This window comes from Myiozetetes cayanensis, unplaced genomic scaffold (assembly GCF_022539395.1).
Source record: "Myiozetetes cayanensis isolate MyiCay16 unplaced genomic scaffold, myiCay2020 scf2-11, whole genome shotgun sequence".
Taxonomy (NCBI): Eukaryota; Metazoa; Chordata; class Aves; order Passeriformes; family Tyrannidae; genus Myiozetetes; species Myiozetetes cayanensis.
Window position 1 is genome coordinate 16,806,795 of NW_026087411.1, and position 58,449 is coordinate 16,865,243.

The 58,449-nt window shown below is 41.7% G+C and overlaps 2 protein-coding genes across 2 annotated transcripts; one reads left to right on the plus strand and one right to left on the minus strand.

Annotated features, from left to right (window-relative positions):
* Positions 1 to 11,697: 11,697 nt before the first annotated feature.
* MIXL1 (Mix paired-like homeobox) lies at positions 11,698 to 12,804 on the plus strand. The gene is made up of 2 exons (XM_050315924.1): positions 11,698 to 11,985; positions 12,062 to 12,804. Exons 1-2 carry the CDS (start codon positions 11,698 to 11,700, stop codon positions 12,464 to 12,466), a joined length of 693 nt encoding a protein of 230 aa, XP_050171881.1. The 3' UTR covers positions 12,467 to 12,804.
* Positions 12,805 to 15,121: 2,317 nt separating this feature from the next.
* Positions 15,122 to 53,078, minus strand: LIN9 (lin-9 DREAM MuvB core complex component). The gene is made up of 15 exons (XM_050316236.1): positions 53,010 to 53,078; positions 43,323 to 43,355; positions 42,190 to 42,284; positions 39,256 to 39,360; positions 37,203 to 37,336; positions 33,047 to 33,172; positions 27,988 to 28,145; positions 26,788 to 26,921; positions 25,701 to 25,820; positions 25,425 to 25,526; positions 21,987 to 22,067; positions 18,541 to 18,666; positions 18,017 to 18,199; positions 17,804 to 17,901; positions 15,122 to 16,508 (listed from the first exon to the last, which is right to left on the minus strand). Exons 1-15 carry the CDS (start codon positions 53,038 to 53,040, stop codon positions 16,403 to 16,405), a joined length of 1,632 nt encoding a protein of 543 aa, XP_050172193.1. The 5' UTR covers positions 53,041 to 53,078; the 3' UTR covers positions 15,122 to 16,402.
* Between the last annotated feature and the right edge of the window lie 5,371 nt (positions 53,079 to 58,449).

Consider the following 58,449-nt stretch of genomic DNA (forward strand, 5'->3'; position numbering starts at 1 on the left):
GACTGTGTAAAGCAGCAGCTGTTACACTTTCAAAGAGCATTACAGAGCTTTTTATAGTTGGCTGCAGTTGACATCACGGCTAAATTGAGTCTCGCTCTAAAATATATTCCACCCAGCCTGTGCAACCTTAAAGCCGTGCATTGCTGGGAGAAGAGAGGGTCACAGGAAGCAATGCAATGCCAGCATGGAAGTAAAAACCTGGGGATGTGTTTGCTTCTTTTTCCTGTATCCATTAGAAATGGTCTTGAAATATTTCTTCAGGAAGAGCAGCTGCCTCTGCAGAAGACAAGGTGAAACCTCTCATCTCGGGATCAGCAATCAAATCTGGCCCAGGTGAGCAGTGCCTGACAGCTGGAGTGACCTCGCTGTAGGAAGCTCTCCTAGTGCCTCACAGAGGACTGTCCAGACTGAAAGAGGCCAAGTGCTTTCACATTGTTATCACTGGTGCCACTGTGATGCTGCTGGAACCTGGGTAAAAGCTGTAAAAGCTACTGTGCAGTAAAAATCATTGGTGAGGAGCATCACACACCCAAGCCCCTTTCCGGACAGGACCAGAAGCTTCCAGAGCTTTTGGGAGAGAGCTCTGCACCATACTTCACTATTAAGAAAATAACAAAGCTAAATTTGGGAAAAAGTTATCCAGAACTCAAGGGTATTGATGATAATGGTCCCTGAGGATGGCATCTGCTGCAGCACAGACTTCCTGGATGAAATCTCCGCATTGCTTTAAATCCTTGCAGGTTGGAAAACTGCTGCCGAGGACCTTCTGCAGCAGCCTGAGGGAGAACAGCTGGGAACAAGTCTCATAAACCTGAAGATGGGGACTCACCACTCCAATTCATAGCAACTCAGACCTCGCCTGTACTCTGCAATCCCTGTGGCTAACACAAGGGGATTAGGGACTAAGGAAAGTGGGCAAGGGTGGCCCTGCACACTGCAATGCTCTGTGAACTCACCTGGGTTACTACAGCGTATAAAAAGCCACACACTTCTCCTGCCTGCTAGAGAGATAGGGGGTGAAATACATGATGTTCTTCTTCCCTGTGCCTGCCTGGCATTTCTGGTCAGCTAGCAATGATGCGAGGCCCTAGAGCTGAAGTCACACTGGAGTCACATATACTAATCAAGTATTTTTCCCCAAAGTATCCAAAGTGTTGCCTGGACTCCTTCCAGGCTCCCTTTTCTCTTTCCATCATCACAGCTGTCAGCCAAAACCAGAGGTTTTGACTGAGGATTGTTTGGTTTTTAGCTATGGTTTCTTCTGAGATCCTAAAAGATCCCATGGGGGAATGTCAATATCCTACTCTTTACCTGACCTGCCCTGTTGCATCTTGCAGGGACCCACCATCCCAGGAAGAAGTCCTCTTAAAAGGCCAAGCAAGGGATATCTAGCCTACCTTCACCAGGAAAGGCTGCAAAATGCAAGGAGACAGTGCATCACCTGTCTGAAAGCCTTCCATGGGCGTTGGTGAGATGGCCTGCCAAAAATGTCACAGGTAAGAGTCACTGGTACAGCTCCTTTCACAATCTGACACTTGTTTACTGTCTCAAGGGTGTGATGGCACAATTCCTCATTAAAAGTACACGGACATAAGCCTCCTCTGTGCTGCAAAATACATCATCCTCATAGCCAAGTGAATCGGCACGTACCCAGTGCAGCAGCCAGGAATGATCAGCACTGCCTTCCCCCTTCCAAAATGTAAAATTAATTTCTGATTAAGCAAATGACACCAGCAACCACAGAATTCTCCCAGCCTCACCCCAAAGGTTGTTGCTGTCCTCTTTATGCCGTGCTCTCCTTCCTATTCCACGATCAATGGTCAGTTGAATGGTCAATTCCCAAATGACCCAAACTCCACACAGAAGCAATAAAAAAAAAAGCCATTATCTAAATTATGGCTATTCTGCAAGTGCTCCAAGGTGCAACTCATTACTCTTTTTTTCCCAGTTCATGATTTCTACATCTCTACATGGAGAAAACCAGCAGCCCAGACCCACAGAGATGATTTCACAGGAGTGCCTCTCCTTTTCTCATGAAGAAAAAGTGAATAAGGCTCTTCTATGGTGTGATGTGGTCCATGGTTTCTGCAGCTGCTGAAAACACCAGCCAGAGTTTGAGAACTGACCCTGGGAAGTGTGGAGAGAGAAAGAGTTCAGTCAGACCTGGAATGAATTACCTGATCTTCTGCAGCTCTTTTTGCATATATACTTCATATAATCCTAAGTAAAATTCCTACCTGAAACCAGCTTTAAAACTTCAGTTAGCCAAAGGAATCTGGTGAAGCTGCACTGCTGCAAGATTATTAAAGGCCTGGAGAGCAGGAAACAGGCACCAGTCTAGCCCTGGAATAGGGATCTTCTAAGAACAACCCCGTGTGTTTTTGCCAGCATGCCATGCACCTTCCCTTCAGCAGTGGAGCCACAGGCAAGTTACAGTGGCATTTGATGTGTATGTTTGGACAGCCCAGACTTGGTTTTTCACTGTAAATGGCAACTTGCTGCTGTGCAAAGCTGAAATGCAAAGATCTGTTTGAGATGGAGGTCAGGTTGATCAGATGAGGAGAGTGCAAGACAGAGGGGTTTGCTTGCCTGGGCAACTGTGTGGCTCTCTGCATCTCAGAAATACTCGTGGTCCCTCAGGCAGCAGTCTGCTCCATGCAGCCAGAGGAAAGATGACCATTTGGCTGAAGAGATGTAAAATCAAGCTCTGTGGGCAGGGAGGATCAGTCTTTGGTCTGTCAGGATTTACAGTGGTAGCAGGTGCCCTGTTCCTCCTGGACTGCTCTGTACATGCCCAAAGTCCTGCTGCCTTGCCTGATAAGAAATACAAAACACGGAGGAAGGACAGTTCAACCAAGAGAGCTTAATCAAAGGAAATTCCTAATCTTCTCACTTCTGCCCTTATCCTAGCAAGATTTGAGAGAAATACAGCCTTTTTGAAATGCTAGAAAACCATGAATGCTGCTATGCTGGCACTGACTAAGACACACAAACTGTGAAACACCGAGGTGATGCTGTGATTGATGTGATACCATGCCCACTTTTGCAATGTCCAGCCAGTGTCACAAAGACTTTGTCTACAGCCAGACTTCAGGCAGTGTCAGTGAGCCCAAGGGTGGTGACACAGCAGCGGTGGAACTGTAAATAGAAACCTACACTATGATGCTGCTGCACCCTTTTTTGATCACTCAGCCTTGCAGCAAACTCTCGTCTCTCCTTTATGTCTTCTCTTACCTCAAATACCTTAGGACAGCCTCCGACACGTGAAAGTATGGCTGCAAAAGAGGGAAAACGTGATCTCATAAAGATATGGGGGATGGCTAAGATGTCAGTAGAGAGCTGCTGTAATCACTGCCACCTGGAGTTACTCTCCATCTTGGATTGCAGTTGTCTCATTTGGAATAATAACTTTATTTGCTCTTTGGCATGCGTCCAGCAGCACGGAGAACCTTCCAGGGGCAGGGAAGAAAAGCTGTCAAGGAGAGAAGTCTTAAATCCCCCAAGTAACATGTGTAAGACAAGCTTGGTGGCATGCAAAAGAGAGGGTTAAGAATCAAGGGGACTAAAAGATAGTGGAGAAAGAGATAAAAGTACCAATAAAAGGAAAGAGAGGAAGACCTTTAGACAACAAAGGAGAGGATTAGAATATGGAGGTGACAAGGGTGTGCCCTTGGCAAACAGTGTCAAAGTCAAATAGAAAAATAACCCTGCCAGAAATGAAAGCAGAGGAGCTGAGCTTGAATAATAGGGGAAGAAAAACAGCTGTCATGTGAAATGGGAATGAGAGAATGAGGCATTTTGAATGTCTGGGGCAGTTGCTGCCTGAACAGGGCAGCCCAGGGGGTGCTGGTGGAGGGCAGGAACGTCTCAGAGAGCGTGTTTGCTGAGAGGAGTGAGGCAACATGCAGCATGCTATCAGACAGCTTATCTGGGATGGCTGAGGCAGGAGGATGGATAGTGGGGGAGGAAGATGGAGATACTTTTCTATGCAAATATATGGTGCTTCTGTGTGAGTCAGACACCAGAAAATTGTGCTGTGGGCTTACAAGTCAGGATAACCCACAGAAATAATGTCTACCAAGTTTGCTGCATGGCATTTTCTTTTTCTTTTCTTCAGTGTGATTTTAGATAGCAAAGAAATGTGAGTCAATTCATGCACAGAAGAGAATTACTTCATCAAATGGCATAGTAACCACTGCACTCCCCAGCTATGATCACCAGAAACTGCTGGTTTAATGATCAACCACAAATCCCCAGCTCAGGTGGAACTTCCCACCTTCCTTCTACATGTTAAACCTGAAAATCTACCAAACTGTACAGAGGCTTGAAATTCTTTGAAATGAAAGAGCCCAGAAAAAATCCAAGAGCAAACCAAAATGTTTTTTTTTCCAAATGCCATGATACACAAGAGACTAAGAATCTCTCATCTCCAAAACTAATCAGAAAAGAGGATGGGAAACATTTAGAATGGATGATAAGACTAAAGCCAGAGCACTGACCTTGGCACATGCCTGAGAAGCAGCAGGGAAGCACAGAGAAGCCAGCTGAAGAAATCTCCAGTCACTATCACTCAGAGAGGGAAGACTTGTGGGTTTTAACAGCACCAGGGCAGCCAAGAGCAGAGAAAGACAGCGAATCCGTGTTCATATTGTAACAGGCATCTGACCTTACTGGGAAAGTTCAGATGTATTGCTTTCTGGTTTTGAAACATAGAGCAAAATTTGCTTCCCATTTGGATCTTTTTCTCAATAACCATGAGACACAAGATTTACCACTGGAAAAAAATAAAAGGTAAAATTCTCATAAAAATCCATTGATTTCTGCAGCTCAGGCACTCAGATACCAAACACTGCAGGACAGAAGCAGAGAATCTTGTGACTGTCATTTGCTAAGCTGGAGTAGAAGGAAGAGTTCACCACATGCAGAGGATGATGATAAGGGGTTTAGGAGTTTGCCAAGAAAAGGTACAAAACAATGTCTTAACTCTGCTTGCTGAGGCCAAGGAGCCTGAAAAAGGAAGAGAGGGAACTGTTTGGAGCTTTTTTTGATGTTAGAAGAGGATGTGGCCTCTCTGCTATCGATCACCCTGCCTTCCCCTGCCTGCCCTGCTGTGTGTGAGTATTCTGGATGTACCCTAGAAGGCTGCCTCTCCTAAGTGGGTGCTGTACAAAAAGGAGGTAAACAGGGTCCTGTCTTTTTCCTTAGCTTTTCTGTTCTTATCTTCTTTCTTCTTTTGTTCGTCTGCAGAGATAGAGTTTTTCCTTTGCTTGCACAGTGAATTAATGAAAGATTACTGAGAGTTCAGATAACCCAGGTATTTTAGACATACAAGCACCTGCATCCACAGTTCTCATCAAATTCTTCATTAAGGAAAATATCTCTGAGAGTGGGGTATGACCTTGCTCAGAGCATGCAATAGCAATATGATAAACTCTATTAAATAGAGGCTTTAGGTTCCCTCACAGTACCACATGCTCCAAAATCAGAGAGGGCACAGAGAGAAACAGCAACAAGGATTTGTTTAAGCCTAGGGCTTGCTGCTGCAGCAAGCTGTGGGATTGCCCACTCACTGCAGAAACACCAGTGAGACTCAGGTGCACACATCCTGCCCTCCTCAGGGTATCTTAAAACCCAAAGGTAGGTAGAGGTTTAAGTGTGTCTAAATTCAACATGAAATATGCTCCTCTTTCAGCCAGCCTCTCCTATTTCCATGTAGCTTCTTCCCTGTTGCCCTTTCCCTCATCCCACCCCTACCATTTGCTCTAATCTCCCTCCCACTCCCAAATCCTTGATCTTTCTCTCCCTCCTAAGGTAGGGAGCCAGGTGCCAACCATCAGACATACTCTGCTCTTGCCCCGTTGCTGTGTCTGGGTCCTCTCTGAACCTGGGCATCTTGCCCCAAGTCTGTTCCTGTTGGGATTTAGCAAATGCAGCCCCTTGATCTTTTCATATGCATTTACCAGGTTCTTACGCCTCCCCCACGGCTGCTTCTTCAAGGCTCTCGGTGTGTCTGAAGCTCTTATCAACTCCTTGGAGCAGAATACACGAACAGCACCACCAGGTCTTGAAGTCTTGTCTCACACCTCTCAGGAAATGGCTTAGCCCACCAAGTCACATCCCCCTCCTAAGCACAGGGCTAAAGTCACAAGATACTATTAGCTTCTTGTTGCCAAAACCAAAGAGAGACAGCAGTTTAATTTTCAAAGGAAAACAGATCACACATATATAGAGGGAATCAGGTCTGAACCAAGCACAGTCATCTTTCAGAGAGGGCACAACCGCTTGTCACAGTGCATTTATTTTAACCCCATGGAAGATCTGCGGACAGAGCTGTTGGGCAAGCCTGGCCCTTTACTCTGGAATCTCAAATAACTGGTGGCACTGCACTGGTCTGGGCTGCATGAGCAGCATCCTGTGCTGGGGACTGATGTCAGCAGGCTCTGACATCCTTCTGGTTCTCCAGTGCAAGGGGATCCATCACATATTTCTTACCCATTGGTACAAAAGCCCTGCAAGGGGTTCAGCCCAGCCCCTTGGTCACAGGTCACATTCAGGACACCACGGCTGCACCTCCACAGGTCACACTGTCAGGCAGAAAAGAGGGACAGCACCGCTCTCCCTTTCACTCCCCAGCCCCAGCATCCAAGCACCCACTGCCAACTGGGACAGTCTGGGGAAGCCTGGAGTGTGGCCAAGTCACACTTCTGACCTTGAAGTGAGATGCTGGCTCATTGTCTCCCAGTTGGAGGCGAATACACTTCCTGGGCTGACCAAAAAGGCAAAACTCCTCTTGTCTGTAGAGGGCTCTGGCAAGGAAGGGCTCTCAGGGGCACAGCTGAACATCCACGATGGACAGGCAGCTCAAGCCTCTCAAGAATACATCTCAAGCCATCTGCAAACTATGCCAGAGCAAGGACTATAAACAGCCCACCTGCAGAAGCTCTTCCTTGTTACAGCCACGAGGGAGAGAAAAATGACAACTGTAAATTAAAAACATGACATCACTGTGAGAGCTCAGAACTTTACCTAAAAACCTCAGTATATAGATCTTGGTGTCTGTACCTTGGGAAGACCTGATAAACCTCTAAATGCACTTGGACACTGTAAAGAGCTTTGTCACAATGAGTAGAAGCCATCAAAGGGAAATTAAGTACTCATCCAAAGATGTCATCTTAGGCATAGAGAAAAAACGTAAACCCTAAGTCTAACATGCATTAACAATTTCTACTATCAGGACCCTGCTAGAGAAGTTGCAAATTATATGGCATTTTCATGCCAGCAGAAGCTCTGAAGGAAATGCAGTTATGTGTGAAACCATACAAATGCCTCTGGTCTACAATTAATTTTATTTGTGAGATAATTATCCAAGGATTGCTTCTTCAATACAGCTCAGATTTAAGCTAAGTCTTAACAGCAAAAGGGTGATTTTGTTCTTTCTTAAACTTTCTCTAAGTTAATGAAATCAGGTTTGTGTGACCACTATTTGTTTTATTTTGGTTAGTCTCCTAATATAATACAGTCTCCTAATATAGGGAGAGGAACTTTTTACAAGGGCATGTAGATACAGGACAAGGGGGATAGCTCTAAGTGGAAAGAGGGCAGATTTAGACTGGATATTAGGAAGAAATTCTTTACTGTAGAGGTGGTGAGACACTAGCAGAGGTTGCCCAGAGAAGCTGTGGATGTCCCATCCCTGGAAGTGTTCAAGGCCAGGCTTGATGGAGCTCTGAGCAACTTGGTCTAGTGGAAGGTGTCTCTGCCAGGGGTTGCCGGTGTCTGCAGGAGGGTTAGAACTAGATGATCTTTAAGGTCCCTTCCAACCCAAACCGTTCTGTGATTCTGTGATAAGATTTAAGCCTGTTGGCCTCTTCCACTGAGGATGTAGAAATTGAGATCTCCGAGATACCAAGACTTTGCAAGTTTAGTCAGGTTGACAAGACACTGTGAAATCTGCACTACTGAAAACTTCAATCTCAGGTTTGGAGACCAGAGGATTCATGTTAAAGACAGCCACCAAAAAGAAAAACAAAACAAAACAAAACAATAACCTTTGCTGGGATGACAGAATCCCATGCAAGAGCTGTGTCCCTGAGGAGTTCTAGAAGGACCAAGGTTATGTGAGAAGCCAGAGGAGTTTGAACACATCAAAGGCTGCACTAGCAGTTACAAAGAACTGCATGGTAAAACCCATCATGTCCCATCCCCTGCAGGACTGAGCAGCAGAACTGCTCATGTGTGTTAGTTATCTAAAGGGGTGCGTTTGTTTTGTCAGCAAAGTCACAACTGGATGCCACACTGCTGCATACTCTTGCCATACATTCTGGGATGCCACCCAAGCTCCAGTTCCTCAAGTCATGTAAGGCAGGATCATTGCAACACAAGGCAGTTTGCTCTTCCCTCAGAGACAGCTCTCTCAGTTTTAGCCATCCTAATTTCAAAAAGTAAGCCACTTCTGGACTTATACCTTCTGCATCTGGGGGGAAGAAGTAAAATCCCCCTTTGTATCTAGACAGGACACAAATAAAAGCAAGTATGCAGAACAGGAAGAGAGCAAACTGATTGTCTTCCTAAATGCTTCCAGACCTTGCTTAGGTATGACTCCATGCAGATATTGGCACCTACAAGACATTGGAAACTTCCTTGTCAGACTACCAGGGACACAGCTGGATGCAAAACTACTTCTCAGGGAAAGGAAACTCCACTGAATCCAGATACAGCGCTTTTTCCTTGCTGCAGAAGGCACACTGCATTACTGCACAGGCAATTCTTTTAGGACATCAGTGGGATGACACTGTGGGAGCCGTGAAGCGTGCCAATGTTGGGAGAGAACTGGCAGAAAGAAGTAAGGAGATGTCTTTCTGCCATCCTGCTTGTCTAGGAGGAGGCAAAATCCTCCTACTCTGATCTCCACCTAACAGCATACTCCTTTACAATCAGAGCAGTCCCCCTTGCATTCCTCAATCTGAGATACCTTTTAAACCAAGCCAATACAGAAGGGTGACCACGAGGATCCCATGGAGGAAATTACTGTGTGATGCTCTGAGCGACAGGAAAGAGAAAATATGTTTCCTGGGCTATGGCCCCAGAATTGCTCTGCTTTGGATCCAGCACATACCGCTGGTAAGCAAATAAGTACTGTCACCAAGATATATCATCATGCTGGTAGAAGTAAACAGAGGTCAGCACCAAAGGTGTGCAGCCAAGCAGTGCAGCCTGACCTGCTCACAGCAGCCTCAGCCCTCACAGGTACATCTGCTAGGAAATGCAATTGTCTGCAAACAGGCAATGCAGAGCCTGAGCACGAGCCCCATACCCTGGAGCCTGTGTGTGTAAACCTGGGCTGCAAGAAAGGCACTGACTGATTTGCCCACAATTCAGTCACACAGACTTCCTATTCCACACCGCAGAGCAGTTACCCTGCACTGATGTACAACATAGATTGCAACAAAATTTACTGTGTAAAAGTTACCTTTCTTCTGCTGTAACAAAGTGGACTTTTATTCATAGTCTATAAATGTTACATCTGTATCTCCTAATGAAAGCTTTCAGGCCTAGGAAACCTCACCATTTATTTCCTCATCAGGGGAAGTGTGTCAGCTGCTGTCTCAAGACAGCCATTGGAACACCTCTGAAACCATAAACAGCAAGGGAACTGAGAAGGCTTTTGGCCTGAAGGATGTCACAGCAGTCAGAGATCAAAGAGTCAGCCCATTTCCAGATTTATGAGTTGGGAACAGGTCTATTAGCTCCCAGTACTCACTCTTTCCTCAGTATGTATTCAATATACATTGATAGTCGTCTTAATGGGAAGTCTGACACTGAAAACCACCACACTCCTGGACAGTCTGTCTCAGTTTTGCTCTCTTCTAGCTCAGCATTAGATCCAGGTGGTGGCAGTCCTGGGAGCACCCCAGATGGGATCTCCTCATTTCCCTCCTGCTCCTGGCAGTGTGCTCTCACTTGCACAGCTGTCCCAGGGGCTGCTGGTAACCCATAGGTAGGAATTCCAGATCTGGATTAAAAAAAAACCCACAGCTGCTGTTACTGTACAGTTAATTTAACTTGGATTAATTCCTTGATCACACTGTGTGAACTGACACACAGCTTTGACACATGCTCAGCTAAAGGGAAGACATCAGGATGGGGGTGAACAGTGGGGTGCCTGTGGTGTCAGCAGCTCCTTAAGCCTGGGCTGTTGCTGAAAGAAAAACACATGTATGTGTGTGAAAAAACACCTTTTCACAAAAATCTGTTTTCTTTGTCTGGTAAAATTAATCAACCTTAACCAAATCCTTGAAACTAAAGTCAATGTTACTATAAAAGGGCATAATTCAAAGCAGGATCAAATCCTTCAGAAACCTAAAGGATGTCACATCTCTATTCTTCATTACTCAGAAAAGAAACTTCTGCTATGTTTTTCAGCAAATATAATTAGATGTAAAATAGGATAAAATATTCATCATGTAAATGTATTATGAAGTAATTTCCCTTTTGGTGCCACCTGTGGCATCTTCTAAATCCGCACAGAGTCTGCAGAGTAATTTAACCCTTCTTTAATAAAAAAGTAAAATAATGCTGCCTGTGCTTTCAGGATCACCACTCACCATGTCCTTTCTCACCACTGTGCCCTCTCATTACTCCACTAATTGAGAACACTGTACAAGTCTCATGTTTCTGACTGCTGTCTGTAGACTACGGGCCATGATTTTGGGAACAATCTAGAAACTTCTGTCATGAAAGCACCTGGATTGCTGCATGTGCAAAAGCACAAATGTACAAGAGCTTTAGGAAAAAAAACTTCCAAAAGTGGCTTTTAACAATTGAACCACAATTTTCCATACAAAGACACTTTTTTTAGGAGATAGTCATGAAGAACAAAATGAGGGCAAACCATTTTTTAAGTGCCTTGGTGCTGGTCGGAGTGCACAGGCTGGGAAACAGAACTGTGTGACGAGAAGGAGTACACAGGCATTAGCAAGTGGGTGGGAAAGGCAATGTCACCCGTGTCTGCCTCTGCCCCGTCTGGCTCTGGCTCTCCAGGTGCATTTCACTTGCATCTTAAAAAGAAAGAGATGTTCTTGCAGCAGCAGGCACAGCGGGAGGCCGTACACCAGCGCACAGCTGGCAGCACAGCGCTGCAAGCAGAGCAGCCGCAGCCACGGGAAGAGATAAGTTCTGTTTGCTTTATGTCTCACACCATGCAAGATCCATCACTCGCCAAAGCAGACAGCTGCTGGAGGACACCGACCTCCATAACAGTAGATGGAGGGAGCGAACTCCATAACCCTATCAGCCCAGATGTTTTATCAGAAATAACCCAGCTGAGGGACAGTCCTATGCAGGGTGCCAGCCTCCCAACACCAACTTGTTTTACCCACGAAGGACAGATGCAAAGCTCCCTCTCCCCTCTCCCTTCTGCTGTCCACATTCCGTGCAGGGAGCCGAGGGCTGCCAGCCATCACCCACCCCGTCGGGCAGGCCTAGGGCTGGCTGCGGTGCCCGGCCACCGCCAAGTCCTCTTGGCTAAGCGAGGCAGGGGCAGCCTCGGGCGGACGCCCCGGGCCCCCAGCCCGGCAAGGCCCCGGCGCTCACCTTCCCGGCGGGGCAGTGCCGCCCCCTCGAACCCCCGCCCCCGCCGAGCCCCCCTCCCCGGCTATAAAGGGCGGGGCACGGTCCAGACCCCTGCTCGCCGCTGCCATGGCCGCGCTGCGCTTCGGGGGGTCCCCGGCGGAGCCGCCCGTCTTCCCCGCGGGCAGGTGGGCGGGGGGCGGCGGGCCCGGCCCTGCCTCGCCCGCCCTCAGGGCGCTTCCCTCGGCCGAGCCGTCGGAGGGGGCGCCGGCGGCCTCGCAGCGTCGGAAGCGGACGAGCTTCACGGCGGCGCAGCTGGAGACGCTGGAACTGGTTTTCCAGGACACCATGTACCCGGACATCTACCTGCGGGAGAAGCTGGCGGACGCCACGCAGATCCCCGAGTCCCGCATCCAGGTGAGGGGCTTCGGCCGCGCCGCTCCCGCCCCGCCGGGGCCGCCCCGCCGCCCTCACCGCCGCCCTCTCTCCCCAGGTGTGGTTCCAGAACCGCCGTGCCAAGTCCCGCCGCCAGCGGGGGCCGCCCCGCCCGGGCCCCGCCGCGCCGCCGCCGCCGCCCCGCTTCGCCGCCCTGCGCGCCCCGGAGCGGCCCCACCGCGCTCTCCCCGGGGCGGCCCGGGCCGAGGACGGCTCGGCCCCCTACGAGTGGCCGCCGGCCGCCCCCTTCCCACCCTGCCCCGGCTTCGAGGGCTTCCCGCCCGGCCAGCCCGGCGGGGCCGAGCCCGCCCCGTTCGCGGGGAGCGCCGCCGGCCCCTTCGCGCCGGCCCGCGCCTTCTGCGGGCAGTACTCGCCCGTGTCGGACGCCGAGGACACCAGCGGCTACTCCGAGTCGGGCTCGGAGTGGGAGGAGAACGCGCTCGGCGCCTTCCGCGCCCTCTGAGCGCCGCCTCGGCGGGACGCGGCCCGGCCTGGGCAGAGGGTTAACCCACAGCCCGCCCCGCCAGACCCCGTCCCGGGTGCGCTGCTCGGGCGGGCAGCAGCCACACAGCGCGCTACCTCACCCCTGCTGCTCTGCCACTGTTGCACTTTATCCGGTAGTAACTGATTCTACCTATTTATTTAAGAAAGATACGGGTCGGCTCCATCAGCTGAGGACATCTTTTTACACTGTACTTTAAAAGCTTTCTGATAGCGTGTTTTGTATTTCTATTTAACCCTCTTTAGCAAAAAAGCTAACCAAATCCACTGTGTTTAGGGGTGGGGACTGGTCGTAGAAAACAGTGGGATGGTCTGTCGGGTTTTTCGGAAAAAAAAACAATAAAGGTTTACATTTTTGCTCTGCTTGTGTGTGTTTTAGTAGGGTGTCTTACCTTGGCTGACATGGGCTAGGAAAAGTGGCAGATATCCCAGCTACAGGTTCTCTTCCCCAGTCAAGGAGAGCCACAGCTACGGTTCAAATGCCAGTGAGAGACCTCAGGGGCCTGAAGGACAGGTTAGAGACACTGCCTTAAACCTTTTCTGTCAGTAGTTGTCTTAAATCTGCTCTAAACAAACACCCCCATCCCTGAACAAAAATGCAAGTTTATGGACTAAGTGATATAAAACTCCAAATCTCAATTGCTCAGACAAAAGCCTCCAGTCTGCCACTTGAGCCAAGGCCAATGTTCAACTACAGAAAAGTAGGACTATTTTGTAAAGGTGCTTCAGCTTTGAATTCTAGTGATGCCACAGAAACTGTTCAATGATGAGTTGTGGGCTGAGAGGCTTTGCACTGAGAATGCCAAAATTAGTAGTAACAACAGCCTCTCCTGTAATTCAATTTATTGAGGAAGGATATATTACTGCATATGTATTCTGAGGATAACACCAACTCTTCTTGCCTACAAAGTGGTATCAGAGCCTACCAGAGCGAGTTGTAAGAGTACAGTTATGGAAGAGCACCTGAATGCCACGAGGTGCAAAAGCACAGGAAACATTACCCGTGTACTGGTGGCAGAAATACCCTATGTCAGGAATTAAGCTCCTGCTAGAATAAGGTTACCAATGTACAAAATCCCTCAGTGCTATCCCATAACATACCTGTGCTTGTGAGATCTGGGACAGCTGAATCCTGGCTGGACTGCAAGCTTTTAAGTCAAGTGGCATTCTCCCTCCAAAAAACACAGCTGTCCTTAAAAAAACATGAAGCAAAAACCAACCAACCTCAGGACACCACCTGTCTCCCAAGCAGACTTGGGTGCAAAAGGAGCTGCCATGTTGGGGGTCGGAAGACCCCTGAAGAAAAGCACTCACAAAAAATGAGACCATCATTTCTTGGAGGCTCAGGGTAAATTCAAGTTTACTGATTTTAAGAAATGAAAGTAACTTGTTCTGCTCCTGCAGACTTCAGTTACGGTAGTTGCAGTCAGTTCTTGAGACTTTTGCTATGCTTAGGGCACATTCAGCAAAAACAGTCATATTTGTTACTGTCACCAAAATTCAACGTTAGCTCTAACTCAGCATATTGGTACCCAAGCAGAAATGCAGCCTCTCAAAGAAGAGCTGTGTATATTCACATTGCCAGTGTTTATGGGACAAATTACATGTGAAAGCACACAGATACGCTTATCACAAATAGTGTATCTTCCTATTACCCTGCAATAATTAAAGAAACCCCACATCAACACAAAACACGCTGGAGAGCACATTTAAGAATCCACATGTAAAAAACATCATACCTATGGAATCAGACTTAAGTCTGGAGCATGCTGGTTATGCAATGTTTTTTGTGTCCACTAGGAAATAAGGTGGTCATGAAAAGCAGGTTGAGTGAATACCATTCTTGGTAGTGGTATCTTCCAGTGTCTACAACTTCCCTCTCCCTCAGTTTGGGATGCTGGTTATCAACAGGGCCAAGTTGCCTCCTAGTAGTTAGTACTGGGAAGTCCTGCTTATGGTGCATATGCTGAACTTGAGCCCCAACAGATCAGTAAGGACTTCAGAGGTGTGCACAGGGAGCAGCAGGCTGCTGCTGGAAGAGGCAGTCCTTGCTGCTGCTTTGTGTCCACATCGCCACCCATCACCCCTGGCAGTGAGTTCAGTGACACATGGGCAGAAAAACCCAACAGAAACAGTTCCTCAGCACTGTGGCTTCCCTGAACAGCAGGATAGCAGGTTTTATGAGCACCAGAAGACAAGGACAGGGGTGCAAGGGGATGGTTCCTTTTTCCCGAGTTAGCTGTAGATCAGATTAGTCCCTGTCTGACTAAACCTATGTACCTTAAATTAGGCTTTGGCACCTTTCTCTGTTTAAATGAATAGGGTGGTGGGAAAGGACACCTTTCTGTCTTCTTTACCAAACAGATGCTAACATCACAAAATAATGGGTAACATAGTTACAAAAGCAATCACAGGGACCACCGTAATGTTCGATTGCATTATGAGAGGTAAGTTTCCATGGGTAATTCAGCTAAATTACTGTTTAGCATTCTTTTGTAATATTTCTTGTAAAGTTTCAAAGTACCTTTTAAAACAGTTACTCACCTTGTCCTCATAACATTTTTCAGCAATTAACTTCTCTTAAAAAAATGACCTGAGACCATCTGCAAAAAAGTTTGCATTTTTGTGAAATATATCAACTCTCATAGCTCAATTTATTCAGTTACAAATTTCATTGAGAATAAAAGATTTATGCATTTCTCTTAATTAACAGAACAAGTTTACCTAAATATAAACTCTGCACTAAAGTTTTGCAGTGGCACAATACCAACACAGAATACAGAAGCATCTTTAAACTATACAAAATTTTTAAATTGAAAATAATCCTGTTTACATATTCTTTATACATTAACATATAAAAGACCTTATTTAATGAGGCATCTAAAAGAATCAAAAACATCTCTACAGCTATCTCTGAAAATTCAAATCTGGAAACAATTCATTACACAGAAGCTTTACAAGACTATTTAAACAAACCAATACACACTTTTTACAAGATTAACATTCCAAAAGGTTAATTCCAATTCCTAGGCAGGTTGTCACTTTTTATTTCTGTAGTTTACCTCACTGGTTATATTTCATTATAAAAATCTTCATATTTATATATGTTGGGTATTGTTGAATAACCAGTAATCTAATTTAAAAGTTGTGCAAAACAAACAAAAATTTGGAAAAACAGTATGTTTAACCAGTCATTTATATAAAATACCAACCACAGCACTTCTTTTGCCCTGTGTGGAGGGAAAAAGCCATAACCAATTTCTTTCTGGAAAGATACCAGTTACATTTTTATATTCCTTCATTAGACTCCTTCTATAAGTTACGATAAATTAAGAGCTCCAAGAAGACACTGACTGATCGACAGACCTGCCCAACATCCTCATGTTTACAGCTTATGTTTGCTGCCCCTATCCTGCTGCTGCTGTCTTAGATCAGGGATGGTGCTACCCGAGGGCTGAACCGGCAGTTCTCAAGAGCTACACAGAGGCGTAACTTCACATAACAAAGACCTGCCATGTGGTCACTAAACGGAACCATTTCCTCTTCCTCACTTCTAACATACCAGGAGACCAACAGCAAGAGGTGCACAGAATTAATCTGAACTTTTAAAAACTAAGTTCAAATTATATGAAAGTATGTTTTCAAGTTTACTATAATAAATGCAATTCTAAGAGATTACCAGTTAGCAAAACTACTGCATGTGAATAACAAATGGAGAAATCTAATGTAATGCTGGCCAGTAATGCTGGTTTTCTTAAGAAGCGGATATAATAGATTCAAAAGGGTCCTTTCTGAGAGATTTTCTTTTCCCTTATCTTCTGGCAGTTAGGGTATTTGGTGAAGCCTGTAGAAAGGAAGGTTTTCCAGAACTACTTGCTGTACACTTGAGAGGAAGTTTTCAGTCTCTGTTGGTGTTATTAGCTGCAAAAGCATGTAAATTTCCCATCTGGCTCAGACCACTCTGAATATGTGCAACATGGATCTCAACGTTATTCTGAAAACAACTGTAGGAAGAAAAGAAGAAGGAAATAAATAAAAGTGTTAAACCCCACGTTTAAGAGTTGTGTCTGAATATTTCTACAGTGAACATCAAGATGTGAACACAGCCAATATAAAAATTCAGATGAACTGGAGAGCAGTAGAAACAAATGCAACCTGACAGAGAAATACGTGAAAACAGCATTTGCACAAACCACTGCATGAAATCAAGAGTTACTGACTTGGGTACTTTAAATAAGGCTTTAACATGACTACAGTTAGTGAAATTAAAATATTATGAAGACATGCTAAAATCCCCAAAATAAGTACAATGAAACGGAAACACCATCACCTTCTTCGCTGGTTAATCAACCTTTAGTTGAATCCATTCCAATGTGTAATTTGCAGTGTTGATCGTAGAGAAGCATCATTAATGGTTGGGGTTTGTTTTTATTTTTACTAATGGAAAATGCTATAAAGCAGCATTTCTCAATAATTTTTTTGAAATAAAAGGCTATCTATCTTTGGGAAAAAAATTAAAAATTTAAAGACTCATGTGCAGCCTCCTGTTTAAATGCAGCAATACAAGTAATGAGAGTATAAGAAAATACTTAGCACTTAGGTATATTTTCTAAGTGATGTAATTTAGCAGCATTTTAATTATTTAAAAAATGCTGGTCATAAATTGCTGGAGCCTGCAGTGTACTCCAGACAAGTATCAACACATTCTTGCTATTTTTCATAATGCCTCCTCAGGCACCTGCTTGTGAGAACTGTTGAAAAATGGCCCATCAAGACTAGATGGGCTTTTCATCTGGCACAATATGGCTGTTCTTCTCTTTCTCAGCTTAAAATCTTGCTAAGGGAAACTGGTCAGAACCTTCAATTGTCTCATGTGCCAGCCTGTGGTATTTACAGACAAGAGGCTGAGTATGCTAAAAGAACACTGAAATTGTACTGTTCTGTGGTTTAAAGAACTTGTATTACTGGTGGGATTTCAAAATCTGAAAAGTGTTCTAAAATAACTTTTTAGTTGACATTAACGACTAAAGAACAAGAAAGTCTAGTTATTGCTGCACCAATTTAGCACTTTTTTACTTCTTTTTTAAACAGGTTACTTTACTGATAGGTTCAAGCAGAAAACTGCTCATTTCACATACCCTGTAAGAAGCCCTCTTTCAGATGATACCCCTCCCTGTTAAGTAAAAGTTACCAGATTAAACCCCTGAATTATAATCAAACGTTCACCTCTAAAATACAGTAAGAACTGCCTGCTGGCACAAAGTGTGTAATTAAGAATTAAATATTCAAAAAGTTATACCTGATATTTGAGGAGTCTATTGAATTCTTAATGTCATTTAATGAATCTGTTAGTGATTTAAATTCAAAGGAATTCAGATCACCTCCTTCTGCTAGACACTGTAGGGGAAGAAAACAAAAATGTTCTCACAGTTCAGCACAAAGAAACTGGTAGAGCTTTAATACTATGTATTTTATGGGAGATGCTATTTTTGCTATACAGCAAACACTGTACCTTGATTTGCAGTAATATTGCTGTAAGCCTAGAGATAAGATCAGTTAAATTTTCACTCTCAACACAAAGTTGTCCTGTCGATGAGGTATTTGCTTGCCTGACGACCTCCTGAGCTTCTTCTTCGCACCTACGCCGCAGATCCGTGGGCTGGTCAGCAGGCTGGAGGCCCTGGTCAGGAGCAAGCTGCGTAGATGTGACAGAGAGAAATTAAGAATAAAAAGTAAGGAATTAAAAATCCCCTTTGCATTTGGTGGATGTGTGAAATGAAATTATTTCAAAGAAGCTTCACGGGTTTATAATACACAGTATTTTTATTTCACGTTTGAGTATTTAAAAACAGGCCACTGGTATCAGCAAAAGTGTCTGTCGCTCAGACAAAGGTAGAGACAGAGAAGGAATCCAACACAGCTACTAATAGTGTCATTTCAAAGTGACCCCCAGCTATGCTCTATTCCAAGGAGTTCAGTTTTCTACTTAGATTGAGCAAAACCAACAAGTACATACAGATTCCAGTAAAATCTTACCTCATAACAATACTGTTGAACTTTATGCAAAACTTTATTTAAGTCTTTGTTGAGTTGTTCTAGATCTAGAACAATAGTTGCATATCTCCTCTGAAACTCAATGCTTATTGGCATGGAATAGGATTTCTGTGGAAAACACAAAGCACATTAAAGTTAACGCAGTACTGAACATTTATAGATTTGGAACTCATCAAAGGGAATTCCCACTGGAAAATAATACTGAGATATTTGAAATCCCAGTGTTTAATAGAAAAATATTAACATACAAAATATTAAAATGCAGTATTACTATTTATAATTCTAAGTGACAAATGTGTAGGTGACAACCACACTTTTATTCTCTTCTTAAAAGTGCTATGATAATCTATGGTGGTAAATGCTACAGAAGATGACTGTGGTCTGACCTGCTTATTTCTCCAATAGCTGGGCATGACTTCTCTCTACTGGTTCAGCAGAAAACTATCCTGTCAGCAAGGGAACAGTATAGGACAATGTGGCCTCGACCACCTCTGCTGCAGGATGGCAGGCACATTTGGCTAGTAAGTTAGTGGTCACTTGAGGATGACTCAGTGCTACACACCTTCTGTTACAGCTAACAGTTCTGCCAAAAGAGAGAGTTACTACAGCTTATATACATAAGTATTTTGTAAGCAAGATTTCCCATAAAAAGAATAAACTACAGAATACAGTACTTTTTTTCTTATATTCTTTTCAGAATATAGCTTGATGTTGTTTGGGTGATATTTATGAAATTGAAACAAAACATACAATACATTACAAAATTTCTTCCAAAAAATGGCCTCTTGCAAGATGAGATGGATGTACTCCCAGCCACAAGTCTGAGCTACAGGTACCTCACACAATCAAACCTCTAGCTATAGCTTTTACAGCACAGGATAAACTAAACTGCAAAGCCAAGAGCCTTCATCAGGAGGATCCTTGCCAAAAACTCAAAATCGAGGTTTCAGTTATCAGTTCAGTTTGAAGTTAAACAATCACTGAAACAACCTCCAGGGATTTACAAGTCTGAATACCAAATAATGGGGCTTTAAACTAACACCATAATTTCAGAATTCACTGGAAACTAGCATAAATTTGACACACTGTCTGCAGCTCTGGAACATAGGATAAAAATTTTATGTTTCAGACCTCCAGTGACCAGCTTCCCTAGAGCAGACTACTCCAGGTTAGCTGTGAAAGCTGCAGATAGTTGTGAATTCCCTATCAGGAAAGGCCAAGGGCATTCTATCCTAGTGATGGTGAAAGGAATGTTTCTCAGCACCAGCACTGTTTCTGATCCAAGATCTGGAAACAGGGACAAACAGCTGAACCGTCAGACAAAAGATGGATGGCTTTCAGTGGAAGCAGGTAACACCTCTGTCTGTCACATCTAGATGCTTCTCTGAAACAACCAGCATTAGCTTTACCTCGTCTTTATTGGAGATCGAGTGAAAAAATGAACTATCCATCCTTTTTATTCGTATTTGTTTATCCAAATGTTTACTGTTTTATGTACATGGTAATTTGTTTATAGCCTGCAACCCTGACTTGTACAGTGATGTCAAAACAATGAAATAGAAAATGTGCAGTTTTATGCATTAATAGCCCCTCTGAAGGCATCCCATGAGTCTTGTACATTTATTATTATTGCCAAATAATAATGGACTACATTCAGTACCTGTTCTAATTTTGGTCAGTTCCATTTATTTCTATATTGAAACAGTCATTAAAAAAAAAAGTCTTAATAAAAGGATTTTAAACCAAACAGTGGTTTTACTCTAACAATTCATCAAATCACAATTGTGTGAATTATTATCAAAGTCTGACAATTAAAGTGTACACCTGAATGAACTCAAAGGATTTGATTTTATTCACTTTCAGGTATGCTATTGATGTTGAAGTGTATTTGGGCCAGAAAAAGATTCTTGTTCAAAGGAAATATATTTTAAAGGAGAAACAACACATATACAGTGGCACAAACGTAGATGGGATTGCTGAGGGACAAAGAAGATTAGAAGACAGGCTAAGAATATGGCCCAATAGGAAGGTATCACATCCTCTATTTTTATCAGTGCAGCCTTGAACAGTAACGGAGGTTGCTTTATGATTGTTGGTTTACGAAGGAAATAGAGCAGGGAAGAATTTCAAAAGTCCTTATTCAGGCTATAACAGACCTAAAATATATAAAATTTAACATTTGTTTCTAGATTCCCTTCTTCCCCATTGCTTTTTTGCTCTCTCAATTTTGTGGAATAAGAAGACCAAGAAAAATAACAATACAATTAATTTATGACTTAGTAACTGAAAGACATGTTAACATCTGGGTTCTTGTCAGAGGAGTGCTACTGTCATTCCTGTGATTTCCTTATCTATGGAAAAGTATCAATATCTAAGAAAAACCAAAATATTTTTTATTTTAGGAAGAGTTGGTAATTTGTCATCACAGTTACTGGTTGCAATGGTGTGTTTTAATCTTACTTCTCTTTGCATCGGCTTTAGTTACTAATACACAAAGTTACAACAGAAAACATTTGATACACGAGAAAATAATGTAGTAACTGAAATGGCAACAAGGTTCTAAAGGGCTTCATCACAGCACAAAAGAAGATAATTACAGAGACATGGGGATGGGGCAGCAGGAAGCAGAGTAACAAAATGCACACGATCATTTTAAAGGGACAAAAAGAGAAATCTTGCCACAATAAATCAAAACCTTCAACATCCAAATATTTTACATGAAAAAAAAAATCAGGTTTTTGGTTTCGAGAATTAAAAGGGACTCCTCTTCCTCTCCACAAACCTTTAGCCTTCTGTCTGTATGCTGCAGAGACAACAGCCGGAACGGGAGCTGGTAGAAGGTTGAGACTGATATCTTTCTGCTTTCAACTTGATTTATAGCCATGGGTGGTAGACGAGGCATTCTTATCATTTTGATTTACTGACTGCTGATTAGATAAAGTTAGCAAGAAAAACCATTCTGCTGCTGCTGCTGCTAATTATGCTGTAGCTGCTCTGGTACTGTAATTTTAAATGCCGGTCAAGGGCACTCAGAGCTTTACATAGAAAAATCTCTGAAATGCATAATTGTTTTGGCCAGAAAGCTACGAAAATAAACATATAACATCTGTAAAGTAATATTATGATGAATGCCTTACCAGATAAACTTGTACCCTACGTTCTCAAAGTACAGTGTTTCCTTACTTTATGTGTCAACTGACATGTGCTACCCTGATATTAACATTAATCAGTTTCTAAATGCTTTCAAAGAAGAATCATAATTGAAACTACTGACCTCTCTGACTGGTCTTTAAAAAATAAGAAAAAAATTCATGTTATAGAAAGCAATAAAATACAGATTTTATCTAGACTCTACCTCTAATTGTACCTATTTGCATCAGCTGTTAAAGCATATACTGTTTCAAGAACAGAAAAGAGAACATTCTCACCAGCTTTTCTGCTTCTGTATTCATCTCTCTCAATTGTTTGATGTGTTCCTTCTTGATCATAAGGATTTTCGATAACCTGGTCTAAAACAAAGGAACTATTTTTAGAATGAATAGGTCCTTAAGCAGTTTTGAAATGCCATAGAAATTAAAGATAAAAAACCATATGTGTTTCATAATTTAAGATTTATTTCTCAGTTGTTCATCAAGTTAAGATGCAGAAATCAAAATTAATCAGAATTAAATGATGGATTTTCTAGATATTTTTAAAGCATTTCCAAGTGCCCTAAATTGATGAGTGCTAAAATCCATCTGCTGAAATTCCCTATAGGAAGAGTAATACAATTTATGGCCAACAAGAGGCTAAGGAATCTTCATTTTTTGGTGGGTTTTTTTCAGCCTGAAGGAGAGCAAAGGGTGTTATGGCCATGTACTACAATTAATATCACTCACCTTATCACACCTTTTTTCACACAGTTCTCAGCTGTGCCCTCTACTGAGCATCAGCCCTTTGTGTAAACTCCTGCAGTAAAACCTGGTATAGAGACTGGGTCTGTTTTATACAGAACAACTCTGGGCTTTCCATTTCTTTCTCTCATAATGGGAATACCCTGTTTCCCCTGCCCTTGGTACCTAGTAGGCTGAAGTGGAAATCACTGGGAGGGCTCTCAAACACACACATCACTCCTAGAACTATTCACACTTGAGGGCCCTGAGAGAAATCCTCGCTCCACTACAACCAGCAACAGTTTTATTACTGATGTAAACAGAGCCAAGATTTCAGGTTTCATAAATTCCAAAGGGGTTAAACCGCATCCTAGTAGTAAAACACATGACTGGGAAAAATAGGAACCTCTAGGTCAACATGTATCTGACTCACATATAATCCCTTTTGTTGATTTTCAAGTCCAGTCTTAACATAGTCAGGTTGCTTGCCCTCACAAGTTGTAATAGAAAATTGTTCCAGGACCTCTTTCAGCTGTTGAGGAATATTCTGGGAATTTCCATGCTAAATGCATTCTTTTTCACTTCATAGCAATTTGTTCCAGATTGCCAAACAGCCAAAGCTGTTTTTCAGCTAAATATAGTTCTCACTCCTTATATTTATCCCTGTTTATTCAGAGACAATAAAAGCATCTCTTCTCCACTGCTCTTCCACTAGACTAATTGCAACACAATCCTTTCCAGACTCCACTCCCATACAAAGCTCTTCATCTCCTGAATTTTTGTGGCCCTTTCTGTATCTTTTTATCCATTCACTGTCAACTTTCCTGGGTGGGAGCACAGGAAGCCTGTACCAGTATTCTAAATGACACACCTGTAAACTAAATCTGTAAAATGGCATTTCTACCACAAATATTTTGCCAGATGCATCTGATGAACTGATGACAAGCCACGGTCAGAGTCAGAAGCAATACTGCATGGTTGTCACCCTCCCAATTACAGCTGCTCATTTCTGTCCTTGTGCTGTCCCCCAATGTCTGAGCTGAGCTACCACCTGCATTTTTTGCACTTTGAATTTTGCATAAAGAACCCAATCATGGGACCGATAATGACAAACCAATAAATTTAGAAAAAGGCAAGAAAGGTTTAAAATTGTTACTTGTGAGATGGATTATCTCTCTGAATAAGTTTCTAACACACCACACAAGTGCTCATGTTGCCAATAAAACACCTGGGAGGAAGGAAAGCACTGCTCACCATCTGCCACTGCTGCCAAAAGTTACTTGTCAAGCTTTGCTGTTGTCACCCTCCAGTAATTGCCTAGCACATTTTCTCCTTCATGAAGTTGCTGAGTCCCCAAATTAAGCAGAATAAATTCTTTGCTCCCCAAATTTGCAAGGCATTTGATGGTTAACTTCTACTTTGAGGTCCAGACATACTCAAGGATGCACAGCCCTAGTTGCCCAGCTGATGAGCTTGGATTTTATATCATACTCATCCTATTCCCAGATATACTCCAGTAATCAAGATAATCTGATTCTTTCTACAAGAAACTCTGACCTTTCACTGTATCTATCATGTCCACCAACTTTCTCTCAGAGGTACATTTTATTAATTAGACCTCCACTTTCATTTGCCAGTGTCATCTCTGAATGCTTTCTGTCTATCCCTATTTTCCTTGAGAAATTCTTCTACTACAGCTCTGTTTTCAGCATAACTCATCCTGTTTACTCTTGTAAGTAAAGAGTACTTTATTTACTCATTAAACCAGAAACAAGTTTTTAGTACAACGTTTTTCCACATTAAGAAAGATGAAGGAACAATCCTACCAGTATGTTTAGATTTGTACTTAAGATTTCATGTTTTAGTCAGAAAACACAAGCATTTCAAAGTGAAGTGTGTGATAACTTACTATGGAATATTTTCAAAATTTTCACGAGCAGAAAACAGTCAAAAATCCAGTATCAATTTTCAGACTGTTCCTCCTGCATTTAAGATGGGAAGACCCCTCCCTCCCCCTCAGCGATCAGGCAGACACCAGGTCACTGTTCTGCCCATGCTGCATTAAAACACTCCCTCTACTGGACACGCAGCGACCCTGTAAACATCTGCTTTGTCCTAGAGTGCTTCCTTCCAAACCGAATTTTTTACCCCAAGACAAAAAAAGGAAGGAAGCAAGAAGAGGAAAAAAAAATCCCCAAACTGAAACCAAAAAAACCTCCAGCTGAGCACTTGGAGAAATATCCTCCGAATTTGCTGACTAGAATGTAAGAATGTAATCTATTGATTTTGATCTGCCCATATAGCCTAAGAAATATTTAAGGATACATTATATATTGAACTAAGCATGAAAGATTTTTTTTTCATTTTACTCTCGTTTACTGTTGAGTTTATTCTTAATATCAAAATGTTATTTTTGAGCCAATCTTCTCCTAGCACATGTCTGTCCACAGTCTGTGCTCTTCTGAACTGGTGTACAAAAATCATGGAGGAATTATTTAATTCAGGTGAAGATAAGTGTTTCCTTATCTATAGCTTGTTTGCTTGCCGAGAAATGAGTGCTGCTTTTCTTCTCCAACAGGGTAGAACATTACATGACATAAAATACTGCATTATACAGTACACGATAATGCACATGGGCAAATATTCTTTGCACAATGCCAGTGTATTTTAAATAAATGAGTCTAAACACAGTAAAATGTTTGCAGGTAGAAATAATGTCTTTTTTTTTTTTTTTTTTTTTTTGAGACCAAGTGATAGAGCTGGGAAAAATAAGACACACTTTTGGAGACCCCTGTGGTCTGAAGAGCAGCATATTTCAAAGGTTATGAACAAGTGAGAAAATTAGGAAGGGGCCAAGGGGGGAATAAAAACAAGTATTATTAACACGTCTTCAAAAGTTAATTTGGATATTACTGTAACTGTCATAAATCAACAGAAGGTCATTTAATTGCAGAAGAATTATCAGAATAAATACAAATGGACAATACCACTTACCACTTGAATAAGGAATTCTACTGGAAAGCCTCCTAGTGTTTCACTATCTGTGCCTGAAATTTTGCTTTTCCACGAAGATTGTCCTAATAAAGGATCACTGTCCTGTACAGGAAAAAAAACATTTAAAGTAATAGCTTAGTTTTAGAGGGTTTTGCTAACATTTTTATCTTGCTGAATAACCTCAGAAAATTAACCTCAAAAACTGTTGAAGGTAACAGTTTCAACATGTGTCAAAAAATCTTCAATGACTAATACTATACAAAAAAAGTAACTTACTGTAATTGGAGACTGGAGTGAAGGTGTATATGGCAATCGGGGAGGAGTCATAAAGAACCTTGAAGGCCGTTGTTTCTGTCCAAAGGCAGCAATTGGCATGGTTTCATGAGGCTCGTTACTCTGGAAGATAAGAAAAGGAAGGATATACCTCAGGTGCCAGATAAATTAATTTTACACACCATTCAAAATCTGGATGAGCCATGCCCATCTGCACCTCAACCCAACAACATAAAAAGATTAACGTGTTGCTTTTAGTCTAGGTCGGAGCTTCAAAATCCTATTCCACTGCTGGAGTTTTCAAAGTGTTCCAGCATCATATCAGATAAAGCCCGCAAGAATATTTCCCAGATTTCTACTGGCAAGTTGCAGACAAATCACAATTGAACAGGAGTTCAGTAGAGGTTCCAAACCCAGATCATGACAGGCTCTAGAGACTCTAAATTATGCAGATTCAACACTATACGATATATAAAAGAACATGAGGTCCTCCTAAAAGCAGGCAGTCTAGACCAGACTGTTTGGCAGGAACAATTCCTAGAGCTCATAAACTGGTACAAAAGCCTATGAGCCAGGAAATCATCCCAAACTGTTTGACCAAAACAACATCCTCCCAGGTAGCTTCATTAGCACAAATTTCAAAATGAAGTTCAATCAACTCCTAATAGTCGCTTGCAAATACCACAGGCCTTCTCCTGACTTTGGTAAATTAAAGAGGGCCAGGTTTTCTTGAACGTTTGCTGCAAGTCCTGCCAGGATCCCATCGCAGAATTTTCTCTGGGATCTTACACTTCATATATTTCTTCATATTGAACTCAGGCTATTATAATAGCACGTAATAGTAGGTCTAGTAAATTATTCCAGCCTAAGCCATTATGTTTTTATCAATAGGGTTATCCTGCTCTGTAAAACCATAAAGAGTAGAAGCTCATTATCCTGGAATTTCCCATGCATCTGTTATGCTTGTTTCTACTTTATGACAATACCACCTGGGTGTAATCATTTTAATTAAAGCATACCACTGCAGATTTTTTTAATTTAATTTTTTTTTTTATTACAGCTACTTTGAGAACATGTCATTAATACTTACAAGAACTTCATAGTCTGGGACTGTGTGAGTTCCAAGACCTGCCCTGTCAAAAGTCACTCTGTATGTAGCATTAAGGGTGTCCACAGCGTCTATTTGTCCCGTGAACAGACCGTCATGGACACCTCGCAAACGAGCTTAAAAACACAACAAGAAACAAAACATTATAATGTTCTGACACCATTGAGAAAAATAAACTTAATACACCTTTTGCAAGTGATCCTTCATATGCATAGTTAAAACCCACAGATTAAAAGGGGTTGGGGGGTAAAAAGCAAAAGCAAACCCAGAAAAAAACCACCGTATGCAATAGAAATGTTACACAAATTTTTTGTCAAATTTAAGTTTGCTGGTCAAATATTTTCCAAATCTAATCCTTAGCACTACACTTATATCTAAGAAACCCCCACTGTTTAATACCCAATACCTTCTGACAGACAGATTTTGCAGGCAAAAGTCAATTTCCAGATGATTTTGCATAGCACTTCTCTCTGATCACCTCCTCTGATGACTGCACACTTAGCAAAAGACAATGTGGAACCCAGCTCAAGGATACAGCTCTAGGAGAGTGGGGAGAGGCAGTGTTGTGCACTCCTGCTCTTCAGCAAGAATCAAGGGCAATGTTGTGAACACAAAAAAAGCAATGAACAGTAGTGGCCTGAGTAGGAGATGCTTATGTGAAAAGCATCTCGACCATAATCAGACAGGAGGGAGGAATTCAAGTTTTTATAAAATTAGACAAAACTTGAAGAATGTTTTTAATGATATTCCTTCCTCAGCTATATGAAGTTTTTTCAGTAAGGCAATATCACGTTTAGCATATATGTCCAACTACAATGCAGTATCAATTGTATATCTGTTTCAAAACTGGTATTTTTATATTTATGGAAAAATAAAGTTCACGTTTTATATTAGGTCAGATTTTAAACTCTTAGGCACGACTCAGTATTTTGCATCTCTCTCTCTCCACAATTTGAACAGCAGAAATAATCAACCCTACTAAGTTTGTACCTCAAAACCATATCGCTGTTTTACTAACACTAGCTAATCCTCACAAGCACCTTCTCAATGAACTAACAAAAAAGCCATACAATTTTTGATGTCCTATATTAAATTTAATTATGTGCACTAAGTGTATTATGGCTTACTAGACAATCTTTGCAAAACACTTGGCTGCTTTTTTGTTTGTTTTTAAGAAACTACCTGTAACTTTTGTTCCTATCACAAGCGGTAACGGAATTTCTTCTGGAAGATCTTTGAACTGTGAAAGATCTGCAACTTTCCGCTGCTGCAAGAGTCGTATTTTCTGCCGTTTCTGTTTTAACGCTGACCTCTCTTCCTCAAAGAATGCAGAGGAACACCTATAATACAATTAGGTAAAACTGTACTTAACTTCAGCACTGAAAACAGACATATGTGAAGGCACATCACATCAATAAGCACAGTTTACAAATCAGTGAGAGAAAATGAAAAAACATGGGGTGATGTGTTCAAGGGAAAAGAATTTCATTGAATGTGTTTAGACAGTATTACTCCCCAGAAATGTCACTCCTAAAATAAGAGTTTATTTAAAAATAATACTTATGAATGCTAGCTGTTGCATCAGTATATCCAAAGAGTACAACTTCTTAGGACTTTTTCTGCTTATAGGGATCCACCTGATGTCACAACAAAGCTAAAGCAGATTCCACATTGAATCTACTCTGGATGCCAGTTCAGTGCGTGCGAGGAGGACAGACCGTGAAATCTCTGACTGTCAACTCTTACTGGTACACAGGAGATCCCTTCCATATGTGGTTATTAGCTCAATTAAACTAACTTAGTATGAAAGGGTACCAGACTCAGCACATAAAGGGGCGCTTCTCTGTCTCATCTCCTTGCACCTGTGCAGAGTACAACTCAGCCCCAAAATCTATATAATGCAGATGAACTGTTCTGAGACTGATCGTAGTAAAAGTACAGTTTTTTTTTTGATCTTGGGTAAAATCAGATAACCTCTAGCAGTCCCCTCCCCCATTTTGGGAGGGGAGGATTGTTCTTAAAATGCAACATAAAAGATGGAAGACTCATTCCCAAAGCCCTTACTTGGTTGTACTCATTTTCACTTTTAACCCATTGAATAGGAATTATGCATGAGGGAGTTACTGAAAGCATAAAGACATTAAGGACTCAGTCCTACCTCTCATTCTATATTAAAAAAAGGTTTTTCATTCTTGTGTCAATAAAATATGTAATTTTAAAAAGGCAGACAGATGCTATTGTAGGTCTGCTTAATTGCAGAAGCAGTTATTTATCAAATAATTTATTACCTTTGTTAATTGCTTTACTGCAGTCAAATGCAATTTAAACATTTTCTGTGGAAGTCATACAGCTATATATTGATTACTGATCAATAAGAAATCCTATTTTACAAGGTTATTTTAGAAGACACTGTCAACTCCTCTGCTCGTTTCCCCTTCTACACTGCAAATTATTTTCTGATTTAAATCCCTTTAAGATCTTCCTCAGTTATCTCCCACTCAGTACTAAGCAGTCAGCTCCTATTTTCAAGTCTGCTTCTACTGGTCTCTTATTATATACTGAAACAAACATCCTTATGTTTTCTTCTGTGTACCCTTCACTGGGAGAGTTCCTGAAAGCCACCTTGCAGTGTGTATAAGAAGACTGTAAGCACTAAGCCACCAGGATCCTGGGACTGTTTTCTTTCATACTGGCCAGCAGTGTCACACGACATGCAGACATCAACTGCCTTTTATCTTATACATGTTTTCTTAGTTATAAGCTTCATAGGCCATCTGTTTTGTCCAGAGTGTCTGGTGTTAATGCAATGAGATCCTAGTCCTAAGTAAGACATGGAAAAAAATAAGCAAGGATGAACTGAAGTTGTGAGGTACTTTCGTCAGGTACACACAGTAATGCACTGCACTGAAGGTTCCTGTACCAGGCTTTCCAATCACAATCACCACAAAAGTCATCACTAGTCTTTGTATAGCCTAGAAACTACGTTGTAGATTGAGCAACCATAGGTGTGTGTCCCACTCACCAGTTCACCACTGAAGAGCAGAATGTGTTTACCTGGAATTGTGTATTGCCTACTGGTCCTCATCAGGAATTTAAAATATCTGGAAAGGGATATGGCAAAGAGAGAAAGGGATGGTGGTTGGGAGACTTATGCAGAGCTTACTTGGGTATTCTCATTTAACAATGCTATTTGCTTCATATTTACCACTGGGGAGGAACAGGTGTGAAATAACGCTCGCTGTGGGCTGTGAATATCAAGTTGCCAAATGCAGGTCAGAGCTTTTCAATTCCATTGGCAAACCACAGCAAGACAACAAAAAAGGCAAAAAAAAAGGCAACATAAACTTTAATATTAGTCCTCCTAATTACATCCAGGGGCTTGCATCAGAAACACCAGATATCACCTGATGTTCTTTGACCTGTGCTCTTAGAAATACAAATTCAAATGTTGATACTAATCACTGACCTTGGAAGGTCCCTACAACAGCAACCGCTGTTTTACTGCTAGCTCAGGTGTTCTTAACAAATCTCTGTTCCAAATGCTGTAGACTATGGATGTACAAAGTATTTGCAATGTATTTCTGGCTTTTCTTAAAGGAAACCTCCAACCCCACATTCTCCAAATGTATTTAATAAAGGTTGTCCCATCTTCACGCCATCCTATGAAAAAATGAAGACTAAAACTATGGTACAGATCAAAATTGCAAATTCGTTAATTTTCTGTAGAGACTTTCTAAGAGGTCTTCTCAGTTTTTACTTTGGTCATGAGAATCTGAACTAACAGAGGAATAATCATGTAGTGGCAGGACAAGCATATCTGAGCTTCATTCTTATCCACTGCTATTTCACAAGTCCAATTAAATTTAAACAGAGTACACAAGGCTAACTATTATCTCTTCCTTTTCTTGGATCATATCTTTCCCCACAGTCTACTGGAAGCTTACAAGCTTTGCAGGCTCTCATGATGAATACGGTTGTGCCAATCAAACACACTGTTGATATGTGATAGGACATTTAAAGTAGTAGCCAGCAAAAGAAAGTATTACAATATATTTAAAACAAAAGTTAAAAAAAAAAAAAAGAGGACAACCATGTGGACAGCTATCACAGAGACACTATTATCCTCTGTCATCAACACTGGGGATGTAAAATGTCTTAATTTTTTTTTTATCCCTCATGGGGAGATATGACATAGTATTTACCTTACCTCCATATGATGAGGACAGACAGAAGAAATTTCTAATGTCACAATAACATAAAAAAAATCTTTGCTCTAGAGGTAGATGAAAATTGTCAAAAGCCCACTCATGACATCTTAAAAATGACTCCCAGTAGGGTTTTTTTCAGTTGGTAAAGAAATAAAAAGCAAGTAGGAATGCTTATTTTATGTTGCTAAAAAGCAAGAACTTATTAAGTTTTGGTTAACAAACAATCAAACTCTTTATCCAGTCAAATACTGCTACTTCAGAATTCAGACAAAACACCTTCCTGCCCATTTAGACCTGTGGTTCCTTCATCATGAGTCTCTCTTTTTAAAGAACTAACTGTATGACAGTTAAGCAAAAAAAAAAAAACCCACAAATCAAAACAAAAAACAGTCTGCCCCATGGCAAAAACCCCACCAACAACAAAATAAAACATACCAAAAAAACCCCAAACAAACCAAAAAAACCTCAACCAAACCAAACCAAAAAAACCAATCAACCAAGAAAACCAACCAACCAATCAACAAAAACTCAACATCAGAAGGAAGTTTTCAACCCAGTCATGTCAGATGTGGCTTTGAGCAATCTGATCTAGTGGAAGGTGTCCCTTCCCATGACACTTCCTGCCCCCAACCCTCGTTGGAACTACATGATCTTTAAGATCCCTTCCAGCGCAAACCATTCTAAGTTTCTATGAAGTTTTATCAATGATCCAACAGACTGCTGAATGAGGTGAGCTGATCTTTTACAGAGGTACCCGCTTTTGGCAAAAGAAAATTACTTCAAAATTACTCAAATGAGTAAGTGATGATTTAACCTGTAAATACACCATTTCCCTCTCAGTGGGAAGAATGACAATAGAAGAATGAAAAGCTATCTCAGTTAAGCTCAAATGACATGAACATCTTTCTAAGAGAAGATATTTTAAAGTTGGCTCTGCTGCCTTCCCGTGACTGACAATTTTTACTTATGTCAAGTTGTTTATAGGTACAGAAGATGACATGGTCTTCATCGGGCAAAATATAATCTGATTCAGTACAGTGATCTATGAAATTGATTCAGTGCTTTAGTGTTTGCATTTACAGAAATAAAAGGCTGGTTTATTTATGAAACACTACTTATACATTTTTCTCCTGATCTTACATAATGACAGGGATGATTGAGTTTGGAAGGACCTCTGGAGGTCATCTGCTGCAACCTCTCCTGCAGAATCACCTACAGGAGGCTTCCCAGGACCATGCCCAGAAAGCCTTGGAGTACCTCTAAGGATGGCGATCCTACCACCTCACTTGTGCCCATCGCCTCTTGTCCTGTCTCCAGATAATGCTGAAAATAGCCTGGCCCTGTCTTCTCTATGCCTTCCCTTCAGACATCATGCACAAGATAAGATCCTCCCTTAGCCTTCTCTTCTCTAGGCTAAATTGCACAGATTCTGTGAAAAGGCTGAACTGAATCAGTGGGTTTCAGAACTAAAAAATTCTAAATTATAGTAAAAGCTATGCCCTTCAGTCAATTCTGGCTTCTTCTCTACAATGTACAGTATTTTATGGGTGACTTTATCCTCTCTCTATTTTGGTAGTCAAGCCAGAAAAAGCTGAGGATCTACAAAACAGTTTAAAAATAATAAAATCATTAAGATGAAAACTCACGCTTGTTTTCCCCATAAAGAGTTAGTCGTAGGCAGAATAAAACCTTAGTGAAAAACTGGCTGATCTTCCATGCCAGGAAGCACTGTAGCATAGAAGATACAGTAACAACTTCAACACATCCTAGCTTGGCCACTCAGTTATCTCAAGTGGGAAAAGCACATTTCAAGTACAGGCTCCTGAGAACTCCATGGACTAGACACGAACCTATAAGGAATGGGGTGGGGAAGGGCAGGGTGCTCACAAAACCTTTCAATAAAATGAGTATTTTACTACTGTTAAGCTATTGTTTTGTTTTACTACTTGAATGCAAAATTATTTTAAAAGGAACAATTCCAGTAACATCAAAACTACATGTAGTGATTTGAAAAGAAAGAAAGAAAAAGTTACCTCCGTGGTTTTCCCATTAATCTTCTGATTTTCCCCCATTCTACTCTTGTCAGTTTTCTGGTTTTCAAAGTTGGAAAAGATTCTTTCAGGCATATACAGAAGTCATTATCTCCTTCAAATAGTGGCCTGTTGAAACATAATTGCTCCTATATTAACCACACTTAGTAAACTTTTGTCACGAGATTCCAAAAAACATCCATCATAAGAAATACATTGAAAACAAATAGTATAAATTAGTTCCATACACAAGACACCCCTATTCGAAGAACAATTTTAACCTGAAATAAATTCAACTGAAAACAAAACCAGAAAGCTTCCAGGACAATTGGTCTCTTTGAGCATTATCACTGATGTTTAAAAATGCTCCTATCTCTTGTTACTAAAAGGAAACATGTATTCATCCTGCTTTGTTACATCCATAAAGGCACCAAATGAAACTTCAGGAAAGCCAATGCAGTGTGATGAGGGTACTGCAACACACTGAAGAAAACCATAAAGATATAGTGAGGTACTGAGAATAAAGGGGAGAACAATGTGATACTGAGAAATAGAAAGACTGTACCTTTTTTCATCAATTCATTCAATTGTAACCCAGATTCTCAACAGAGGGTTCCAAAATACAGGAAATTGAACCAACTTGTCATTCTCTGAAGCTACACAGGTGAGACTTTTATTGTATCATACCATGACCCCATGATGAAGCAGAGGATGAGTATTAGAGAAGTGACAGTTCAGAGAACATACCTACACAACTTATGAATTTCTCTTTGATGCTATGACCTGCCTTTGCCTCTGTTTTATGACTGCCTTTTACTTTGTAGTACCACATCCTTCTTAGGTTGAAGAGACAAGGGAGCAGCAACAGATATGCCCATCTAATAGAAGGTTAATCATTAAAGACTACGTGCAACTGAAATAGATCTCACCTGGAGAGAACAAAAGAATAACTGAATCCTAGATAAAGCCACTTTTCTCCACTCTCTGCAGGGTGCAGGGGTTTGGAAGGGAATATCCCTAAGCACAGAACAAAGAGGATCTTGGAAGCAACACTGCTTTCAAGTGAGTGTCTGGGGTGGCAGGAGAGAGGAAAAGTTCATGGAGATAAGGAGACTTGGGTAAGAATGGAAAAGAATAGTTTTGCAATAGAAGGATCTGCAGCTGTGGCATGAAGTGAAAAGGAAACCACCAAGAATGATCTATGAGGCTCAGGAAAGAAACAAGGAAGCATAAACCAGGGTTTCATTTTATCTGTATTTATTGTTGCTACCATAAGATATCTGTATAAAAAACAACTCTTTCGTTTGAGTTTTTTCTTCTTTGAGAAAGATAATCTTATTGGATTGTTTTTACCATCACTTGTCCCTAAGGAGGCAAACTGTAAACCCACAGCATCCACAAGATTGGAAGCTCTGGAAAATGTGGTGTAAGCGAGGTGCAGGTGCATCTGCTTCCAAGGACCTACGATCTCACTGTAGTATGTCCTAAGAAGTCTCTGAGTGTCTGACATCAATAGGATTTTACAGAAAACAGTCTTTTGCAGCAGCGTAGAAAGAATCCTACTGAAGCAGCTTGAATAATCTAATACCACAGAAGATAGATGTAGAGATATTATATTTCAAAAACTTACAGTAGACATGGCACTTAAATTGATTATTTCAATTTTGGATGAGACCAATTGGATTAAAATATTCGGAGACTTGTACAGTGAGCCATATTTTGTTAGCTGACAGCTCTATGATTTAAACTTTAAGTTTTTCATTACGTCTGGATCACATCACTCAAAACAACATATATCAAAGTTTTTCTTCAAAGATATGAAGTCTCTCAGTAAACAATATTATAATGTCTTACCACAGTCATATCTTACAAGTACTACAAGCTGTATTTGGTTTGTGTGGCAAGGTTTTGGTAGAGGGAGGCTGCAGGGGTGGCTTCTCCTACATCCAACAGAACCAATGCCAGTTGGCTCACAGATGGACCCACCACTGGCCAAGGTTGAACCAATCTGTGATAGTGGCAGAACCTCTGGGATAACAATTAGGAAGGGGAAAAAAACCCTGAACAATTGCAGCAGGACAGAGGAGTAAGAATATCTGAGAGAAACAGCTCTGCAGACACCAAGCCAATGTCAGTGAAAGTGGTGCTCCAGGTGCTGGAGCAGAGAAGACCGTGGTGACACAGCTGTGCCCCTGTAGATGAAGATCCACGATGGAGCCACCTGCAGCCTCTGGAGGGCCCCATGTTGGAGCAGGTGGATGCCCTAAGGAGGCTATGAACCCCTGGGAAGCCCACACTAGAGCACGTCCTGGCATGACCTGTGGACCCATGCAGAGGAGCCCACACTGGAGAAGGTTTTCTGGCAGGACTTGTGACCCTATGGAGGACCCACAGTGAAGCAGTCCATTACCGAAGGAGTGCACCTCATGGAAGGGGCCCACACTGGAGCAGTTTGTGAAGAACTGCAGCTCATGGGAAGGACCCACGTCGGAGAAATTTATCAAGGACTGTGAACCATGTGAGAGATGCCACACTGGAAGAGGAGAAGAGTGTGAAGATTCCTCCCTCAGAGCAGGAAGGAGCGGCAGAGACAGCATGTGATCAACTGACCACAACCCCCACTCCCTGTTCCCCTGTGCTTCTGGGGAATAGGAGGTAGAGAACTGGGAACAGAACTCAAGAAGAAGGAAGGAGTGTTGGGAAGGTGTTTTTAAGATTTGGTTTTACTTCTCATTATCCTATTCCGCCAAGTTAACACTGATTTTTACAAGACAGTAACTGGTGAGTGGTCTCTCCCTGTCCTTATCTCAACCTATGACCCTCCTGTTACATCTTCTCTCCCCTGTCCTCCTGAGGAGGGGAGTGATAGAGCAGCTTTGATGACCTTGTCCAGCCAAGGTCAACCCACCACACAAGCACACATTGATAATTCTCATAGAGGTTTTCAGAATTACCTGCTCAACTCAAATTCTAGTCTACTGACAGACCTAAAGTTTCACAGACAATTATTTAAGAATAAAGTAAAGTTCTCAGACTGTTGTAAAAATCGTAACTGAAAATGTCACATATTAAAATTACTACTAGAAATAAGTAAGGTTTGGTTTTTTTTTTTTTTTTCAAATAAGGAGGAAAAGCAGCACGTAAAGACTACTTCTTTCAAAGGAATTAAACTCTACGGATGATGAATTTAAAACTAACTAAAATGCACATGTATTTTTTCCACTTCTGATGAATATATGCCAAAATGTTTTTCTGTTGCTATGACTGCCTTCCCAGTTAAGGAAAACAGCTACAGCAATTGTGATTAAAATAGGAAGGAAAACCAGTAATTATTTTGTTTGTACATTCTGGAAAATAATGCTTGTTAACTCTGAAGCCATTCTTTAGAATATTAATTACTAGTATTTCATCCGTTAGTCAATCAGTGTAAATTTTAAGATTCCATTCACCAATAATGATTTTTACATTTCAGAATTTTTAGTTTTTCATGACTATGATAAATTAAAATGGTTCTTTTAAATTATTTACACCACTGTGCTAGTGCCCTTAAGGGAAAAAGTGCCAAAGATTCTGAGGCACAAATTGCAAAAACAGTCTAGGAAATACATTAGGAGATTGAAGAAGGATGCTGATATCTAGATAAAAGCTGAATAGTCACAGCCTGGAGCTCTGTTAGTGATCACAGTACAAACAAGATGATGGGGAAGAAATATCCAATATCAACATTTACCCCTTCTAGGGAAGTAGCACCTTATGAAGAAGTAGACACCTTCCTATCTCCCCTGTATAACACTGATTCAATGGTTCAAAGAAGTCTAAGTGTTCTGATAACTTCATGCTTCAGATGCTAAAAACATTATGAATAAAATCTTGTATCAGGTAGAGGCAGGTGTGACAAAGAAGAAAATTATATCCATGAAGGAAGGCTTTCCACAGATGACTTTCGAAAATTGGTAGTTCCAAAGAACTACCCAAATATGTTGCTCATGATAAAAAAGATTAAAAAAACCCAACACCAAAAAAATGAAATAATTTTCAGTAACTAATAATTTAGAATAAACTTTGGAGAACCTAACCAATACATGGAACTACACAGCTCAATTTCAGAAAATGACTTTTTTCTATACTAATAAGAGAGAATTATATAAAGCAGACATACTTATCTATATTTGAATAGAACCATTCATATATGCACCACTTGTGAGCTTTGGGAAGTTTGAGCAGGTTGCGAAGCCGTAAACCAATCTTCTGTGATACTTTCTTTTCTGGTGTTGACATTGTTGTACTAAACTTCTATGTAGGGAAAAAAAAAATGGAAACAGTTAAACACAGCCTAATATTTTTCAGTATTCAAACAATCGAGACACATTTTCTTGATACAAGTTTGCACATTAATAATTGCTACATTTTAATAGCACATACTATTTCATGACAATTTTTCTGTTGCAGATCTCTAACAACCCTTACTGCATTGAATCAGCAATGCAATTAAACAGAACAGACAGCAAACTTTAGCAGGATCAATACAATCGATGATCACTGTACAAGGCTCTTTTAACAGAAACATTTTCCAGCACTGAAAATTACATTATTGCTAACAATAGCATGGCACTAAAATACCTACAGACTTCAAAACCTTCAGGCACCACTGAACACTGTCTCAGGTGAGCATACATGATGTTGCTCAGATGCCAGCAACAGCAACTGCCTCATCTGCACTGGTGCTTCTACTCTTGTTCACTCTTCTTAAGCCGAGGATGAAGCTAGCACAGGAATGTAATTCAGCCAAAGCTTTGAGTGGAGTGTCTGCTTTTTAAAAAACTGCAAGAGAAACTAGCACGGACATAAGCAATCCAGTTTAAACTACACTTGGAAGCTATTTTATAGACTGCAGAAAAGACACTGTCTTAGATTGCATGCATAATACATAGGCCTGTGTTTAAACAAGACTACAGAAAAATAATCCTGTAATTTTGTTCCAGCAATGGTTGTCTTAACTGACAGAAAGAAAAACTTATTTGCAAAAAGCAACATCTTTTTGACACTATTAGTTTAACTGGGTCCCTATTCCAACATCAGTTGTTATTCTTCCCCAAACACTCAAAAATACTTTGGTCTTTAGTAGCAGCAATGATAGGATAAAGCATAAGGTAGGCACCTTGCTGGGTCCTGCTGCACTAGGTACAGGTTCCGTTTCTCCCACTGGAATTCCAGGAAACAAAGCCCAGTGAGACAGCAAGATCTGCGAACTACGGCAGCTGCAGTCCCTCGCAAATATTTATCCAGCAATCGTTGGATCTCCTGAACTAGGCATTTAAGCACAAACCAACTGGGTTTAGAACATTATCCAAGTCTTCCTATTCTTACAAAATCATGGTAATGAAGAGCAATGTCGTGGTCCTCCTCTATGACCAAATGGACCCAGCAAAATGGCGAGTGCTAAGCCTTCCCCATTCGACACTGCACACACAGTTCAGGAGGCAAATAAGACCAGTGTTCAAACGGTGCTTTATCAGTGAGGTGAATTCAGGCTCATAAGGTGATGGTACAGAAAAGTGATCTGGACGACAAAGGTACTACAGAGTAGATTCATTCAGACTAAGAGATGTTGCCCTGTCTAACGTGGCGAATAAAGGCTGAGAGAGATTACAGCTGTTCTTTCATGCTACATCAAGGAGGACACAATCAAGTGGAGGAGTAGCAAAACAAACTGTTTGAACTGGAGTACGTTATCATTACAGGATCCAGAAGGTATAGTGGTATAGATGGCCATAAATACACTTAGGCTACAAATCTAGAGCAAGTTCCTAACTGCAGGGATGCAGTTCTGTAGTAGCCTTCTAAATGATGTAGTGAGTGCAAAAAACCTAGTCAGCTTTTAACTGAAGGTGAATAAATTTATGTTGACTACAGGATAAGGTTTTTTGCAGGAGCATGGTGGGCAACCAGTCTGGAATCCTTTCTAGCTCTGCATGTTTATATCCAGGATCACAAAGAACAGGTACTCCCATAAACAAACTGAGGAAACCAGTTGTAAGGAAGAAAAATATTCATCTGTTTTGAATTGCAGCTTACTCCAAGCCACAGCTTTCCTCACAAGAACACTTATGAACCAAAAAAATAACTTGAAAAGCAAATCTATTCTAATTTTCAGCTAAGACAGATAGGCTTGTTCCCTTTTTTGGTAAAAATATCTCCATACATGTAGGTACCTGTGGAACCATCGCAACCTTCTGATTTCTTTTGGGTGACCTTGTGTTTATTTGTCTGTCATCTTCTTCGCAGAAGAGCCGACTCCGTTTTGAATTTCTGAAGGGCTGTATGTATCAAAATTAAGAATGAATTATAAGGAGAAAAACCTGATTTCTCTGTTCATGCACAGAATTCACAGTGAGGGAGACAAAATGCCATTTCTCTTGCCACCTATTGTTTTTTAAGGCACATGGTACACACTAAATAGTGCCTCCCAGCAGTTAGAGATCTCTGGATTGAGAGAAGGAGTTCAAGACTCCAGGTTTTCCAGTGCTAACTATAACCCATTACTATACTGTTGGCCCAGTTTCACAGAAGTATTTAGAACTTAACTCCCACTTGTTTCCATTAGAGTTAGGTGTCTAAACGCTTGTGTATCTAAGCTTACTTTGGCCATAAGTACATCTGTTTGTTCTAAATTTTGGGTCAAAACCACAGTTTATTCAAACAGTGAATTTGTTTTATATGTTCTAAGTAAAAACATTAGCTGCATATAACTTTTTGCAAGGATTTCTAATGACCCTAATAAAGTGATGTGAGTTTCTCGTGTTTTTAACTCATTGAAGGTGCCTACACTGCAAAATGTTAAGAAGCTGAAGTCTGAAGAAACTAAAGCTTGAATAAGTTATGTGAAAATATCAGAAAAGAGAAGAATTCAGAGTTTAAATTTTGCTAACTTAAATTAACTTGTGTGCTAAGATGTTACAACTCAGAGAGAATTAGAAGGCTGAGTGAAAACAAGAAACCATATTGTAAGTGTGCCATAAAAAATACGTTTAGTTATTCCTCAACGTTTAACCCTATGACAAAAAACTTGTGTCTTTAATGAGAACAAAAGAGTAACTGGCTCTTAATGCTAAGGGAAAGCAGCTTTTCCTTCCAGGACTTTGTGGCCCAGCACAGGACACAGCCACCACTGAACTGTGTCTCCTTTACAGAATCCCAAAACTGCACCCTGTGGCATTCCTTACACTTCAAACTACTTGCAAAGGTGACAAGTAAAGGCAGAACAAATGCAGATTTGACTTCTTTCAATACAGAGGGTGAAAGTGCTACAAATTTTTATGGGGTATGAAAACTGCAACACCAACAAGGTGAAGAATACTGATATAAGCCCCTCACAAGAGTCAGAAACAAAATAAATCAACAAAGTGAAATAAAACTTCACTATTAAGAAAGATACTTAATGAGTTTGTAACTAAATCATTATGATCTGGATAAAGCAAACTGTTTTACAACCCTCAACAGGAACTGCCAAATTCTATTCCAATAAACTATCCAAAACTGTGAGAATGTATCATCATTCTGGACTGTTTGTGCCTCACACAAGAGCAAAATAACAAGCCTGGCAAAGAGGCATCATCTACGTTAGCTAAATAGGTCAGGCATTTTTGGAAAGGTTTTTCAACCAACAAAACTCTGCAAAAATTGCAGCATTCAGGGAACTCAAACTACTCCATCACATCTCAGCAACGTGGGTCATTGCTAACACATCAGACTCTGCTCAAATCTTTCCCCACCTTTCTATAGAATACTGAGCTACATTCAGAGTTTGACTCCATATTTTTAATACCTACACACCTAAAGACTGACAAGGTTTTTATACAAATGTTATGGCTAGTGACTTTGGTTCCTTAGTACATGTGATAAGGCTTGTTTCTGTGAGGAGATGGGCGTTCCTGGGAAACAGCTGAAAACTGACACGAACTGCAGGAACTCAGGGCCATCTCAAAGTTCTGATCTGGCTGGAACTGCACTTTGTAGATCTTATGTTCTCCACCACAAACACATAGCAACACGTGTGCATATACCTGTGTGAGTCCCACCAAAATACACACCAGGGAGAAGATTACAGAACAAACTACATATGACAGATGTTAGTCACATCACTTAATGCACCACTAGATGCTACTCAGATATTTTGATTAGGTGCAGAGCAGGCAAGCATGACAGTTTTCAAATATGTTTCCCTTTAAATAAACAAACAGCTAAAAAAATTAATTTCAATAAAAACCAGGTGAGAGTTGGCAAGTTGGTCTCAAATACTGTAGTAGAAGGTGGTACCAGGAGTGCTGGGAATGATCTGAACAGCAATTGAGATGGTATTTCATATACTCTCCAGAGTGCAATAAAGCGAGCACACAGTGTTACACATGTAGACAAACCAGGTGCAATAAAGCTGGTGGCAAAACCAAACCAAAATCATTTAATTTTCTAAGGTAGAGGAAGTTGAGAATAGTCAAGAAAAGCTTGACTGTGATACAACAGGGAGAGAATATTTCAAAATATTTCAAGATGAGAGAGGAAAACTGTCAACCCAAACACCAGACATGTCCTTGGAAGCTGCAGGCTCATTTCATACCCCCACCTCAAGGCTGTTCTTTAATGTAAGGCCTCCTATGAGACTTCTGAGAAGACCACACACCTCACTGACATTCCTCTACCTTTATTAAAATCTGCTCCCCAGAAGGCACAATGATGGAAGTGCATCATGATGTTTCTCCTTCCTTTCCTTTATGTGTCAGTTCTCAGTCGTAATTAGAAGTGAGATATTTATTGAGATGCAAAAATAGTTGATCAGAATTGGTGATCCCTAAGCTCAAGGTGGTAGATACAGTACAAATACTTCACACAGCACTTGCTTTACAAAAAACACAGAGAAAATTATTACAAGCTGTCTTGAACAAGGTCAGCAATTTAATTTGTTCAATTATTCATTTACAAAATATGTTTGTCTCTCATATTCAAACTGTGCAGAGTGCTTGTGAAGGACATAGTTTAACACTTAGACATTATGAAACTATAAATCTCAGCCAAATTTTGCAATCCTTAAATTTCATTCACTCCATGACGGTATTTTACTAATTCTGAAGCTGCCCATTTTTACTTCTTACCATTTCCACTGCAGAACCAGCATTCTTGCTTTTCCAAATGTGCGTTTTCTGCAGAGAATTGTACTTTTCATTCCATGAACTTGATAAGCTTCCCTCTGTTGTGAAGAAAGTATGTCATTAATATATGTATACATGTGTAAGTTTCAACATAACCACTATCCAAAAGCTAGTATAACATCCACAAATAAAATATTTTTTTTTTACTTGCAACATCTTTGAATTCAATTACAATTGGATTTTAGATTTCAATATTTTCATTAAACTGTTCTGAACAATAATTAAAAAAAATCTGAAGGAGGTTTTCAGTACAAGGAGAAACATGAACAAAACATTTTTTACTTGTGACTATGTTTAGCTTTCTTGAAACCTCCTTTTCTGGAATCAGTTACTTCCACTATCAGGTTGACACACATTTAGACAGCTGTATTGTGGCTGTAACAAACCTGCAGAAGGTAAAGCTCTACAAGACCTAGTCACCTTCTGGTTCTAGAAATGTATGAAGTGGTTGCAGACCAACAAGTAAAACAATTTTTATTGCAACAAACCTATATTAGTTACAACATATTCAACAGACCATGCCTTCTTCCTTATGTAACAGAAGCCTTGTAAAACATAAAGAAGCTTCTATTATTGGGTAAACTATAAGTATTCAAAATTTGTATAAATGCTCCTGAAGACAATTTCAAATAAAAAAATATAAGCAGCAGCAGATTTTTGATTTAGCCTACAACTTGCTGACAAAGAACACAATGAAATTGTGAAATGCCTTCCTAATGTAAATTCTGTCACATGTACAGGTCTTGCTAAGAATCCTTCTCACATCTCGTCCTCAAGAGAGGAAAGATTATCCCAATCTTCTCATCAAACCTGACACCTTGGCAGCACTTATAAAGAAAAAAAACACATTTCAGGAATTGCATCCAGAAAAGCAGTGTCTAAATACACCACAACATATGTAGTTTCAACTGCCAAGGAGTATTAGTCTAGAGAACTAACAAATATCTGCAATAAACCAAATCATATTTCAACAAAAAACTTTCTTTGGTAGTATTTTCTTGCACTTTGTGAATGCAGAAACGAAGTACACCCGAAAGTCAGATTGGGTACAAGTAAATAACACATTAATTTCTTACCTTTCAAGCTCACAAGTGCTTTTGCTGAAGAACCTGCAATAGATCAAGAAGTCAACGTAAATCATCAGCTCTTTCAAGCCATACAACCTATGCAGAGTCTACATCATTCTTAATTAATTCTTAGGCAGAAAAGTGGAATTTATTAAATCTTCCACAGCTGTGAAAGTGAACCCAGTGCACCTTCCATGGCACTAAGTACAGCATTAAACGTTTACTATCAATAAATCTTGAAAGCATGTTCATGGTCTGTTTTTTTCTTTAGTTTCACATCAAGAAAACAACTTTGGATGTTAAGCACTTATATTTAACACAGCAAATTCTGAACAAGCTTTATGCCCACACTACATACCTCCATTTGGCTGCTTGCTTGCAGAAGTTACAAATACATTTTACAGCTGACAAGGAAACTAATGAACACTTTTCTTTTTTAATGATTTCTACCAATTCAAAGTTCTTCGATGCCCAAAATTTCCACAAAAGGAGTAGTTTATGCTCAGAAGGAGGAAGATGGATAGTTAGTTGCCCCCTGGTGGTACCACTTTATTCAGAAAAGCAGCAGATTCAGATCTCATAAATGCAGACAGGATCACTTGTTTGCTCAAAGTGTTCAAATGGTGTAATAAATACATCAGAATTTCACTGTTCCCCTTGCACTGCATCTCTAGGACCTCTGCAATGCTCCTGGGACAGGAAAAACAAACCTGGGCTTGACTACACTGACCATTCACGCCCTGGAATTTTCAAATCTCTCTCGAAGAAAGAGCTGTTTGAAACAGCTGCATTAGCAGAGGGGAAAGATATTTCTGCATGACAATGCAGTCACGCTTTTCCCTCAAGTCAACTTTATCTTTCCTGTTATGTTTCAGTATGGCAAACATTTTTTCCTCTCACTTTCTCCACTCCCTCTTTCGGCTTCTCTTTGAAACTGCTGTTCCAAGAACTTTCTGACTTCAAAGGTCCAGAAATTCCTTTTCTTGTGGTTGCCCTTTATCTAGCTCCTAACCCCACTAACCTCACAATGCCAGAGATACTTGCCTCTTAGAGGATCCCTTCCAGGGAATATCACAGAGCCAAAAGAAGAAATATTGTCCCTTTCTGGGGAAGTGAGCATTTTGGATTGGGTTGGACTGTTGAAGAGAATACAGGAGAAGCAATAGCAGGAAAAAAAAAAAAAAAACCAACCCTAGATTCCTTATTTCTTCATCATAGTATTTTGTTTGCTGCTATCTTATTATGCCATGTGTTAAGAAAAAGCAAACCACAAAGCAAACTTCAATTGAAAAAAGAAAGTTTCTTTTTTTTTTTTTTGAAAGATTAAAGAAGAGTTTAAGATATAAAATGGAACTAGTTTTGACTCCCTGGTGGTTTAAAGGGCCTCCACCTAAGTATCTCCCAAGATGTTCATATCTCCAGATAATACATCAAAACGAAGGTGACACACTTGGGCTATACTGTTGCCCTTCTTGCACATTTCTTTTCTGATGTATCCCCTTTGTTGGGCTGTAGACCTATCAGCCACAGGTATAGGAACATGCTTCTATGGTTATCTGATTCACAGTGAATTCAGCTCTTGAAACTAAGCTGTATGTTAAAGGTATCAGAAGATTTTTTTTTTTTAATTTCATGCTAAAAATCCAGTGCTGTACACCATGCTTGCACATGGGTACTCTGCTATCAACCAAGAATAAACAGCCCTGAACTGTAACAGTAACAACAGTAAAGAACTACTGTGTCCCCCAAATTTATATAGGGGATGGTGGGAAATGTGTGCAGAGATAAGTAATTATATGCAGTTTAAGAACATGGGAAAAGTACATGCCACTGGGGATAGAGAGTCAGGAGCAGGGTCATCAGGACTGTCCAATGAAGGAGACGCTGCCTTTCCAGAACAGATCACTGCTCTGAAAGATAAACTATATTTGTAAGACCAAACATACAGTCATTTCCCTCTTTTTCTCACTATCTTCCTCATGTGAATCAAGTTCAATCAATTCAGTCCAGGCTATGTCAACAATGCAAAAGAAAACATGCAGCAAAGCTTTGTTTGGGGGTGGTGTCAATCTCACAGCTGAAGTGCCTGAGATGCTTCGCTAACCCTCAGATGCTTCACCTGTGAGGCTGACGCTGGGCCAGCAGAGCAGGGCATGAGACCCCTGGCATCTGAAACAATATGTGAAGAGGTGATAACACAGAAGGTTATGTGCCACCTTAGAGCTTTATAAGATTACCACTCCAAAACAGCTTTAGTTGCCAAGGAGTTTTCCACATGTGATAGTTAATCTTCAACAGACATCAACAGACATGCTAGAACAGGGCTGCTCATCTGTTTTCACTTAACCTGCAATTAAAGTAATGTAACCAGGGCATATCTATTTAGGAATCCAAGTGTCCAGATAAGAAATTCCTGATCTATGGAAGTTCAAAAGTTAAACTAAGCTATTTTAATGTAAGAAGGTGCAGAAAATTAACACCAACACTTCTGTAGCTTAAAGCTTTAGAATACATCTAGGACATCAAAATGACAACGGGGAGGTCCAGAAGCTTAATTTTACCTGAAAGGCTTGGAATACAGTACATCTCCCTACTTTTTCCATTTGGTTTGGCAGTACTGTACATACTACCAGGGCCACAAAACCAGCAAGTAGGATGATAATCTAAGCAATACTGTGTTACAATTAAAAAACCAATGTTTAATACAGACAGAAGCATTTCAGAAACTATAAAAATTGTGAAGTGATGCAGTTTGTTATGTTTATTAAAACTATCCAACATTTTAGTTAAAATAAAGATTACATTTATAATATCTCAGTCTTACATTAAATGCCAGTAGTCATGTATACTCCTGTTCTGAATAACAAATATATAATCACAGGCAGTCTTTTTAACCTGCATTTTAATTATAAACAGAGATTAAATTAGAATACACACACACACACACTTGAATGTAAATACATATTATGACAGTGACACATATTTCATTTCCAGAAACACTTTGAAAAACAAATGGGTGGAAAGGAAGAAATCAGGCCTATGAATCACTTTAGGGTATTACAACCAAAATCTACTTCAAGCTCCTCCTGGTTCAAACGATCTTGGAGGTGACTTTCTTAACACTGAGAGTAAAAAACCCCTCAACCTAGGGAGGAAGTACGGCCAGCTCAGCACAGCAGTGGCTCGGGAATTAGTAGGCCTGTTTTCAGTAGGCTACACTGGCACACTGTGCCAATGCAAACTGTACAAATGGCTTAGTCTTGTCTTGGTACCTTACTGAGTATTGCTTGGCCTAAGCTGTTAGTAAATTAATTACCTGAATACAGTATTCACATTTGACTAAGTGAAAAATTAGGAAAGGATTCAGAAGAGATCTAAGAAAAAAATTCCAAGATCTAAAAACATGCTTTTTTGCAAGAAAGTTAAGACACTCTAACCTTGTTCTTCCCAAAGAAGGTCAAGAGTGGCACTGATCACAAGTATCCACAAAGAAGATAATTCGGACAGCTCTACACCCTACACGAAAGGCACAACTAGACTTATTTTTTTAAAAAATTACACTGGTTAAGTTCAGGTTAGCAATGAATGCAAAGTTTAACAGATGGTACATAACTATACCAAGAAAGGGCATGTTGAGCTCCCTATAATTCAAAATCCTAAACACCAAGTCCACATACATTTTTAACAAGAAAACTATAGCTAAAAAGGAAGCATGGAACTGGTGCACAGAAATTCCAAACAAGTATCATAGCATGCTTAATGAAGAATCTAAGATGATTATAATGGCCTTTCCTGGCCATTATAAACCCCCCAACGATTCTGTAAAATATGTGCACCACAGATGTGGTGCAATAAAAATAACTCTGCTAGATTATGAGGTATTAAATAGTATGATAACAGGAAGCTCATCAGTAAGTAAGAGTCAGGAACAAGTATATTTATGTGTTTTATAACGCTTGCAAGAAGTGTTTTTCAGGAAGTCCATGTAAAACCAAATTGGGGGGGAAAAAAAAAATCAACATTAAAATAATCCCAGCTTTGCCAGGCCTTGTGAGATTAGGGCCCTGTTTTCACACTTGGCTAGTCAGAAACCAGTGGCTTCAGCAGCAGCCAGCGTGGGTTCCTGAGGATGGACAGCTCCTCCAGTCCTGAACCACTGCTCCCTCCGAGCACACACAGTCACCAGGAATCCTTCCTCCAGCCCCAGCCTCCTTCTCCCAGTACAGGGGAGGACAAACAGAGCATTGCAATGAAGAGAACTTAAAAAAACCCTCTTCTAACTGCTCTAGAAGCCTTCTGAACAGATTATAACCAGATCTCTGATATTTTGCCCTCCAAAACGTATTTCTGATGTGGACATAGGCTTTGAGGCACGGAAGAAAAGCAGAAAAGCTTTTACCTTTTTCAAAGATTAAAGTCAGGTTTAAGTTTAAAAACAAGTACCTATTGCTGTTCATTTGAAAACACCATAACTGAACAACAGAGGAGTTCAACCACAATTCAATATGGGCAGTTGCAGATGCCCTGATGTAATTTTCAGTACTACCATGAAGCAAAGCAGCTTAAATACGGCTTCTCAACTGCTGATCTTAAAATCTAAACAGGAACACAGACAAACACATTACATTTTTGAAAACGTTTTCATATTTTTTAATAAGGAACTTGTAACAATTATTATAATTTTGATAATAAATGTTACAAGTAACCACAGGGATGTTCCATAGCTACTGATTTTACTAATGTGTGGGGACAAAGGGGCATATCTAAATCAATACAGAAAATTCTAGGATCCTGATAAGCAATTACATAATGTAAAGCCTTTCCTCTCCAGATCATTATGCTACTTTGTCTAAATTTGCACAGGTGAGCAGTTATTTTAACACTGATGGCATGACTACCTCAAAAACCTATGTAATTAAACTACACTGACAGCACTAAAAATGGTGTGACAGAGGAAACTCACAGAGAAGAAGGGAAAAACATGAGTCTTTATTATAGACTGAGTCATTAACCCTCCAAGAGATCATTCATCTACACAAGCACAGCACAAGCTGTTTCAAAAAAGGAAGCATCTCAAATGATTGGGCACTATAAGGATAGCTTATTCAGGAAAACTTAGAAAATAAAAAGCACACATCAGAGGGAAAAGGGGCTTTGGGGAGCTTTTAAAGCTTCCCTGAAAGTTTGTGTTTGTTGAAGAGGTAAATAAATGAATAATAACTTTTTGCTTCAAGCATGAGTCAGTATTTCCCTCACCTTATGACTCCACTAATACACTGACATATGTGTATTTCCAAATCCTGATTTAACAACTGGATGGAAGTAAATTTTTCAGCCACGCAAACCCTTCTACAGGACTTGTGCAGACGATAACCACAATACCAAAGCCCTCTTTTTGAAACACTGTGTTCTCATAAGGGACAATATGTTGATACCATGGTAACATACAATTTTAAAGGTATGCAGCACAAATAATCCTGTAAAGTATTAGTTGTGGGTGCTATATAGGAGCCACAAAACTAACCTGGAACCTTCTCCCAAATGCTGTGATCTCACACAGTTCTGCTGTCTTTTTGTCAAACATCCAGAGCACAGCAGTGCTAGGCTCATGGCCCCTTGGGACTGGAAAACCAAAGCAGTAAGAGGGTGTGCCATATCCTTCCTGCAGCTATCCAGGAATGCATCAGAACGTAGCCAGAGCACCTGGTTATGTAGGGGCAGGGTATGAACCACAGCATAATGTTGTGCTGGGGGTAAAGACAACAACTTCTGCATGAAGTGCCGCTCTTATGCTGCAGCCCCTGCCCATGGGATAAACGGCCATGCAGAAAGATCCTTATCCACTTCCCTTCTCTCCTAAAACACAAACCCCTAGAAACAGTAATCTCTTAGCAATACGTGGTATTTGGCAATATCCTACTGTTTGCAGTATTTGTACTGCAAAAGTTGAACACTTTGACACCCATCACCTCTGCAGTCTGGCTCCTTCCTCTGATTCACCCGTCAATCGCTGGTGTTTGCCCACACGCAGCGCAGACACGTTGTGCTCTGATGGTTCACTGCTGGCCCCGTGCTCCTGATCTCTGAGCTGGCTAAGAATCCTTTCACTTCTGTCAAAAATCTCACTTTTATAGAGCCGATTCCAGGTATCCTCCTCCCTCTACCAGCTCGTGCCAAAGGACACACCACGACGCAGCTTTGCCTGTGCTGTGCCTGCAGAGCTCTGCCTCCACTGGGACCAGGACAATCTTCCAGTCACATCTGCTTTATCAGAGCCCCCCCTCAGCTCCACTGCGTGAACTTTATAACCAAGTAATCCACAAATAAGATCGCTATTACGAGGAGGAAGAGATGGGGCAACATTATGTACACTCCAATACAATCAACTGTTTCCCTCTTCTGACACAGAGAGAAAAAGCCATCTGGTTTGCAGCAGTAAGGCTGCCCACCAATTACCTCCGCTGAAAAGTTACCAGGAGATAAGAACAGGGGAAAAAAAACGCATTGACTAAAATTAGTCACTCGTTGGGCACCAACCCAACAGTCTACAGAATCAAATTTTGTCTTCAAAATATGAACCCAGTTATTAGTATTGGAAGTACTTCTGCAATTGAGGCTTTTAATATTGTGGAATTTTTCAGGTAGAGGATTTGCCACCGATTTGTTCTTTCTTCACAGCACTCTGTTGCATCCTGAGTTACTACATCCCTCCTCCTTGGCAGCCCTACTAAGAAAAGGCCTCAACTACAAGAAACACATATAAAAATATGCACTGCCATCTTCATTTTTTATGCTGCCAGTGTGAACTTGGCAGTGTGCCTCTTACCATTTAAAAAGGTCAGAATATCAGCTTTAGAGAAGAATGGGACAACAGTAAAAGTCAAACACTTCGACACCCATCACCTCTGCAGTCTGGCAGAGACAACTGTGCATTACATTCATCTCCCTCCTCGGTTAAGGAACAGTCACCGCCCAGCTGCATTACAGAACCTGACAAGAGGGCAAGTAGGTGCTATTAAAATACTCTGGGACAAATTCCACTTCATCAGATATCCAATCTGAAAGTGAAACTGCGTGGTTCTCACCATAACAGCGAAATTTCAGTTTTCTTGTCGCTGAGTACACCGTGTTTGCTCATAATTCTTTTTACGTGAAAACTCAGTTATGGTCTACTATAAACTATGCTGGAGAAAATTCACAAGTATGATATATAAATCTGAAAGTCTGTTAGCCATGAACTATTCTAACTTTTTTAGGAACTTATTTTTACACCACTATAGAATACTTCAAAATCAATTTTGCAATGCTTACTGTTAGCATCCCAAACAAATTAAGGTACAGATTGAAGTTAGTGTTCAATCAGTCAGGACTAAGTTTACATCCTCATTTTGAGAATAGGACTGGAAATGAAAGAAGTATGTGTGGCAATAGTGTAATCTGAAAACATCCACATCACCAAAACTGGACAGAATAGGACTGGAAGCATGAGGCATTCTTTGAAACTTTCACATTCTAGCAGCTCACGACACTACAGAAAACATGAAGCTCCCTATTTGACGGAAAATATCCCCTATTTGCACCAAACTTAGGTAAATACAAACCTTAGGGTCAAGTCAACACAGCAGAAGCTTATTATCTTCACAAATACACACACTGTCTGCTTTACCTGCCAAGCGGAGACTGTACCAGTGATACTGCTGGCAAGGCTCTCCAGTACAGCCCAATCCTAAGGGAAACTGAGTCACACTGTTACAGGATCTACTATAGGTGAAGCAACAGACCTGTCAAATCTTCCTGGTGCCACTATAGGCAGAGACAAAAAAGTTATTTTTCATACTTCATGTTAACTTCTTGAAACGTGCAGTGGATAATGGGTGGAACAGTAACTTAAACACTGTTCATTCTAGAAAAGAAGGAAACTTCATTCAATAATCAACAAACTGCTGCTAATTACTAACTGTGGTCTTCTCAACTGGCCCTTGACTTGTATGCTGTACCACATTTACACTAAGCTGAGAGTGTCAGTTCTATCCTAATTTATCATGATGCTTCATAAATCTGTTCTGTTAACACAATGACACCAGCCACATGGGCACACTAACCAATTTTATTCCTGATAGTTGCTGGAGTTGTAACAAAGACACATACAGAGTAACCAGAAGGAAGATTTCCACTCTGAGTCACCCCCCTCTGAAAATCTTTGGATATGGATAAAGTTGGTATGTTCATGAACTTGCATGGTGATCCACAGAACAGTATCACCAAAAATTTGTCTACCCTGTTGTGTGCAGTTATTGAAGCTACAAATGCCCTAGTTTTCGCTTGGTATGAGTTGACCGTTTGTAAGAGTACATGTCAAGGTAGCGCATATACACATTTTACAGTGAATAATTTCCTCTTCTGTAACACTTAAGTGCCTTGTGCATGAATCCATATATGCAGCAACACATCTGGTTTTCACCTACACTAAGTTTTTATCTAATCCTCATGCTCGTTGAAAACAACATCCACACAAACCCTATGGAGGTGACAGAATCAATTAGGTTGGAAAACACCTCTGAGATCATCGAGTCCAACCTATGACTGAACACCACCATGTCAACTAGACCACGGCACCAAGTACCAAGTCCAGCATTTCCTTATACACCTCCAGAGATGGTGACTCCATCACCTTCCTGGGCAGCCCATTGTAGTGTCCAATCACCTCTTCAGTGAAGAAATTTCTCATAGTGTCCAACCTAAACCTCCCCTTGCACAGCTTGAGACAGTTGTCCTCTCTATCCTGTCGCTGGCTACCTGGGAGAAGAGACCGACTCCCACCTTGCCACCTTTCAGGTAGTTGTAGAGAACAATAAGGACTCCCCTGAGCCTCCTCTTCTCCAGGCTAAACACCCCCAGCTCTCTCAGCAGCTCCTCACAGAACTTGTGCTCCAGACCCTTCACCAGCTTTGCTGCCCTTCTCTGGACCTGCTCCAGCACTTCCATATCCTTCGTGAATTGAGGGGCCCAGAACCAGACACAGCACTCGAGGTGCAGATGTACAGATCTGCACCTATGAAAACAAGTGCCTATATACGGTCTCTTGCTATACAGCCAGCTTTTATGTGCTGACACACAACACAGGCTCTCCGAGTTCTTCCCTGCACATTTATCGGTGACCCCCAAACGCATGCCCTGACCCCCCGGCCCGCGGAGCCGCTCGCACCGTGCCCAGCACGGGCTATGAACACACGAGCCCTCCTTGCCCCCGAGGGCGACAGCAGGGGCAGGGGCGGGGGTCGCTCGCCCCTTCCCCGGGGCAGGACGCCCCTTCCCCCGCAGTGCCGCGACCCCCGCGGGCAGGGCGGGCTGTCACCGCGCCCCGCCCGGCTCCCGCTGCCCGCCCCGCACGCCCGGCAGGTGCCGCCCGGGCGGGGCGGGAGGCCCAGCCCCGGCACTCCCGGGGGCAGCGGGGGTCGCACCCTCGGGACGGAGCTCCCCGCCCGCCGCCCGGGCCGGGGCCTCGCCCGGGAGGGGCGGCGGCGGCGGCGGGGGGGCCGGGCCGGCCCGGTTGCCAGGGAGGAGGCTCGGGCTCCGGCCCCGCACGGCGCCCGCGAAGGAGAGGTGGGCAGGAGGAGGGCGGTCGGGCGGCGGGGGCGCGGCGCGGGCGTCCCGGCGGGGCACGGGGCGGCGGGAGCAGGGCTCGGTCCTACTCACTCTCGTCGGGCAGCTGATCCAGCTCCGCCATCTTGAACGAGCCGCGCCGCTTTTTCAAAGGCTGCCTGGCGCGGGAGCATTCTGGGGAGGAGACGGGGCCAGGCGCGCGGCGGGCGCGCGCGCGGGGCGGGGCGGGAGCGGGGCGGGCGGTGTGAGGAAAGGGCGGCGGGTGCCGCTCGTCCCGCGGCCCCAGCCCGGCGGTGCCTGGTGGGCAGGAAAGGGGAACTGAGGGGGAGACGGGGGAAAGGGGCACAGCGCTTGTCACAGGAACCGTGCTTTTACCCCTCTCCCCCCCGGGCCGCCTGGAGCCTGGCGGGAGTATCGTAGTTAAGGAGTTGGAACGGACCTTAAAGATCACCTGACCCCAGCCCCTCCTGCCATGGGCAAGGAGGGGCATCATCCGCTAGACCGGATTTCTCAGAGCCCCATCGAACCCGGCTTGAACGTTTCCAGGAATTGGGCATCCACAATCTCTCGGAGGAGCCTGTGCTAGTGTGTGTCGCCACCCTCACAGTAAAGAATTTCTTCCTAATATCTAATCTAAATTTCCCCTTTCAGTTTGTACCCATTACTCCTTGTCCTGTCACTAGAGTTCCTGACGAAGAGTCTCTCCAGCTTCCCTGTAGGCCCCCTTCAGATACTGGAAGGCCGCTACGAGGTCTTCACACCACCTTCTCTTCTCCAGGCTGAACAGCACCAACTTTCTTGTGGCCCTCCTCTGGACTTGCACCAGCAATTCCATGTTGGTCTTATGATGAAGGATGAAGGGGAATGGGTGACTGGCAGTTCAGGGAGGGTGGGGAGGTAGGCTGTCACGAAGGGTCACCCCGAAGTAGCCACGTTATCCACAGATCTTTAAGCAGTCCCTGTGTTATATCCATCTTCCTTCATTAATAACCTTTTGCTGAACTCTGCCTGTTTTCCTTGCCTCTGCTTTTCATAAACAACTGCAAAGGTGAGGCTCCGGGTGGAGTAAGGGATAACAAACCCAGCACAGCCAGCCCTGGCCCTGCCGTCACGGTCTGTGTCGCTCTTCCTCCTGGGAGGCAGCTGAAACGCTCACTGAGCCCAAGGCCTGAAGGTCAAGGTCTCACTTGTTCTCACCCAGTGCCAGGGAAAGCCAACAAACCCCTGACCGTGGGTGGCTGTTGCCCAACAAGCTCCTTGTCTTGGCCTGCCTTCTTATCTCACCTCTGAAAGCTTCCTTTGAGCAGTAGTAATGTTTTTTTTGTGCAACCTCCTTAGATCTCTGCACCAGAGTGAATTTTAAAGCTTATCCATCAAAAAATATAAACATGGAGATACTATCATGAACCACAAGTGCCTTAAATGGACCAGATTCTTCAGATTTGTTCAGCTTTGACAATAGTACCTATTATTACTTATACCAACCAAATTTCCTTTTTTTAAAATATATGAAAATGCAAATTGAGCTTCAAAATAAATTAACGGTACAACTTAGTGTCAAGGCTAAGTCTCTGTCACATCTTAAACATATTGCCAACAGCACAATGGTGTAATGTAAAATGGATGCTATGCCTGTTTGCACCTCTATAAAAGCACCTAAGCGAAGCCAAATATTCTACAAAACATAAAAAATGTGTATCTTGAGACAAGGAATAGAGTTTAATTTGTGTTTTTAATTTGCTAACGAACTCACTCTGGCAGGCTGAGAGGGGCAGGATATAGGTCATGTTACTAAACAACTTAAAATACATAAATAAATAAAATCCATTGTGCTCAAGAGGGAAAATGCGAGTTTCTAAGCGAAGAAACAAATTTAGTAAAATCCTTTAAAAATTCCCCGGGCTTTCCATGTACATTGTAGCAGAGTTAAAAAAAAAAAAAAAAAATAAAATAAAAAAAAAGACAAAGCCTAGCTTGCATTTCAGCCCCTTTTTCAGGTCATTCTGAAAGGCTGTTAAAACAGCCTTCCCCTCCCTTAGCCCCCAAAGGGCTTAAGACACTTCAGTGAGAGCTTTACATACTGCACAGCTCAAAAGAAAGCTACTACACCAGACAGATGCAAAGCAGTGTAGGCATAAAACTAATGGAAATAGTACCAAAAAGCGACAAAAATAATCTATTTCAAACACAAAAACCCCCAAAATATTAAACCCTTTACAATTTTCCCCTTTAATAAAACACCTCCACCACCCAAAAGGCCTGACATGGACCAGACCTTCCAGCTTCAGCTAAACAATAACATGTTAACAACAGTAATATTTTTCTGTATTTCAGCTATGCCTGCCTTGTTCCAAAGATTGTATGTTAATGCTCAGCCAGGAGTGGCGACACTGAGACTTCCACAGTTGACAGAGGACACTGATCACCAGCAGGTTTTTACTGCTGTGCTTTGTAAACCTTGTCATCAGGTCTGGCTGGGCTGAAGGCAGCGTTGCCCAGCGCCACCCCGATGCTAGAGCTTTCACTGAGGCAAGGGATTTTCAGGGGAGGGATGGAAAGTTTTCTACAACACAATCACATTTTGCAACAGTCCTCAAGAGCCTGAATTTCTAAAAGGGAAAGGAAAAAGGAAACCAAAAAACCGAATGCCTTTCAGGGCATCTTTGTAGATGGTGATAAAACCAGAAAACAGATTAAAAAGCTAAAAGAGATTTTCCCTTGCCCCAAATACCTCCTGCTGATCAGCTTAAAATTACCAGGTGTGATGGCTGAATTCAGCTTTCAACAGCATGATGCTGGGTATTACTCCATTTCATTCCAACAGCTGCATTTGGAAAATATTTAACAGAAGCTATTGCCATTCATTGTGCTGAAAGGGCAACAACCTACACTGTATTATGATTCCTGCTTTAAAAGACCTTTTACATCTTGGCCTTCAATAAATGCTGCAGTATCTCTATGTTCTGGTTTTTAATTTTTCACTTGCAGGCCATTTCTAAGTCACACAAACGCGACCTTGCTTGCAAAGCCCCACCAGGGCCATTTGACAGTGTGCACACAAATACACCATGTTTTCAGTACAGCCTTCTACCATCCTGGCAAATTTGTGGTCTGCACTTGGGTGACATGGAAATGACACAGCTCTTCTGACAAACAGGCAGGGTGACCAAAAACACTTGAGCTCCTTGCCCACAACCTGCCATTAGGTGCTGCTGACTCACCTGCTTAGCACAGCTGGAGGGAGATCTTTAAACTGGCTTCACTGATGCCATTTGCTTTCACCGTGGGTCACGCTGGGCAACTGCTCCTAATGGTGTGCGCCAAAATGCTGCAGAAAGCACTTCCACACTCCCATTTCCCCTTAATTGCTGCAGATGATATTAAGACATGGGTTACATCACCTACTAACCAAGGCATTCAAAGTCTTGTCAGCACAGAGCAGGTAGTGCTGCATCCTGGGGTCAGGAGACAGATACTAGGGTGTCATTTTCTCATCTGCCCTAGGCAGGCCCTGGCAATAGGAACAAAAGCACAGACAGCTGGCAGAAGAGTGTGCATTTTAGTCACTGAGGCACCTTCTTGTGAAGTCTGAGTCCTGCTGCATTAATCATGTTATGAAATTAGATGAGGGGGTGGGGGAAGCAGTAGTTTCCCCATTTGGTTGTTGGGAAGCCATTCCTTCTTGCCTTCAGACTGTACCTGTGTATCTCACTTTCTGTGGAAGGGACCCGCAATGCCTACAGGTCTGCAAGGTACCTTCACACTGGAACAAATGAAACTCACCACAGCAACTCACCGTGGCATCTGCATTTCTTCTCATCGGTGCTGCTGCATCTCCAAAATTACCATTTCTGGAGAAGCAGCCTGGCATTAATTTAAAAGTAAAAGCACACGCAAGCTCTTGTTCAGATGCATGTACTCCACAACACTGGAGACTATTTTTCTGTGGGCATAACAGAAGGAGTGTGAGTATAATGGACTAAGTTAGGGGCTTCACCACATATATAAAAGCAAATTAAGCAAAACACTGAGTGGGATATAAATTGGCTACTAACACTTCAGTAGACAATTATGTCATTGTGTCCCCAGAATTCATAAAGGGAGGTCTGTAACAGTCTTCCAGAAAGAAAGCTGAAGCAGAGACCTCTATAGTTACAAACACTGCATGCCTCATTTAAGAACAGGAGTACAACTCTTTATGGTATTGAGAAAGTTTGATGTGCCCAGAGGTCTCTTTCATATCAAAATTATTTGTTTGGGATTTTTCCCCCCACTTCTCTCTAATTCAAAACCAAAGGGGGGTGAGGACAGAATGTCATCATTTTATGACTAAAATACCAGGCTGGGTGACTTATGCTCTTTTTTTTTTTTCTCAAAATCTTCTTTCCTGCATGAGCTCAGACAAGTCACAAAGAATTTACACTGACTACCAGTCAGTAAGTCTAGGTTGGCTTCCTTCAATTAACTGCATTCATATAAACTGCATGGACTATCTTAATGTTTGTGAGCCACTGTACAACAGATCCTCCAGCTATGCTAAATAATGATAAAAAGGTTAAACGTTTATAAGTTGCTACTTTTGGTAGTTTAATATTTAGATCAGAAGCCATTCCTTAACATGCCTTCCCTGAAAAAAGAAGAGGATGTCATGGGACCTAATGTCTTGACAAGTCCTTCAAGTGCTCTTGACAGAAATGGGACTACCCACTCATCCAGCTCCACTCAGTGCATGTACTCCAAAAGCAATGCCTTCAGTGGTTGTCACTATGCTGCTCTTCTCAGCCTGGCCCTGGGGACAGGCTCCTTGTATGCTGGTTCCAGCAGCACCAGTGCCTGCTTTCAGGAGAGCAGATCCTACTCTGTTGTTGGACAAACTGGCAGGAGAAGCAGTACCTGAATTCACATTAAGATTTCACTGCAGGACAGCCACAGCAGAGCTCTCCTACAGACCCCAAAGGGCAACCTGCTGCCTCTTCAGAAAGCCCTGTCCCTATGTATCTTGCCGTGCCGTACTTGCAAGGTTGGAGACAGCTTGGGATGTACTTGCTTGTGCTGCATAACTGAGTGCTACACACACAGCCTAAAGCACTCCTTGTGATGCTTGGGTTGGAGCAAAAGGGAACTTTGAGCCAACCAGTTCTCATGTTCTCCTTCAGAGACTGACAAAATCATACTTAAGTGACTGGCCTGAAGTTTTTTTTGGAAGCAAACCACGGATTAGCCACTGGTTAAGCTACTGAAGAGCCAGAAGACACGGACCAGTCTCTTTACTTCCTCTCAAAATCCATTAGCAGCAATCTCAATCAATTCTTTTCTATTGAGCTATCCTCAAACCATACGACTTGCACATTTCCTTCTTTCTCTGACAGCACCTTTGTTTTCCATCTATCTCTCCACATCCTCCTCTCCTTCAGGGGATCCTGGAAAGATCTGCACCATTAGCAACCACTTTGGATTTGAACTCCTTTTTCAAAAGGCACTGGGACCTGATCATATTTTAGGAAACATATGCTGTTTCCACAGAGGTTATTAA

Bases quoted from the DNA above. Each gene is read 5' to 3' on its own strand.
- MIXL1 (XM_050315924.1), top strand. From the start codon at position 11,698: ATGGCCGCGCTGCGCTTCGGGGGGTCCCCGGCGGAGCCGCCCGTCTTC. The intron at 11,986-12,061 runs GTGAGGGGCTTC...CTCTCTCCCCAG, and splicing joins TCCCCGAGTCCCGCATCCAG to GTGTGGTTCCAGAACCGCCG.
- LIN9 (XM_050316236.1), bottom strand. From the start codon at position 53,040: ATGGCGGAGCTGGATCAGCTGCCCGACGAGA. The intron at 33,173-37,202 runs GTATGTCTGCTT...ATGTTTCAACAG, and splicing joins TTCTATTCAAATATAGATAA to GCCACTATTTGAAGGAGATA. The intron at 28,146-33,046 runs GTAACTTTTTCT...ATTGTATTATAG, and splicing joins TTAATGGGAAAACCACGGAG to GTGTTCCTCTGCATTCTTTG.